Source organism: Panthera leo, chromosome F3, assembly GCF_018350215.1.
Source record: "Panthera leo isolate Ple1 chromosome F3, P.leo_Ple1_pat1.1, whole genome shotgun sequence".
Taxonomy (NCBI): Eukaryota; Metazoa; Chordata; class Mammalia; order Carnivora; family Felidae; genus Panthera; species Panthera leo.
The window spans coordinates 65,253,550-65,324,644 of NC_056696.1; the positions used below are offsets into that span (position 1 = coordinate 65,253,550).

Here is a 71,095-nt window from a genome sequence, read left to right on the forward strand (position 1 = left end):
AGTTCCCTAAGTCTATCATCATGATCTGCTATCTTTGTTTCCCTCTTCTTTTTGGCTTCATTATTTTTCCATAATTTTACCTTCAGTGTCACTAATTTGTTCTTCTGCTTCATCCACTCTCATTGCTGTGGTGAGGTTTGCATCTCAGCTATCACGTGTTTATTTTTGGCCTGACTAGATTTTAGTTCTTTTATCTCTGCCATAAGGGATTCTCTAGTGTCCTCTGTGCTTTTTTTTCCCAAGCCCTGCTAGTATCCTTATAATCATTGTTTTAAATTCTAGTTCACACACCTTAGTTATGTCCGTATTGGCTTAATCCCTGGCCGTTACTTCATCCTGTTCTTCTTGAGGGGTGAATGCCTCCATCTTCTCATTTTGTCCAGAAAAAAAAGATAATAAGACAAAAACCACTAGGTCAGAGGTGTGTTTTGGTCTGCTTATTAAAAGCTAGATCCAAATATATATATGAATTTTTTAAAAAGAATAAAAAATAAAATTAAAAATAAAAAGGAAGCTAGATCCTATTTCCCCTAGAGCGGAAGCTTTGCAGCACTCTATGATCAGTCGACCTGGTGCATGAGACGGGTTTGTGCCGGTCTTCTGGGGGAGGGGGCTGTTGTGCCGATTCTGAGGTGGTGTTGCCCTCGTAGAGATGCACCTGCAGGGTGCAGGGGTGTGGAGCTTGGTGTAAATGGCTCCGGTCTCCACTTGGTGGTGCTGTTTTACTCACTGAGGTTGGTCAGTGCTGGTGGGTTGGGGGAGGGCAAAATGGCATTTCCCCACTCTCTTATCCCTGAATGGTTTGTGCCTGCCACTCTTTAGGAAGCCCTCATGGATGGGAAAGACTCACCCCTCTTGTGTCCGCGGCTTCTGTCGGATCCCTGCCTTCCCCCCGTCTGCGTCCACACTCTTTTCCTGCCGGGTGGCACCGTCTTTTATCTCAGGCACATGGCAAGGTCTCAAAACTCCCAAGTTCTAGGGACTTGTGGCACACGGACCTGCACTGATACTCTGGAGGGAAGGTCTCACTGTGCTTTTCTGTTCGCCGGTCTGTCCCAGGAAAGTGGTCGTGTGACCGTGAAGCAGTTCAGAGTTTACGGTAAAACTCAGCCGAAAGCTGGCACCAAGGCTGCCCGCGCTCCGCCAACATGCCCCTTCCTACGCTTGAGAACGGTGCAGCCCGTCCGCGCTGACACTTTTGTCCCCGGAGAAGGCTTGCCACCACGCCCCAGTGCACTCCGAACAGGGCAACTGTTTCTCCCCACGTGACCCGGGGGATCTTCAGACCAGCTGCCCACTCCCAGGTCACCACCCTCCTTCCCCACGGCAGCACCCTTGCCAAGCCAGGCATGACCCCGGCGATGGTGGACTTCTGAAACCTGAGATTTTATGTTCTGCTGGGGATAGTAACTTGTGGTGGTCTCTGTAAACAGGGCATCCCCCCCCCCCCGCCCTGCAGCACCCACAGTGCTTATCTCCCCCCAGATCAACTCTCTGCACCTCCTGCCTTCCATGAGATGGTCACTTTTCCACTTCTAGGCGTACAGTTTTGTTCTGTCCTCACGTTGATTCCTTAGGCGTTCAGAATGATTCTGATGAAATTTATTTATTTTTTTAACGTTTATTTATTTTTGAGACAGAGACAGAGCATGAGCAGGGGAGGGGCAGAGAGATGAGACAGAATCCGAAGCAGGCTCCAGGCTCCCAGCTGTCAGCACAGAGCCCGACGCGGGGCTCGAAGTCATGGGCCGCGAGATCATTACTTGAGCCGAAGTCGGGGGCTCAACTGACTGAGCCACCCAGGCACCCCCTTTTTTTTTTAATGTAAGCCTTACACCCAGCATGGGGCTTGAACTCACAACTTGGAGATCAAGAGTTGCATGGTCTACCGACTGAGCCACCCAGGCGCCCCTGATTCTGATGAAATTTAAAGTGGGGTTTGTGAGGAAACGGCTAAGAGAGAATCCTTGAGACATTTTGGGGGCCAAAAGGTGGTCTTATCCTAGCAGGGGGACAGGACCCGTGGGCAGAAATGGCTGCGCTGGGATTGGGAAGAGTGAACCCGATTATATACTTTGTGGAGGGAGAGGGCATAGAGAAAAAGCCGGTTTCCAAGGAATTTCTGGATGCTGAGACCGAGGTCTTACAGGACCCTGAGGATTTAGCTATTGTCAAGGCAAGGTTGCTTTTAGTTTTTAATGACATGGAAACATCAAGGCATTAAGGCAGCCAGAAACTTCTTGAGGAATGGTAGGCACTGCAGGTCTCTGGAAACTATCAGTGGGCTGCAAGTCTTAAGGGGATTTAATTTAAACTACATTCTTCCTGCCTTTGTTTCCCTCATCGGTTTGATATTTATCTAGGTGTGTTTGAGGGAGGAGGCAAGCTTAGGGTCCCCCTGTTCCTCCGCCATCTTACCTCCTCATGAACCTTATACTTTTAAATAAAACAACAGTGAGGCACAGTATTTTTAGCTTTTTTAATTCTATTTAAGTCCTGAAGTTGCAGTACGATTTTAATTTTGCCTCCAAAATCATATATGGAAGATAAACTGTTTTTAATCCATATCTAATGAAGAATGTGAGTAGAAGAAAGCGTTAGACAAAAAAATAAGGTATTTCCCTCAAGATCTTTTTTTTGCTTCTCTGCCAGTCTCTGTCTCTCATGTGAGAAGTGAATACCCACCTGGCATCCCACACGTGTGACGGCCGCAGCCACCCGGCAGCTGCACAAGCGTCCCTCCTTTGAAATGTCCAGTATTTAAATATGAACACCGAATCGTTAATAATAAAATTCCAGCGTTGTTAACGTTGTCAAGTAAGATTTTTACCTTCAGTAGCCCAGAAACACAGTCTAATGGTATTGGGCTTCAGCACTGACTTCAGTTGAGTATTTTAGCTTTCGCCTGTTGGGTATTTGATCAACATGTGTTGGAGCTGCACCTCTGTTCGTTGACATTATTTGAATAGAATGAATTAGAACCGACTGGAATGAAAAACCTCAATTCTTGGTAAGTAGTAAGGATAAATACTGGTCTGTGAATTTTCTGATTCCATTTGTAGTTGTAGGCAGCCACGCTGGGTTATGTTACCACAAGCATTTCTGATTGAGGGTCATGGTGAAGACTTTGAAATCCCTTGAACCGGGGTGCTTGGCAGAGCACGGGAGAATAGGCAGTAAATTCTGGAATTGCGAACAAAAGTTAGTGACGCCCATTTTGGGGATTTATTTTATTTTATTTTTTGTAAGGGACTGCACGTGTGCGACCTGCACAATTAATGAGAAAGACAGTAGCATTAGAAGTTAAGCATACGTGGGAGGAAGGTAGGAATCAAAAGTGAGATCACGGTGCCCGGGTGGCTCTGTCGGTTGAGCATCCAGCTTTTGATTTCGGCTCAGGTCATGATCCCAGGGTCATGGGATCAAGTCCTGCGTCGGGCTCCGCCCTGAGCGAGGAGCCTGCTCAAGATTCTCTCGCGCCCTCTGCCCCTTGCTCCCCTCTAAAAATTTTTTTTCAATAGTGAAGTAATATAAAATGGCCAGGAAAAATTGGAGAGGTAAGAACATAGGGATCGTGTTAGCTAATAATAGGGATAATGATGATAATATGCCATATTTCTCCACATTTCTGGTGGTTAGCACAGCAGTTCCTCCTGTGTTTATTCTAGTGTAGTTGATTCTTACAACAGCCTAATGGGAAGGACGGAGCGGGCATTGATAGCCCCATGTTGTAGATAAGGAAAGATTCAGTGACTTCCTTACAGATCCACAGCTGGGAAGGAGTACACGTGTGTCTTCATTTCAAATGCCTTATGATTTTGTGCTCTTTGGAACAGAAGAGACCAGTTGAGAAGTGAAGGGTGGCGCCCAGGTGTCTGGGGAAACCGAGTACGACACACGCTCTCCGGCTCTTGGTGCTCCCCGAGGCACTGTTTCGGATTCGTGACTGCTGTGTGCCTGGAGGACCATCCAGAAGCGAACTTGCCCTCCTCATTCTCCAGGGTGTCCGAGGAAAGAGACAAGCCAGGCGTAGAAATAAGAGGGGTGGCAGGAGGGAGGAAGAGCGGCCTCCGAAGTCTCGGAGGCGGGGGCCGCCTTGGGTGGGCGAGCTTGAACTCTGAGTTCGGTAGATGCAGTTGGAAGTTCATGGCGATGATTTTGCTGTTTTCTGACTCTAATAGAAATTTTAAAGAATTGTCTCTGTTTCATCGTTTACAAAGGGCTTTCACACTTAAGTATCTCATGTGGTCATCACAGGAAACTTTGGGTATGTTTTATAGGTGAGGAAACTGAGGCTTAGTGAGGCTAAATAATTCATTCACATGTGGATTGTAAGACGTTCACAGGACTCAAAATGGAGCCTTTCTCTTGCAGTGCCTGTGTTCCATCCCCTTCACTCAGCTGACCTCCCAAAACCACTGCCTAGTGTTTACGTGGCTAAGTTGGCAGTTACAGATTATCTACTGAGGAGGTTGAACAGATAGGGCAGCATTTTTGAAGCCCGTCTGAAATAACATCTTTTTATTCACTTAGTAAAACTGACTTTTGGCAAATGCAGGGTACTTTTATTTTTGGGTTCTCTTGGATTTCACCATAAATTTCTAAAAAAAAAAAACAAAAACACCCAAAAGCCCATAGTTTGAATCTGTGTAAGAATGGACCATAATGAGCTTTTTATGAAATATCTGGATAGAGCCCTATTTTTTAAAAATTAACATAAAGGAGAAGACAGTCTGTGAAAACCACATCCCTCGGTACAAGTGAGCCGTGATACGAGCAGGTGGAGCTGAGCGCCTGGGTGCTGCGTCGCTCACACCTTCGTGCGTGAAGACGCCCGGGGGGGGGAGCTCCCCGTAGGGATGTGTGAACGCACAGCAGTGGGGTGGGAGGGAGTAGATGGAGTGATTTCATCAGAAGGTCCATAGGAGAGAGGCTTTGGTTTGGGGTTTCAAAATGAGGAGGGCGCCCTGCCGAGTGGCAGTGAGGGATTTCCAGTTAGCAGTAGACTGGCCTGAGGATAGGAAAGGGGAGGCCACCGGTCACTGGGTGTGGTTGGGTGGAGGACAGGCTGAGGGCAGGGGTGCTGGAAGTGGAGGTGACCAGTGGATGGTGTCCCATTAATTCGGGGCCTAGATGGTCTTAAGCGGCAGTAGGGTGGATGGTTGGAGTGTCTTTGGTTGCTCCTAAGTTATCAGGTGGCTACGTTGTCTTTACCACGCACAACCGCCCAACCCTCTCCTACTCGCCCCTGCTGTAGACTCTCTCCTTTACTCCCCTGCACTTATTACTTCTTCCACTCCACAAAAGCCTCTCCCGAGGCAAGCCCCTCTCTCCTTGATGGGTGAATCACTCACCCATTCCACTCACCAACCTTTGTACGTCCTCATAATATAGATGCCAGTATGATTTATTTGGTGCTCCAGCGTTCATCACTTTCAAGGGACCTCAGTCACTTTCCAAAAATGTTTCTCTGACACGATCCTGAGAACAGGTTGCCGTTTTCCCGTCTGGCCGACCTGGAACTTCCGTGGAAAAGATCCCGAATTCAAGCCTAGTGAGTTTTATGGAAGCTCCCATCTCTGAGATCCACTGAGTCATGATGTCTAGGATGCAAGGAAGTTGAGTTGCCAGGGAAGGATTTGCTTCAGCTTGGGCTTAAATGTGTGTAGCTCTAGGTGGGTGAAGGGGAAACCCCACGTCCAAAACCAGGACACTACAGGTTACATTTAAAACGTTAGTCCTGTCCCGGAGCAGCCTCCCCAGGTTAATCACTCCTTCTGTCCTGATCTCATTCTGCCCACATGGCACATCCACTCCCCAGAGGTTCCTTCCGTGTTGACGTGCCATGCTGTCCGTGTCCACGCTCCAGGGAAATGTGTCCCTTTCTCCAGTGGCTGGATCTGGAATGCCTTTGTTCTCTCTGGCCCACCCACTGCTGTAGTAAGTTCTAGAATTTTAACTCTAGGGACTGTGGGCCCTTCTCTGCTTTCCGTCTCTAGCAAGTCTTATAAGACCCTCCATTGAAGTGGGCCCATCTTGTCATGAAAGCTTCCTGCCAGCGGCCCGGAGCAGAGCATCCTTGACCTCCTTGTTCCTCAGGGCGTACACCATGGGATTAAACAGGGGGGTGATGACGGTGTAGGTCACCGAGATCAGCTGGTCCTGATCCCTGGCGTTCTCCGACTTGGGCTTGAGGTAGGCGACGGAGGCACAGCCGTAGTGGACGACGACCACCGTGAGGTGAGAGGCGCAGGTGGCAAAGGCCTTCTTCCGGCCCCGGGCGGAGGGGATCTTGAGGACGGTGGAGACGATGAGGACGTAGGAGATGAAGACCAGGCCCATGGGGACCAGGATCACCAGCACGCTGACGATCACGGTCAGGGTCTCGTTGACCGAGGTGTCGACGCAGGAGAGCTTCATTACAGGTCGGATGTCACAGAAGAAGTGGGCCACCTTCGTAGCACAGAAAGGCAACCTGAACACAGATGTCACTTGCGTCGTCGCTACGATCAGCCCAATGCCGCAGGCGCCCCCCACCAACTGCACACACACCCTCTTGTTCATGATGAGCGTGTACCTCAAGGGGTTGCAGATGGCCACGTAGCGGTCGTACCCCATGGCCGTGAGCAGGAAGCAGTTGTTGATGGCCAAGGTGATGAAGAAGAACATCTGGGTGGCACAGCCAGCCAAGGAGATGGGCTGACTCAGGCCTACAAGGTTACAGAGCATTTTGGGTATAATGACGAGTGTATATACGGTCTCTGAAGCAGACAGCATGCTCAGGAAGAAGTACATGGCCGTGTGGAGGTGACGATCCACACTAATGATGGTCACGATGACGATGTTGCCAGCCAGGGTTACGACATACAGTGCAAGGAACACGACAAACAGGCCGAGCTGGTGCTCTCGGAAGCTGGAGAAGCCCTGGAAAGTGAACTCAGTCACCCAAGTGTGATTCTCTGTCTTCATCAAATCATGTGTGGGATCTAAGAAAGAAAAAACCATGTAAGGGACCGAGACACGTGACTTCTGTCAGCAAGGCTGGGCAAGTTCTTGTGGTTAATCTGCCTCGGGCTTTGCTTATTGATATACACGTTCATGTTTATTCCTTGGGGGAACAGAGAGTGGAAGAACGTCATTTTCTTACTAAGAGAAGGAAGGTGGCTTTTCGAGTTTACTGCTGGAAAGATATCCTACTTCTAACACGTGCCCACTTGTCTCGGGTAAGGAATTAGCATCTCTTAGACCAGTCCCATCATCTTGATGCGAGTGTAGCGATGGTGATGTTACACAATTGTTCAGATGAGCGTGATACTTAACAGTGTAAGTGTTTCTGTTAGAATTCGGACAATTATCGAATACATCCTGGCTCAGTGGTGTCCTGCCGAGCTCCAGGGTCTGCGGCCACCAGCAGAGCTGCTAGGGTTTGGCTGGAGCACCTGCCACCGTGGTCCCCTCCCCACGCCGCAGCTCTGTGGGTCCCGTCCCCCTCAACCTTTGCCCTCCGGGCCTCTTCCCGAGGCACTACTCATTTTTCAAAGCTACCCAAAGCCCATGACACCTATGGGTGTCCTTTCCTTTCTTTCCTTTCTTCTCCACCCCATCTCCCCCTCTGGCTTCCGCTTCCTTCCACAGGTAGGTAGCACAGAGCTGTTTACTGGCTCTTTTGTCTTGAAAGCACCTTACAGTGGATTTGTGATTACCAAAGACATTTACATCCTTTCCTTTCATTCCCATCCGGTGGAACGGGGAGAACAAGGAATACTGGTTGTCTTCAGATACAGAAACTCTTTCGGGAATGGCCCGGGGACACCTATCAGTCTGAGCCCATGACTTCTGATCCTGTCTCCAGTGTCCCTCCCGCTACCCAAAACTGCAAAGTAGACCTGCCCCACCAGGGCGAGATTATATGGTCTCTGAGAATAGGGAGCCGTGTGGCCACTGCGATGGGGGCATAATATCTGCTGGCAGAGTCATTACCGGTCCTGCCCCACCAGATACATTGCCTGGGAGGAAGCAGAATGCTGGAGTGAAGAAAACCACAGTGAGGTTTTCTTCAGAGAAGAGGAGTTAATGTTTTTACACCGTCTCCTTTTCCCTGCTGTCTGTGCGCGTGACATCAGCAAACAGCTACAGAACTGGGCTAAATTTTAACACTGAGATTATAAGCCTAGAAGAAAGCATGACACTATTAACATTTAATTGGAAAATACACCGTGGTGCAGCTCGTCCAACAGGCTCTACCTGATTACCAACCAACATATAATTATGTAACCAAGTGGCTATAAAAAAAATAAATTCGATAATTGAAACGGTGGAGTTGCCTAAAAAGTACATTTTTGCCAGAAGTAAAGCGAATCACCCACATCGCAAAATGGTTTACTGTTGGGTAAAAAAACAAAGGTAGGCTTTTCGAGTACTTTTAACATTAACCGACTTCTCAGAAACACACCATTTTTAATAAAGAAAATCTGCAAAAAGATATAAGAGATTGACACAGTTACGCCTTGAACCCCTTAGAGCAAGCATGTTACGAAAGAAAATGGCATGAGGTTGCAAAAAAACAGTGCAGTTTCACAGACCATTTCTTAAAAAAAAATTTTTTTTTAATGTTTATTATTGAGAGAGAGAGACAGAGCACAGCAGGGGAGGGGCAGAGAGAGAGAGAGAGAGAGAGAGAGAGAGACAGAATCCGAAGCAGGCTCCAGGCTCCGAGCTGTCAGCACAGAGCCCGACGTGGGGCTCAAACCCACAAACTGTGAGCTCATGACCTGAGCCGAATTTGGACACTCCACCGACTGAGCCACCCAGGTGCCCCTCACGGACCATTTCTTGACAAGGGAGGTGGTTTGGCATTGATGTGTGCACCGTGGTAAGAAACTTAAACCTGCTCCACGAAGCTTTGTCAACAGTGTCTCTGGATTGTGATTTGTTAATAGGACGTAGCCAAGGAATCATAGCTGATACGTGGCGCCCTCCGTTCTTTATTGGTCAAGGTACGCTTTAATCCTGGGAAGCCAGGATTCCTTAGGGTTAGCAAGGCATCTTTGAAAGTGACAGATATTCGTAGACACCAGGACCCTTTTTAGTTTAATTTAACCCTTTAACGACAATCATGGCCCTTTGTAAACCGTTGAAGTCTTTTTTGAAATCTCACTTACTTTTCTTCCTGCAAACCTGTGGCTCAACAGAAAAATGAAAGTAGAGGTCAGAGATGTGGCCCATTGGTCACAAGTATTCACAGGTCAAGGTCATGAAGCAAAGACAGCGTGGTCCTTCCACCTGCACTAGGGCCAGTCCAGGGACGGCAGGGGAAGGAAGGTCACAGGGGCTCCTTGGATACTAGATATTCCCTCCAGCTGGAGGAGGAGCTTTTAACCAAGAAAGGCTCTCTGAGGACCATCTCTTGAGGTTTCTGGGTGCCCTCCCCTGGGCACCCGTGAAAGCCACACCGGGGCTGGAAGGAAGCCAACAGCCAGCGGCCGGGGACCTCGTTATGTGTGGGGCTCATTTCCCACATCACCTGGGCCTGTGCTGCAGCACTTTGTGAGTAGAGACAGCAGTGGCTTATTTGTCAGGCTTCATTTTTTAAATAAATATTCTATTTTTATACGGTTGGGCCTTGAAAAACCATGGTTACAAAGCCCCAGTGAGCTCGAGCTAAGAGCCGCTGCTTGGATTCCAGGAAACTGCACAGTTCTCCCTGTAGTCAAGAGTCCTGCTCGGTATTAGAAGCTGGGTTGTTTTTTTTTTTTTTGTTGCTTTTCTTTTTTCCTTTCCTTTTCTGGAACCAAAACAGTCAAATATGACTATATTTGTTGTCCTGTGAGGTTCAGAAGTGGAGAGTAAAGCTCAACGGACCTTTCTAGAAGGCCAGGAGACCCACTGCAAGCATCCAAACAAATGCGAGCCGGGATTTCAGCCTCAGGGACCCAGGCAGACAGTCAGACACGCTGGGCCTCCTGAGCCCAGCTCCTCGCCGCTTTCCCTGCCCCAATTCCATGCACTTTTTCTCCCGAGAGTGTCTTATTCTATTTTTCTCTTTTATATTGTTAAAGGATAAACCGCGACGTATTGAAAACATGAAGCTTATTTGAGCAAAAATCAAGTCTGGCAATGACAAATGGGAAGTGGTTAGGAGTGCCCAACCAGCAGGAACCCGGGGAGACTTTTCTAGAGAAGAGGTGGAAACACGGGGAGCATTGAGTGGCTGCAGCTTAAAGCCTACTTGGCCCTTTGTGATTGGTTATCCTTCGTATTTTGATTTTGTAACTGTGAGGCGTTTACAGGCTCAGATTTGGGTTCGTTTCTGGAGGCGCCACGGTGGTCCAGCCAGCCAGCCCGTGGCCTCCGTGTTTAATTAATCTAACAGAGATTCCCTTATCTGTCCCTGGCCAGATCCTGACGGCACTCTTCCAAGTGGAGTTTTCTACACTCAGCAAAAATGAAGGGCTTATATTCATATCTTTTTTTAAAATCTTTTTTAATGTTTATTTATTCTTGAGAGAGAGAGCGCAAGCGTGAGCAGGGGAGGGGCAGAGAGAGAGGGAGACACAGAATCGGAAGCAGGCTGCAGGCTCCGAGCTGTCAGCACAGAGCCCGACGCGGGGCTTGAACCCACGAGCCGTGGGATCATGACCCGAGCCGAAGTTGGACACTCGACTGACTAAGCCACGCAGGTGCCCCTATATATTTATCACTTTTAATACACTTTATACTTAACGCTATGTTTGAAGCACGTAAATTGTGGGGCATCACATCTGGGAACTCGTCACTCAACCCTAGGCTGTTTTCACGCATTTCTCATAACCCCCTTCCCCCAGCCGTGACTCCTTTCTAATTTTGTGTTTATTTTCGTTTATTTCATAACTTTATTGCATATATATGGGTTTAAGCAATGTGTTGTATCTATTTGAGCTTTATAAAAATGATCTTCTCTATATAATTTTCTGAGATTTCTTTTTTTAAATGGGTAACCAATTACCCTAGCACCTTTGTTTGAAAAGCCTCCTTTCTCCACTGGCCCACGATTCTCTCTGCCGTATTTCACAATCGTATGTACGTGTGGGTTAGTTCAGGGACTCTATCTCCAGCTCCGCTTGTCAGTTTGACCCCCTGTACCAAGATTACACTGTCTTAACAGTGATAACTTTAAAATAAATCTTAGGGGCGCCTGGGTGGCTCAGTCGGTTACGTGTCCGACTTCGGCTCAGGTCATGATCTCGTGGTCTGTGAGTTCGAGCCCCGCATCGGGCTCTGTGCTGACAGCTCAGAGCCTGGAGCCTGTTTCAGATTCTGTGTCTCCCTTTCTCTCTGACCCTCCCCCATTCGTGCTGTGTCTCTCTGTCTCAAAAATAAATAAATGGTAAAAAAAAAGCAAAAAAATGAAAAATAAAATAAATCTTAGTTATCAGAGAGATCAACGCCTCTTTATTTTTAAGTGGTTGCACACTTGCTTTTCCATTTTAGGTCGGGTTTGGAACTGCACTGAATTCAAATATGAGGGGTGAATTGATATAGGCTATCTCTCCATATATTTAAATGTCTTTAACCTTTTGTCGGACATCTTCAAGACCACCATGGAGCTAGATGATTCCGTTGGAAGGACTTACCGGATGCATGCCGAAAAGCTGTTGTAGTCATGGTTATGGTTTATCGCAGTGGGAGGGTGTGCATGTGAATCCTCAGGGGGGGAAGGGGCCGGAGCAAAGTCCCGGAGAGAATCGGCTTCAGCTTGTGAAGTGTCCTCTCCCGACCGAGTCCCACAGACATGTGTGAATTTCCCACCACCAGTGCATGATGATAAGTGTGAAGTGACATCATCCCGGGAATCTCACCTGAATCTTGGTGTCAAGGGTTTTTGTGAGGGGTCAGTCACGTGGTCACACAACACCTGTGTTACCAAGAGCAGGGGTTCAGCATAAAGCACATTGTTAACATAAGTTATCTCATCAGACAGGGATTTAACGCAAGGCCTCGACATATAAAACGCTTATCAAACCGAGTAATTCAGGGGCTCGGAACTCCTTTCCCAGGAGCTGGCCACCAGCCAGTCCTCAAGATGAGCCTTTCTTGGGAATATCCAGGGTTTGAGCAACCCAAGGCCTCCTGAGCTAACCCTTTCCCGCACAGATCTCCGTAAAGAAAATAATTTTGTCATGTTTTTGAAAACCTTTTTTCAGATACAGGAGTGGTGATGCATAGGGGCACTTGTACCCCAATGTTTACAGCAGCACTCTCAATAATAGCCAAATTATGGAAAGAGCCTAAATGTCCATCAACTGATGAATGGATAAAGAAATTGTGGTTTATGTACACAATGGAGTACTACGTGGCAATGAGAAAGAATGAAATATGGCCCTTTGTAGCAACGTGGATGGAACTGGAGAGTGTGATGCTAAGTGAAATAAGCCATACAGAGAAAGACAGATACCATATGGTTTCACTCTTATGTGGATCCTGAGAAACTTAACAGAAACCCACTGGGGAGGGGAAGGAAAAAAAAAAAGAGGTTAGAGAGGGAGAGAGAGCCAAAGCATAAGAGACTCAAAAACGGAGAACAAACTGAGGGTTGATGGGGGGAGGGAGGGAGGGAGGGGAGGGTTGATGGGGGGAGGGAGGGAGGGGAGGGTTGATGGGGGGAGGGAGGGAGGGAGGGGAGGGTTGATGGGGGGAGGGAGGGAGGGAGGGAGGGGAGGGTTGATGGGGGGAGGGAGGGAGGGAGGGGAGGGTTGATGGGGGGAGGGAGGGAGGGAGGGGAGGGTTGATGGGGGGAGGGAGGGAGGGAGGGGAGGGTTGATGGGGGGAGGGAGGGAGGGAGGGGAGGGTTGATGGGGGGAGGGAGGGAGGGAGGGGAGGGTTGATGGGGGGAGGGAGGTAGAGGAGGGCACCTTTTGGGATGAGCACTGGGTGTTGTATGGAAACCAATTTGACAATTTCATATATAAAAAAATAAAAATAAAAAATAAAACCCTTTTTCGGAGACACAATTTCAAACGGACAGAAAAGTTGTAAGAACAAAAACTGTTAAACATCTTGTATCTGGATACCCAATTATTTCTATTTCGCCCCAGTTCATCAATTTTTTCCTTCCTCCTCTGCTGCTATAATTTTCTTCCAAATCGCTTGAGAGTATGTTGAAGGCATTGTCTCACAGCATTTTAAGTATTTTCGTGTGTCCTCTGCAAGACAGGGAGCATTCCCTTGTATAACCACTGTGTAGTTACTGAGAGTCGGTGTATATGTCCAGAGAGAGAGATACATGCGCATATACGGCATCAAATACGGTAATAGCGTTACCTAATCCGCAACTCATTGTAAGTTATGCTGGTTGTCTCGATAATGTCCTTTACAGCTAAGCGTCTTTGCAGCCTAGGGTCCCATCCAAGATTACCCATTGCTTTTTGTCCGCCTGTTCCTTTAATGCCTTTTATCTGAAACAGCACCTTGGTTTTCTTTGTGTTTCTCAGACTTGACACTTTTGAAAACTACAGGCCAAGTGCTTTGCAAAATGTCTCTTAGTTTGGGTTTACCCGAGGAGGGGTAGAAATTCTAGTTTTTCCCTCACATTCACCTCCAGTTGTTTTGGAACTCTTTCTCTTTTTTCTTTATCCTCTGGTTTAATCTTCATGATTATATTCAGATGATGAGTTTTCCACAAGAATATCACAAAAGTGACGCTGTATAATGAGGAAGAATGAAATCATGCCATTTGCAGCAACTTGGATGGAACTGGAGGGTATTCTGCTGAATGAAATAACTCAGAGACAGATATCATATGTTTTCACTCGTATGTGGAACTTGAGAAACTTAACAGAAGACCATGGGGGAAAGGAAGGGGGAAAAATAGTTACAAACAGAGAGGGAGGAAGGCAAACCATAAGAGACTCTTGGATACTGAGAACAAACTGAGGGTTGATGGGGGGAAGGTTGATGGGGTGAGGGGGGGAGAGGGGAAAGTGGGTGATGGGCATGGAGGAGGTCACTTGTTGGGATGAGCACCGGGTATTGTATGGATGCCAATTTGGCAATAAATTATATTCATTAAAAAAAGTGATGCTGTGTTGTTCTCCGTGCATCCTACTGGGAGTCACATGTTGTCGTTTTGTCCCGATATTAGTGACGTGACCTGTAATCTCTCGTTCAAGGTGGTCTCCACCAGAGTTCTCTGTCGTAAAGTCAGTGTTTTCTCTTTCTCAAAGGCTGATCTATTGAGATGAATACCTTGTCTCTCATCAAATTCTCGCTCTCCAGTTTTAGGATCCATTGTTGCGTTTCTAACTCCATCATCCTTGCTATAGATTGGCATTCTTCGTAAGGAAGGGATCTATTTACATACAACTAGATTTAGATCGTGTAGATTCTATTTGATAACGTTAGATACTATAATGTTATTTTGATGTTTAAATCGTCACCGGATTGGTCAGTGGGAGCTGCTGTCATCTGTCTCCCCTGTTCCTCTGACATGTCTCCATTATCCATTAGTAACTTTTTTACACACCAGCCCTCTCGTACTTCTCTCGTACTTCCCCGGCGCTGGCCCTCGAACCAGCCATTTCTGCAGGGAGCTCTGATACCCTTTGGTGGCGGATCGTATTAGAAACCGAGATCTGGATATTGTCATTGCTTGTAATTAGTCTTAGACTCTCAGTGGGGAAAAACAACTAGAAAGTGGGATGTGTGTTGGTGTCTGCGGATTAACATCTACATCTTAAAATCGATGATTTCACGACGGCATCTGCAATTCAAACTGTCTCAGAGTGTATTCTGATGTTGCCCCTTTCCATATTTATAACTCCTGTCTACAGCAATAAGAAACCTGGTTCATATTCTCAATATATTTGCACATTTGCTCGTCTAATATACATAGAAAGTTGTTTCTAAATTGCTAACCTGTGCCACGTCAAAAACCAAACCTACTAAATGGAATTTAGAAATGTTCTATACATTTATCTGAGCATGTGCTTTTGTAATACAAATGGACTGTATTCTGTGTACTGTTATAAACTTGCTTTTTCGTATAACAATACATTTGAGATGCTTTTTTACAAATCAGTATATGAAGATTTATCGCATTCATTTGAACAACTGCGAATTGTAGAATAAGAACATAGCATAATTTATTTAACCTATCCTATATCAATGGATAGTTCAGCTGTTTGTGGGTTTTGGCATTTTTTAGGCATATTCTAGAGAATCACTCTTCATATATAATTGTGCACTTCTGAGAGCATATCTACAGGCTACCCTCCTGAAAGTAAAATTCCTTGGTCAGTGATATATGCATTTAAGAACTTAATAACTATTGCTAAACTGAAGCCAAGGTAGAACATTTGTATACATTTGGCGTAACTGAGAATGCTTTCTTACCCACATTTCCATCAACTGTGGTCTTTGACCAATTTTTCTTCAGCGTTTGGCAAGATGATAGGTAAAAATGCTGTTTTATTTTTTTTCTTTGAATTTTTATTTCTCTAATTATGAATGAGCCTGAGTATCTTTTCATATGCCCGTTAGTCATGTGTACTTCCTTGGCTGTGAACGTCCATTGATGTATCTTGCTCAGTTTTTTGTATCGTATTGTCATTTTCTTATAATGAGTTCTATAATAGGGAAATATGCCTTCTATCATACATGTTGTAGATAGTTTTCTTCCATTTATCATTTTTACTGAGCTTACGGGTTTGAAATTTTATTAGTATTATATTTATGTGTGGATCAGGGCCTCCCTGACTACAAGATTGTTTTTTTAAGTATCCCTATTTTCATTTATACTTTTTATGTTTCAGTATTTGACTCATCTGGAATTTAATTGGTTTTAAGAAACAAATTTAGAAATATTTCTTAAATCAGATATACCTTTTATTATTCCCCATAACTAGGCATTGTCTCAACACCATTAAAGGGGGAGCAAAATTTGCCATCCCAAAATGTCTCTCGGACATGGGGATTATTAAAAAAAATTTTTTTAATGTTTATTTATTTTTGAGAGAGAGACAGAATGTGAGTGGGGGAGGGACAGAGACAGAGGCAGACACAGAACCTGAAGCAGGCTCCAGGCTCCGAGCCATCAGCACAGATCCCGACGGGGGGGCTCCAACCCAGAGTTTTGAGATCATGACCTGAGGCCTATGCTTAAGCAACTGAACCACTCAGGCACCCCAAGGGATTATTTAAAACTGGTTATTTTTAACAGCACACGTAGGTGGAAACTGAGTAGAATTTGCCCTTTTGTAAAAGACATTTGCATTTATAAGGGAAAAGTCCATTTGTAAGGGTGTCTCCCTCACTGTACCAGGAAGAGAGGAATGACTCAATCTGTTTAAAGTCTCATCAGATCTGCATCACAATCTTAGCCTTATCGGCTGTGCTTTTCATGGTCACCTCCCACTATCCCCCCCCTCCTCCCCCACATATTCTTCTGTCTTAGGCTGAGAAAGGTATTTGAGATGATGGCTTCATTTATTTGGGGGGAGTACTTAGTTTTCCTGGGTGTTTCTCCGATGCATACAGGAGGTATGTATGTTGTTAAACTTTTTTTCCCTCCCGTTAACCTGTTTCATATCAGTTTTATATCAATTATTAAGCCAACCAAAGAACTTAGAAGAGGGAAAAGCTTCTGCCCCTATGTCATCTATTAAATAAGAAAAACGTCTTGCATCGTTACTCTGTGATGCTACTATATGCTGATCCCAACCCCCACCATTCTTCTTCTTTGGCGTTTTTCTAGTTATTCGCACATTTAACAATTAATGGTGCTTTTATCGATTTCTTATTTGTATTCGTAGAAATTTAAGGAGAAGAAACATCCTTAGTTTTTACAACACTGAGGCTCTCTATCCAAAGTGGGATTTAAAAGGAAATGCTTTTATGTGTTTCACAGTGGTTTAAAATCTTCTCCATATGGAAAATGCCCATTTCCTATTCCCATGTATTTGCTGTGTTTTGTTTCATTTAGAAGTGGGCTACTTCCATTATATCTTCTGAAGAGCTATTGTTTTTATCACTTATCTTTCCAGCTCATTCTCCCTGGCACCCTAACCCAAAAATTTCTCAGTTTATAAAGTCCTACACTCTATATCTGCGGGTGTTTGTATCGTTCTCAGGGGCTCCTGCCCTGAGACTGCCCTAGCTCTTCTTTCTTTCCTCCCTCCCCTGTTAAGATTCCACAGACTATCATTTTCCTTGTTGCTTTGCATTTACCTTTAATTCACTTGCCCCTGTTTTACCTGGCATAATACCAGCTTTGGTTGAATCCAGTGTTGCTTGTGGAGAGCACCTGGGCAGCTGAGCTTCACTGGTGAAAAATATGTTACTATTGTCACGCAATTAGCATGCGTTTGCTCCCTGGTAAGTCACACATAGAAACTACACCCGGTGGAGGTGTCACACAAAGGGAACTTTATTTGCAACAAATAAGGCCATCTCAGGGAATAACTTGCAAAACCACGCCTCCGCCCCAAGCGAGGGTGAATGGGGTCCTTTTATGTAGGATTAGGATGAACATTTAGAAAGGGGATCCTTGTCCCTGTATGTAGAGGCGTGCATAAGGTCGTGCATGCACCTAGGGAAAACACGCCTGTTTGTTAATGAGGCGTGTGCTCCTCCTTGGGTGGCGATTTTAGCATTAAAATGAGGTAAAGTTCTCTCCATGTGTCCCTGCGAGGTCTATCTGCGCAGGTTTGAGTTGGCTGTTGAGCTCAAACTGGTCTGGGGCTCCTCACGAGGGCAGTCGTCACTGCTTGAGGGGTAGTTTGGGTTTCCACCACCCCCAGATGCGATCCCCAGCCAGTCTTTTGCCTGAGTCAAAAGATGAGCTGGAGAGAAGAGCTTAAGGGAGGTGTGGGACAAAGCTTGGTGGGCACATGCAGGTGGGTGGCAAAAGTCAGGTTTTGGGGTCTTGCTGGTGACGCTGGTAACTGGTTGCAATACTGTGATTTGAACGAACATATTTGGTCACTGAGATCACCCAAGTTCATTTCTCATACGTATTTGGTCTTCCTCCAGGCTTCCTGGCTCACAGCTCCCCAAATCCTCCAAAGTCCTTGAGCAGTTAGAGCAATGGAGACATCTTTTGCAATATTAAAGTAATACCTGGTCTCTTGTCCTTGGGCATCAGAGCCAAAGGGTGAGATGACTGTCTCAGTAGTCATAACGAGCCCCTTTCAACCACAGCTGGGTTTATGTTAATGAGGCAAGTTTTGGAAAATACCTGAGGATAGGGGCTAGGTGGCCGGAAACAAGAACAGGGGAACCAGCCGTGTGGTTAGACACTCGGAACGTTCAATCCCCATGACCTCGCAGGAGGGGAGAGTTCCTGGAGATTGTATCAGTCACCAATGGTCAATGCGTTAATCAATTGTGCCTGTGTAATGAAACCTCCATAAAAACTCAGAAGAACGGGCTTCAGAGTGTTTCCAGGTTAGGGAATGAGAACATATCCATGTGCCCCAGTGTGGGGCCCCAAATTCCACGAGGACAGAAACTCCTTTGCTCAGGACCTTGACCTATGCCTCTCTTCATCTGACTGATGACTGGTATTCTTTAACATCCTTTGTACTAGATTTGTAGTCTAGTCAATAAACCGGTTTCCTGAGTTTTGAGAGCTACTCTAGCCAATTAACAGAACCCAAGGAAGGGGTCACGGGAACCTCTGATTTATAGGTGGTCAGGTGACAGCCTGGGCTTGCGATTGGCATCTGAAGGAAGGAGGGGTTCATCTGGTAGGACTGAACCCTTCTACCTGTGGGATCTGATGCTGACTCCAGGTGGTGGAGTCAGAATTGAGTTGAGTCGTAGGACACTCAGCTGGTGTTGGAAAATGGCTCAGGGGTGTGGGGAAACCACCCCCCCCACAAATATCAGAATTGGTGACCCGAACCCCTTTACTGCTCTTACTTAAATTTCATGACATTTCACAGGAAGTGGGGTATTGATGTTGGTGAGCAACGTGCTATATTTCCCACCTACCATGCGCACGATCTCCGGTCCTCCAACTTCCGGAGGTTCTTCCTTATCCTTGTTTTCCGCAGATGATCTGATGGAGGGAGGCAGACGGGGGATGGGCTAGATGGATGATGGACGTTAAGGAGGGCACTTGTTGGGACGAGCACCGTGTGTTGTGTGTAAGGGATGAAACTGAATTCTACTCCCGAAACCAATGCTACACTGTATGTTAACTAGAATTTAAAATAAATGAATGGGGGCGCCTGGGTGGCTTAGTCAGGCATCTGACTCTGGATTTTAGCTCGGGCCATAATCTCACAGTTTGTAGGATCGAGCCCGCCCGTATCAGGCTCCGCACTGACAGTGAGGCCTGGTATATATTCCCACCACCACGTTCGCCCGCTGCGTGTGCCTGTGCTCTGATTCGGAGCCGAGCACACCCTCCCCCTGGGGAGCACTGAATGCCCCCCTGGCTGGGTGCCCGTGTCACAGCCCCTCATCTTCACTCAGGACCTTGGCTCCGCGGTTCTCCCCTGTCTCCTTTGATTCATCAGGTTTGTACTAGCTCACTTTCATTTACAGACTTCTGTGTTCTAATTCCCGTTGCGCTAAAAGAATGAAAACAGACACAACCTTCTTTGATCCCACATCCTTTTCCAGCTACAGGCCCATTTATGTGCTCCCCTTCTTACCAAAACTCTTGGAAGGAATTGCATTGTCTTCAGTTTCTCTGTCCTCTCTCTAATTCCCACTAAATTGCCTTTTTCACCATTATATGCTACCAATACAGATTATTTTTTTTCAGTGGGACTAATCACCCCATTTTGCCAAGTCTAATGGTCAGTTAATTGTAACTCACCCTACTGGGCATATTGGCAGCATTTGACCCAAATATGTGACTTCTCTTTCTTGGAAACCGGTTTTCATGCAGTTTCCAGGACACGCCCTGAGTGTTGGTACTTTTCACTTTGTTTTTGTTCCCCCACTGTTCCTTCTGTTTCCTCTTCTCCTCAGTCTCTTGGTGTTAGCTCACCTCAAGATTCAGCCCCAGACCACTCTTGTGTTTATCCTCACCTCTTATGTTCATCCTCACCTATCCTTGGAAAGTTTAAACACTTTCCGAATTAAATCTCTACTCCATACTGCTTTTCAGGATGTGAAGTTGTATGTTCAACAGTCAGTCCATTATCCCTGCTTGGATGTCCACTCGGCCTCTTGAATAGAATGTGCCCCCGGCTGAACCGGCCAACTCCTCATGCAAAGGCACACCTTGTTCCAAGCCGCCATCACCTGTAACATGGGCCTAGCAACGAGGTCCTGACTGGTTTCTCCTTGTTTCCCCTCTGGCTCTGGGAGTTGATTTTCCACGCAGCCAGAATAAAGATTTTTTTTTCAAGTTTCATTTATTTTTGAGAGAGAGAGAGAGCATGAGTTGGGCAGTGGCAGTGAGAGAGGGAGACGCAGAATCGGAAGCAGGCTCCAGACTGTGAGCCATCAGCACAGAGCCCGACGCGGGGCTCGAACTCACGGACTGCGGGATCATGACCTGAGCCGAAGACGGACGCTCGCCTGACGGAGCCACCCAGGTGCCCCCAGAATAAAGATTTTAATACATAAACCACATCAAGTCATCGCTTGCTTAGATGTTCCTGCAGTGACTATCCATCCCATTCAGAGTCCCTGCCATAGCTTGTGAGACCACAGTGTGACTCTCCCCCGTCATCCTGCTCATTGTCTCCAGCTGTGCTGGCCTGTTTGTTAATGCCACAGCTAACCCTCCTCGGACCCTTGGCTCTGATCTCAGCCTGGAGTGCTCTTCCCCCAGGTCCTCCTATGGCTGGCTCATGCCTTCATTCTATTTCTTTTGTCCTTTTTCGCTTTATCTTTAGACACTTACTATGTACCAAAATAATACAGATCACCTACACACTTTTGAAGTCAGCTACGATCCTCTTGAAGTATACGCTCCGCGACAGCAGGAGCTGTGTTTACAGCCTGTTTGTTTTCATTTGTGCTTTCCGCTCTCTTCTATTTAGTATTTTGCCTGGTGTATAGTTTTCCCGCCCTTATAGCCAGCCTTCTTATTTTGTGTCAGATAGCTAGCGATGAGTGCTAGAGGGACCATAACAGAGCTCCTGGAGAATGTCACTGGTGTGCTTGATGATAAATGAAGTGGTCAGGGAAGGAGCACATGAGCTCGTTTCGCTGGAGGCCTGACTGATGGAGAAAGAACAAACGAGAACGTGGAGAACCTGCGCTCTAGACTGAAGGAATGGTAGGGGTAAAGGTCCTCAGAGGGAACACACCTGCCGTGTTGATAGATGTTGGAGTAGCGGGGGGTTCGCAAGAAGAGATGACGCCCTTCTTAAAGCACGGGCGGCAAGGACAGGCAGAGCTTTACAGGCCATCAGGAGGAAGGTGGATTTTATTCCGGGTGCAATGGGGATCTGTTGGATAGTTTAATGAGGGGAAGGGTGTCATCGGATTTTCATTTTTAGAAGATCACTTTGCTATCTAGTAGAGAATGGAATGGAAAAGCACAAGAATAAACAAGGAGAGTGCATCGTGAGAGACTCTTTCTGGATCAGAGTAGTTTCGGTGGAGATGGGAGGAAACGGATACATTCGCGTTGTGTTTTGTAGATAGGGCTGACAAAGCTCGTCAGGAGATACCAGTCTAGATGGCCCCAAAGGCTCATTTTCTCTCTCCTTTCAGTAGTTTGGCAAAGAGCTGACACAGCAGGTCTAAGAAATTTCAGTGGAAGGAGAGGCCGACGCCAGCTGCCAAGTTCTCGATGCTGCTGCCCTTCTTTGTGACAGGGCTATTTCCCCCTGGGAGCTCCTGCTGTTGGATAATCACTTAGATAGTCCCTGTTTCCCCTTTTTTATAAGTGTGTCATTCCCGTGGTACACCCAGCCCACTTGTGCACAGCCAAAGCTACGGGTTAAGGAGAGTTGGGAGATTGTGTGTCCTCGTGAATATTTTCTCCTTACAACCTTGTTTGGTTTAACACCCTGCGGTGCTAGCAGGATCTTGTCTTTTTCTTCTTTTGCATAAAAATGTGCTGACCGATGCCATTCTGGGGAGGAGGAGGAAGGAAAAGATAGGATTCAAGATAGGCTCACTGGGTTTTGGATCAAGCAACTGGGTAGAGAAGGTATCATTGGCTAGTTTGGGGAATGGATACTAATTTTGGATGTGTTTTATCTGGAATAATCCTACACCTCCAAATGGAAGTGGCGAAAGTAGGCAGCCAGTTATACAAGCTTGGATCCGGGAAAGACCACAGCTGGAATTATAAATTTGGGATTTCCCCTTATTGTTCATAGCTATCAGCATAACGCGACAAGAACTAATCTAAAGCGACCTTTTCTTTAGAAAACGTTGTAGAGGGAGTGGTCAGAAACCTTTCCCTTCACAACAAGAGTCCCAGCTCCAGATAAATGCTAGGCTATAAAATCATGTGGTGTGAAGTCAGAGGATAATTCTACCAAAACTTTAAGGAATAAATAACCACACCAGTCTTTTAAAAAGGTGGGAAGGCTAGAAAAAGAGGGAGCCCTTCAAATTGTTTTATGATGGGCATAGCACTGAAAACAAAGCCTGATTTGATTATCACACATACACTGGACGGACACACACACACACACACACACACACACATACATGTTGGGGAAGACGAATTTATTCTACCCTTGAAGGTTCTTCTAGCTGGACTAAGAATCAGATTGATGAGACAGATTAACAGGAGAAAACCCAATTTAATAGCAAATGTATGGAGAAGCCACACAGTCCCGGAATTTCAAAGACAGGCAACAATGTGAGCTCAGGAGAAGGGTAGGGTCTGAGGATACAAAGGGGAAGAAGATGGTTAGTGGGAAGGTGAGAGCAGGTGTCTGGAAAACAAAGGTGCCCTGTTATGCACAGAAGTTTCTTAGGTAGCAGGAATCTCTGTTAATAGTGCTCTTGATATGCCCCGATTCGAGAGACCCCCCCGAAAACAAACCACCAGAGTCCAGAGCCAAAGCCAAGCGGCAAGGGTCGTTTATTGCAGGTTCGAACCCGGTCCTCTGCGCACTCGTCGCCGGTGACGCAAGAGGCCCCGAGCAAGGATCTTACAGCTTCTTTTATAGACAGGCACAAACAAGTTAGGGATTTTTTTGAGGTTACAGAGTTGTTATAGGCTGACGTTTAAATTTGAATGCTCAGCAGAACTCGATTGGTTCCCGCCTTTATTTCAAACCATTCAGCAGAACTTGATTGGTTCCCGCCTTTATGTCAGACTAGGACCGGGCGGCCCTGGCTGGTTTCCGGACGGCGGGGGAAGGGAAAGATCTTTTCTTTGCAGTTGTGAGTACACCTGGTAATTTTTCTCTTAGCCTCTCACTCTTTCTGGTACTGGCATACAATTGAGGGGGGGGGGGGGGGCGGGTAAAGAGCTTCTCCTGAAGCTGCTGGGTTTTGATTGCTCAAAATAGCCTATGTGACAAAGTAGCCCATCTTGGGGCTGCCTGCTGTACACATGCAAGTAGACAGAAAATACAGATTTCACTAAAGTAAATAAAGAGCAACTGGTACTAGATTAAAATAATCGTATCCTGTGGCAATGCGTCACAGCCATATTGCATGCGATCAATAGGAAAACCACTGGATCCAAAACTCTTGGGATTCAAAAATGCGCTTCATCACTTATGGACTATGTAATCTTCGCCCTGTTGTTTAACCTCTAGGCGCCTCAGTTTCCTTTTCACCAAAGTTTATATAACATTCGTACCTATAAAGTGGGGGTAATAATGGTATCTACGTCCCAAGGTTATTTTGAGAATGAAATTAGTTAATTAGCAAACATCCTTAGGAAAGGACCTGACACATGGTAAGTATTCAGTATGTTCCCTATTATAATACCAGTAATACAAGCATTCTGAATGTTTCAATCTATTAATAAATTTAATAAACCATAAACCATATAAACAAAAAGAGGAAAATTATATGCCTCTTTCTCTAGATGCTGGAAAGGATATCCAATAGAATGTAACAACCATTCTTCATTTAAAATAGCCAATTAAATAGGATAGATGAATAATTCTGTAACATAAAAATGAGAAACACTCCCATTAAATAAAACAAGACAGTGGGGTGCCTGGATGGCTCAGTCCATTAAGCATCCAACTTCGGCTCAGGTCATGATCTCGCGGTCTGTGGGTTTGAGCCCCGCATCGGGCTCTGTGCTGATGGCTCAGAGCCTGGTGCCTGCTTTAGACTCTGTGTCTCCTCTTCTCTCTGCCCCTCCCATGCTCATGCTTTGTCTCCCTCTGTTTCTCAATAATAAATAAACATTAAAATTAAAAAAAAAGAGAGACATAGTGGTCACCATAACCATTATTGTTTAACTCCATTATTGTTGTGTACTGACCAACAATATTACATCAAGAGAAAGAGTGAAAAGGTATGAAAACTGGAAAGGAAGAGGTAGAATTGTAGTTCCCAGGTAATATAATAGAATACTTGTAAAATAACCCAAGAGAATTCACTGAAAAATTATTACATACATTAAAATTATTCCACAAGGACTCTGGGTTCAGGTTTATCATTTTCCTAGCTACACGGGAATAAAAGCCAATTAATAATATAATGGAAGAAAAGCTATTTCCAATTGCAAAATTATAAGAAATGTCAAAGAATAAACAGAAATGTGCAAAATTTATAGAAAAGCAAATTTCTGGTACAGATAAAATGGTATAGATTCATTTCTCTTCTTAAGTACAACTATACCCCCTGGAAATAACCCAAGAGGCAACCAAAGGAGAACTCTGAGAGACGGTGAGAGGAAGCCAGACGTGTTTTAGACCTCAGGCCTACAGAAACAGCACAGTGGCAGGAAATCTTAACCTTCCCCATCCCAACATAAGGTCACCTTGGCCCCTGTGTTTCCTGCCCATCGACCTGGCTCATTTCCTATCCTGGGTCAAAGAGGAGTCCCTCCCACAACAGTTGGCGAGCCTAGCACCACCACCCACTAATAAGTAGCCAGGGAAAGTGTGTTCTCTCCCTGCAGGGCCTGTAGCTCCCCTCCCTGACCCAAAACATTAGGGCTACTGATCCACCAAGAAAACCCAGTTCTGGAAGCCTCTTTGACCTTGTGAGGCTGATGCTTCCCTCCATCCTCCAGAGACAGAGTATAGGCATGGGGAGTACTAGTGGAAGAGACTCTCCATTCCCACATGTGAGGGGCGTGTGACCCTAACAAGCACTTGCCTAGAGAAGCCTCTGTCCCCAAGGCTCAGACTCCCCTCCACACCAGCAGCCCAGCTTGGGGAAACCCCTGGTAACCCTCAGGCAGCACCGGGAGGGCCATCTCAACAGCCCCAAATAAGACAAACACACCAAATAACAGAAAATGTTCTGAAAAGTAAATATCACTGGAACCACAGGCAACAAAAGTAGGCCAGGCCCTGCATGCTAACCCTAAAATGGGCAACTGCCTGCTAAAATAAAAGACTGAAGTAGGATCTCGAGTCTTCTCACATAATAAACAAAATGTTCAGGATGCAAACCAAAAGTTAGTAACAGAAGGACAATAGGAAAACTTCTAAAAACATAAAAATTAAGCATCCTGCTTCTAACAAATCCATGGGTCAAAGACCACGTCTCAAAGGAAATAAAAGAATACATAGAAAGGAGTGAAAATCAATGTAGGATGTGTCGTACATGAATGTGGCTAAAGCAGTGTTGCTGGGGAGATTCATAGCACTGAATGCTTACATTAGAAAGGAAGGAACTTCTCAGATTGGTAATCTAAAGTTCCTACCTCAAGAAACTAGAAGAGAAAATAATCCCAAAGCAAGCAGAAAGAAATGGTAAAGAGCAGAAGTCAATGAAGTAAAACAATAGGAAAATAGCAGAAGAAAATCCAGGTAACAAAATGGGTTCTCTGAAAACTCAACAAAATTGATAAATCTCTAGAAAGACTGACAAAACTTGAGAATACACAGGTCACCAACATCAAGAATGAAATGAGGGTATCACTACACATTCTGCAGCTATTAAAAGGATGATATGGAAATACTGTGAGCAACCTTGTTTCTAAATCCAGCAACTTGACAGAAGTGGATCAAGTCCACTTGATCAAGTGGATCCTCAAAAAAAAACCAAGCTACCAAAACTCAGCCAGATAATCTGAAAAATCCTGTAACTATTGGATAATCTGAGTCATTTTATAACCATTAAAGAAATTGAATTCATAGTTTAAAAACTTCTAAGAAATCTCCAGGCCTAGATGGTTTCACTGGAGAATTCTACCAAACATTGAAAGAAAAATCAATATCAAATATGAACAATCTCTTCCAGAAAACAGAACAGGATAGAACACTGATCAACTCACTTTAGGAGTTCATAATTTATGAGGCCACTCTTACCTTGTTACACCACGTAAAGCCTGTACAGATAAAACTATTGGTAAGTATCCCTCAGGAACTTAGATGCAGAAATCCCTAACAAAATATGAGGAAACTGAATACAACAATGTATAAAAAGAATTACACTCCGTGGCCAAGTTGGATTTATTTTAGGAATGCAAAGCTAGATCAATGGTCACAAATCAAATAATGGTATCCACCATATTAACAGATGAAAGAAGAATGATCATATAATGACATCAACTACAAAGAAACACTTGATAAAATCCAGCACTCATGACAAAAATTCTTTGCAAGAATAGAGGAAAATTACCTCAATGTGATAAAAAGCATATCTGAAAAACCTGTACTTAACGGTGAAAAACTGAATGGTTTCCCCCTTTCACCCCCACAACATTAGGAATAAGGCAAGGATGTCTGCCTTCACCACTCTTATTTAACATAGTAATGAAGTTCTAGTCAGTGCAATATGGCAGGAAAAAGAAAAGGCATACGGATCAGAAAGGAAGAAATAAAACCGTCCTCATTTATACAGATGACCTAATCGTCTATATAGAAAGACCCAGAGAGTCTACCAAACCCCACCCCCAAAACTCCTAAAATTAGTGACTTAAGCAAGGTCATAACACACAATATCAACACATTTCTGTAAACTAACACTGAATGTATGGAAACCAAAATTAAAAGCATGATATCATTTACCATTTCTCCTAAGAAAATGAAATGCTCAGGTATAGAATGTGTGTAAAATTTGCATGCTGAAAGTTACAAAATGGTGATAAAGGAAATCAAAGAAGACTTAAATAAATGGAGAGACCTACTGTGTCCATGGACTGGAAGATTCCACATCATAAAGATGTCAATTCTCTTTAACTTGATCTATAGATTTGATACAATTCCTATGAAATCCCAACGACGTGCTTCATAGACATAGACAAGCTTGTTCTAAAATTGATACAGAAATACATAAGACTTAGAGTAATTAAAACATTCTTGACAAAGGATAAGAGGACTCACTTGACTCAATATTGAGACTTGCTCTAAAGCTGCATTAACCAGGACAGTACAGTAGTGGAAAGCATAGACACTGCAACAGAAAGAAACCCAGAAACTGATCCACAGAAATATGCTCAACGGAATTTTGACAAATGTGAACATTCAGTTCAGTGGAGCCTGATTGCCTTTATTTATTTTTTTAATGTTTATTCTTGAGAGGGGGGGGGGAGGGTCAGAGAGAGAGGGAGACACAGAATCTGAAGTAGGCTCCAGGCTCTGAGCTGTCAGCACAGAGCCCGACGTGGGGCTCGAACCCACGAACCGGGAGATCATGACCTGACCTGAGCCAAAGTCAGATGCCTCACCGACTGAGCCACCAGGTGCCCCAGATGATTGCTTTTAAAGATTGGCCTGGAGTAAGTAGTTATCTGCAAGCAAAAATCAAACTTTGACCTCAACCTTAAACTTGAAACAAAACTAACTCAGGGCGTCTGGATGGCTCAGTTGGTTAAGAAGCAGACTCTTGATTTCAGCTCAGGTGATCTCACACTTGGTGGAATCGAGCCCTTCATCAGGCTCAGTGCTGGTGGTGCAAAGCCTGCTTGAGATTCTCTCTCTGCCCCTTCCCCCCCCCCCCCCGAAAATAAATAAACTTAAAACTAACTCAAAACAGATCATCTAAATGTAAAACATAAAACTATAGAAGTTTTAGGAAAAAAATATAGAAAAATGTTAAAGTTCCTGATTCCAAAGGAGACTTGAGCCAATGGAGAATAACGCTATGTTTTTGAATACGGAGACTCAAGATCATTAAGATGTCAATTTTCCATAAATTATAAATGTGGTAGGATTCCCGTAAAATAGTGCTGGAGTGTGATTTGCTTGTGTGTGTTTAACCGTGTGGAGAATGCTGTGTGCCTTTGGGGTGGGGGAGGGTGGGTTGTAAATTGAACAGACTGCTTCTAAGACTTATGCGAAGCAAAACATCCAAAAAAAAAAAAATTCTAAAGAAGAATGGCAAATAACTAGCTCTGGTAAATAAAACGCTGAAAAAAAAATCCATGATAATTAATGTTGTGGACACGCGGAATAAACACATAAATGCGACAGAATAAAAATCCTGCCTTGTCTTTGCATTTCCCATTCTTCATTTCACAGGAGTTTCATTCGCCCCAGGGTAAACCTGAAAGAACCCAGAAAGAAAAAAATCTATTGAATTTCAAAAAGATTTTTTTTAAAACGCTTAACTAAAGCATTTGTCTTAAAAGCCGAAACAGTTTTTAACTTCAGCAAACTTTTCTAGAGAGGAAAGCCTCTTTTAGCTTACAAATCATGGTTCTGAATATCAACCTCTTCATTAGGGGGTCAGGGGCACAGCTGAGTGCCTAGATGCCTTCAAGGAGGGGCTGAGGGAGGTCCAGGGGCCCTAGAGTAGTCATAAGGAAGGTGAGGTGCACGGACCACATTGGTTAAAGAGCACGAGACCAGGGTCCTCTCAGTTGATGGCACCTGGGGCACCTGGGTGGCTCTGTCGGTTGAGCGTCTGACTCTTGATTTCGGCTCAGGTCATGATCTGATGGTTGTGAGACTGAGCCCCATGTCAGGCTCTCTGGTGAGCACGGAGCCTGCTTGGGATTTTCTCTCTCTGCCTCTCCCTCCACCCCATCTCTCTAAAGAAATAAACTTAAAAAAAAAAATAGATGCCACCAAAGATGACCACTGGGGGTCATGTATCTCCATAGGATCCAACGCGGAGCAGTTAGAAGTGACCGGGGACTATAGTTCCCTCCTCTGTGGTAAGGAGACTAGAAGCCTTGAGCAGAACTTGACTGATTCACCCCGAGGAGAATGGGGAAAAAGGGGGGAGCAGGAATTGAATTCAATTGTTTACTCATAAAGTGACTTATTCACTAAATTGCCCCAGTGTGCATGGAAAGGACTCGAGGCCCACTCGTCCGATTGGGAGCTCAGAATGACCAAATAGATTGAATTGTAGAACTTCTAAAAGTTAGGTGTTTATGCACCCGCATGCGTTGGGTTTAAATTCATAATCACTTAACACCTTTTGATATTTCTGCATTTCAGAAATATTTTGCAATGAGAGTACTGTGTACTCATGTGTTTATTGTGTCTCTTTACAAATAGCTCAGGAGAGTAACTTTGACTTGCTCAGCAGTTACAACTGCTAATCACCGTGTTATTCAACACCTATTTCATCTCACAAGTTGAGTCTGAAGTTCACCCTCATTGTTTTATATATTTTTGAAGCGAAAAATGGTGAATAGTCTTTCATCATTACACGTCAAACTCAGTTGCTTTGTTTCTATGGAAGTTTCATGTCAAAAATCCTTTACTGTTGACTTTTTTTTTTTTTTTTTTTTTTTTAGCTTTCCAGGAGTAATAATATTAACCTAATATATCAGAAAGATATTTTGTTGACCCTTTTTCATATTTTCATTGAGCTTTCTTTCCTTGCCTTTGTGACTGGGCTTGTGAAGGGCTCAAGACCCAATGTGAGGGACGTTTTCTGAATTCCTGCCCCCTGCCCTGACCGTCCCCTGGTCCCTCTGCTTTCTCCTACTCTCCTCTCACTGGAAGCTCCCATTTGGATCTGCCTGTCATTTTTCTTTCTTCTTACTCGATTTCACAGCGTTCTTTGAGCAGTCTGCTCCCTGAGCCATCTGTCTGCTCTTCTTCTGAGCCCCTTGGTCATCCTGTCCATGGGGGCGGGGCATTGCTGTCAGCCCCACAAGGACTTCTTTGTGTAGCTTGTGTTCAGCCAGAGGAAGCAAAGGGTCAGACCCAGTCATGTGCGCTGTTTCTCTGGCCAGAGCTTCACGACTCTCACACGTGGTTAGGAGTCCCCGGTGCGTAAATTCCCTTCTCCTCCACCCCCAATTTCCCTTCCCTTGAAGGCCCACATGTGAGTTACAGGAAACTTGCAGGGTGTTGCTAGAAAACCTTCTCTCTAGAAGGTTTTTGGCTCATCCCAAACCCATTTCCTGAAAGATAGCTCTCTTTTTGCTTCCCTTATCTTCTTAAAACACAAGGCGATCAGTTTTTGGCCCAGTCTCCATTTTAATAACCACTGGTTCAAGCATCCAGTTTATGTTAAAAGAAGATTCAGTCAAGTGTGATTTTAAAGTGGTTTATACTTCAGGGGAGTGGACTGGTCATTTTAAATGGAAGCTTTTGAGATGAACACTAGATCACGCTTTGACCTTGTAGCTATCTCCTGGAATAGGGCCAATGGGCAACTGTTCACAGGCCTGCAGAGTGACTTATGTTTTTGTTATGTTAACAAAGAGGTTGAGGAAGTAAGAGTCGATTATTAGAAGCCGGCCCCCAGCCTCACTTTTGCTCTGGCCCTGGCTGCGAGGAGTGAGATTTCGCCAATCACTTGAAGCCGTGGCCGTGTAACATTACCTATAAGCTCCCGTGCGGAAGAGCCGCATGCCTATTTGGGTAGAGATTTCATCTTAGGGAAGGGATTTCCTCCCCACCACTCTCCTCAGAGCATCGTGGACTTCTTTGTTTCTCAGACTGTACACCACAGGGTTCAGCAATGGTGTTATCACGGTGTAGGTCACTGAGATTAACTGGTCCTGATCCTTGGTGTTCTCTGACTTGGGCTTGAAGTATGCAATAGAAGCACAGCCATAGTGGACAATGACCACCATGAGGTGGGAGGAGCAAGTGGCAAAGGCTTTCTTCCGGCCCTCAGCTGAGGCAATCTTGAGGATGGTGGAGATGATGAGGACGTAGGAGATGAGGAGGAAAGTGGCAGGGGCTGTGATGGCCAAGAGGCTTACAGTTAAGGTCAAGATATCATTAACGATTGGAGTAACACAGGCTAAATCCAACACAGGTCGAACATCACAGAAGAAGTGCTCAATCAGTGAGTTACAGAAAGGCAGTCGGAAGATGGCCACAGCCTGAACCAGAGAGAGCAAGAACCCCGAGGCACAGACCGAGGACGCCAGAATGGTACAGGCCCTCCAATTCATGACGATTGAGTAACGAAGTGGGTTGCAGATGGCCACGTAGCGATCAAACCCCATGACTGCTAGCAGGAGGCAGTTGGTGATGGCAAAGCCAAGGAAGAAAAAGAGCTGAGTCCCACAGCCCACCAGGGAGATGGACTGGCTCAGACCCACGAGGCCGGAAAGCATGCGTGGGATGATGACCAGGGAATAGCAAGTCTCTGATGTGGAGAGAACACTTAGAAAGAAGTACATGGGGGTGTGGAGGTGGTGGTCAACACGGATAATAGTCACGATGATGACATTGCCGGCCAGAGTTAAGAGGTACAGGGTTAGAAACACGGCAAACAGTATGAGTTGATGTTCTCGGAAGTTGGAGAAACCTTGGAAAACAAACCCCCTCACCTCTGTGTGATTGGCTGTCTTCATTGAGGACGTCAGATGAGAAGGGTAAAGAGAAGGTTGACACTATCCCTTTGCACCAAAGACCACCACGTCCCCTGGTGAGCACACTGTCAAGAGCAAAGATTCAGTAGCTCAAAACAGGTTCGAAACTTCATGAATCAACCGTCTTTCCCAGGGGCGTGGAAGACTCGGTCCTAGAACTGAAGTAAAGATATCAAAAATCTGAGCAACAGTATTTGAAAGTTTGAGGGAAAGCATTCTTTGCAAGGACACCTGACCCTGTGGATGGCCCATGAAGTTGGTCTAGATTTTCTTAAAATGTTGACCACATTCTCAGGGGACGGTGTGATTAAGTTAGAGACTATGAGATAGACACACAAAAAAGCTTGAAAAATTGGAAATGTTTGGAAATCTATAGTTCAAAGAGGAACTTAAAACGGAAGTTAGGAGGTTTTTAGAATTAAATAGTAATGGAAGCACCACGTAGCAGAACGTGCATTGTGCATTCAGAACGTTATCAGAAGAAAGTTTATCATGGAAAATGCTTGTTTTTTTTAAAACTGAAAATTGATGAGAACTCATCCTGAGAAGTTATAAAAATAACAGAGTAGGAGGGGAAAAACAGGCGCCTGGGTGGCTCATTCTGATGAGCGTCTGACTCTTGATTTTGGCTCTGGTCATGATCTCATGGTTTGTGAGTCTGAGCCCCAGAGGCGTTGAGCATGGAGCCTGCTTGAGATTCTCATATTCATTCATTCTCTCGCTCTCTCTCTGTCTCCCCCCCCTCCCCTTCTCTCCCCCCTCCTTCCCCTTCTCCCTCTGCCCCTCTCCCCTGCTTGTGTGCACACTTTTTCTAAAATTAAAAAAAACAAAATGAATAATGATGAAACAGATGTTAATGATAAAATATAGAAGATCTACAAAGGTAAACTTTAGGTAAACTCCTAGTGAAAATCTGATCAAGAAAAACAAGTGAAGACATAAACTGGATTATGAATAAATGAAGGGACACTGTTACAGAAGCTTCAGACACAGAAAGATGAACGGTAACATTATGAACAACTTTACCTCAATATATTTCTAAACTTCAATGAAACGGATACATTTCTAAAAAAATTATCAACTTTGAATCAAGAAGTAGAAAACCTGAAAACTTTTTTAAGAAATAAAGACAGTAATGGGGCCCCTGGGTGGCTCAGTCGGTTAAGCGTCCGACTTTGGCTCAGGTCATGCTCTCACGGTTTGTGGGTTCAAGCCCCGCGTCAGGCTCTTTGCTCACAGCTCAGAGCCTGGAGCCTGCTTCGGATTCTGTGTCTCCCTCTCTCTGCCCCTCCCCTGCTCACACTCTGTCTCTCTCTGTGTCTCAAAAATAAATAAACATAAAAAAATTAAAAACAGAAAAAACAGTGAAAAAAATCTATAAATAAATCTCTAGGACAAGGTAAATTTACCAGTAAGTGCTATGAAACATTACAAGATAAGCTGATTTCAATATGAAACAGATTTCTATGTTAGGTAGTAAAGAAGTCCTCCTTACCTCCTTTTACAAAGCTGGAATTATCCTGACGACAAATTTAACAGGCCGATCTCACGGATCTAGGTGTAAAACTCTTAAGCAATTATTATCAAGCCAAATCCAGCAATGTATAAAATGGGTACATGACCAAGTTGGTTTTGTTTCAGAATGCGAAATTTGTTTAACATTAAAATGATCCAATAACGTATTTCCTCAAACTGTTTAAAGGGGAAAAGTCATGTGATTATTTCAATAGCTGCCAAAAAGGCATTTTTAAAATTGAGTGTCTACTTATAAGAAGAACCCTGAACCAACTAAGAATAAAAGATTTTCTTTAAGCTGGTAAAGCATGTGTACAGAAGTTCAGCCAACATACACTTCGTGGTAAGATACTAAAGGATTCTCTGTGAGATTGGGAATGAGATAAGGGTGACTGCTTTATCCACCTCCTTCAACATTGAACTGTACGTCCTAGCCAACCCAGTAAGCCACGAAAAAGAAATTAAAGATATAAGGATTGAGAAGGAAGAAACTCTTTACAGATGATGTGCTTGTGCACACAGAAAATCCAAAAGAACCTACTGATAAATTAAACATTATTAAGAGAGTTTAGCAAGCTTTCTGGTACAAAATTTATAGAAATCCATTGAATTTCTGTACTTCAACAAACTGATAGCAAATTAAAGAGGCTGTCATTTATAATAGCTTAAAAATATCAAGTACGTAGGAATAAAGGCCTTCACCAAGAAAATTACAAAACCTTAATGAGGAACACTAAAGAGAACTGAAGTAATGGAACAATGGGCCCCACTGATGAGTTGGAAGATCTAAGATTATGAAGATTCCAATTCATCAGAAATCTATGAGTTCCTAGATCTGTGGTTGACAAATCGGTAGAGTTCAATCAGAATCTCCGATGGATTGCTGTTGGTTGGTTGGTAGCTTCATAACTGATCCTAAAATTTATATGAATGTACTAAGATCTGAGAGAAGCCAAAACACTCTTGAAGAACAGAAGATTGGCCTTTCAAATATTCTTACTTATTAGGCACCAGTCATTAAGAAGGTGTGGTGTTGGCACAGAGGTGAAGAGTCACACTCGTGGAAGAAAACAGAGCTCTGAAATATGGGAACTCTTCATGCCAGGGCTGGCACTGTAGGTTGGTGAATTAGTCAATGATCTTGGAATTATTGCCTGTCTGTATGGGGGGAAATGAAATTAGATCGCACCATAAAAACATTAATTTCAAATGTATTAAAAAACCTAGGAAGAAGCAAAACGCCCTATGAAACGTTTAGCAGATCATATATGAGAATGTTTATAAAGCTCTGGGTAAGAGATACAAAACATAAAGGAAAATAATGATACATTCTGTTACATAAACATTAACTTCCATGTTTCAAAATACGGTACAAGAAAAAGGGGCGGGAACAAGTAAATATATATATTAAAAAACCACAAATAAAACACTAGTATCTAGAGTATCTAGAGTTTGAAACACCAAAAAGGAAAAAAAAAAAAAAAGATCAGCTTAATATAATGATAGATTTAGCAAGTGTATACGAATCCCATATTAGGGGATGCACAGATGGCATGTGAACAGATTTTTAACGTCATTAGTAGCCAGGGGAAAATAGACCGCAGACCACAATTTCACACCGATCAGGCTGCGAAAAAGTCAAAGCTATCACAAATAAAGAGCACTGGAGGTTCTGGTTCCCTGCTGGAAGGAGAGCGAATTGACACAATCATTTTGGAAAACAGTTTGACATTACCTGTTCAAGTTGCAAACCAACGGCCCTATAGGTGCCAGCCATTCCACCATTCGAATTTAATCCAGAACAACTAAAGACACACAAAGTTAAAACAGCTTTGTTTATAATAGGGGAAGCAAAACAAACAACAACCCTGAAAAAACCAAACGTTGTTGAGAAGCAGAAAGGATAAAGTAAACCCTACAATATATTATGGAACAGCAAACGAATTAATTATAAAACAGGGGTGCGCAAACACAGCCCAGGGGCCAGTGGTCTGTTTTGTAAATAAAGCTTTATTGGGACCCAGTCACACCCACTTGTCTACATGCTGTGTGAATTGCATTCACGCTGTGGCAGTGAAACTGAGTAGCTTCAGCAGGAGTCTGTATGGCTCACAGAGACTAACATGTTTACCACCTGGTCCTTTACAGAAAAGGTCCACGGATCCTGTTAAAGATTCCTAAGGGCACTGGTTACAGTTTCAGACTTCAGCATAGATGAATCTCACAACCATAATGTTGAATAACAGAAGCCAATCACAGACACGTGTGTGTGTGTCCCATTGATGTAATGTTCAAAAGAAGGCACGACTAAATAATATATTATTTAGGGATAATCTGTTTCTTTATAAATGTGGGAATACTTTAATCTAAAATTCATGATCGTGACTATTTGGTGAGTATTTGAAGTATTTGAAAGGAGCATCTATGAGGCTTCTAGATTTACAGTGATCTTTAGTTTCTTAGCCCGGGGAGAGGGTAGCTAGGTGTTTGCTATTTTTCTTAAAATGCACATTTGTTTTATATACTCTAATGCATACACTATTCTACAATAAAAATTTTAAATTATACGTCAAGGAAAGTGTTCATGATATTGTTAAGTGGGGAAAATATCACAAAACAGTAAAAGTCATATGATCCCAATTTTGTAAAGAAAGTAAAGTTCTATATTCACGTGTACGTGAATATGTATGTATACAAAAAAATGAAAATTAAGTAAATGAGAGGCAACTGGGTGGCCCAATTGGTTGGGCATGTGACTCTTGAGCTCGGTGCAAGTCGTGATCCCAGGGTCACGGGAACAAGTCCCACATCTGTGCTTGGCGCTCTTTCTCCCTCTTTCTCCTCTCCCTCCCTCTCCCTCCTCTTCTTTCCCTCCCTTCTCATGCTCACTCCCTTGCTCTCTCTCTAAAGAAATATAAATATGTATAAATGAATATGTGTGACATTTGTAAACAGAAACTAATAAGGTATTTTAAAAATCTGTACTATGGGGGCGCCTGGGTGGCTCAGTCGGTTAAGCGGCCGACTTCGGCTCAGGTCATGATCTCGCGGTCCGTGAGTTCAAGCCCCGCGTCAGGCTCTGTGCTGACAGCTCAGAGCCTGGAGCCTGTTTCAGATTCTGTGTCTCCCCCTCTCTGACCCTCCCCCGTTCATGCTCTGTCTCTCTCTGTCTCAAAAATAAATAAATGTTAAAAAAAAAAATTAAAAAAAAAATCTGTACTATGTAGCTTTTAAATGATACCCTGAAAATTATGTAATTCAATGGGAAATAAGTTATAAAACAGGATATGATATATACAAAATTACCTGAGTTAGATGAAAATGTGCCTAGAAAAGATGCTGAATGGAAATCCTCTAAATGTTAGTAGCATGTGATTCTGCATGGTAAACTTATGGGTGAATTTTTGCTGTCTCCTGAATTTCCCAAAGTGTCCATAATAAATATATATTATGCAGTGGGATAAGGTAGCTTCAATTTCTTTTAAGCCTCCCTTGGGGTAATTCTCCTCACCCTCTTTTCATCCAGGCATCCCGCCCATCTTGGTTCTCTCAGGCTTTCATTCATTTGTACATGATAACACTTGTCACATTCAATTGAAATGATTTATTATCTCACTTTTCAACTAGATTGTAAGTTTTTTTGATGACAGATCCTACTTAGTCGTTTCCATATACCTGGAACTTGGCTCAATTTTTGCCGTACGTCAGGCCTTTGATCCCTGTGTCAAAGGAACTGATAAGGAAAACTCTGGAGGTACTTCTGGTCTGAAGGAGGCCCCCCCCGCCAACCTCTGCCAGGTACTTCCAGCAGTACAGACAGCGATGGGTGGAAGTCAGAACAGTAGACTCAAGTGAGCATCTCGACCTCAGAGCTGGAGAGAGGAGAGGTGGGGACGTGACTTGCCCATCAGGGGGGCTTTGGAGACACATGGAGCTTGTGAAGCACTCAAGCTAAAGATGGACATGTGGCTGACAGGCGGACAGGAAGGGAGAGAATCTGCAGGCTCACTGAAGTTGAGAGGCTTCCAGGGGACAAAGATGGAACTATATAGGAAGACATGGGTGGCTGAGCTAAGTACTGGCAAACCATTATCATCAACATAGACCATTGATCTTGGGTTAGTTTTCCAAATCTCAGTCTGACTTTTGGTGGATAGCTCTTTTCTCTAAAAAGATTGTAGAAATGTATATGAGTTTTTTACATTTGACAGTTTCCTTTATTTGTCAAAGTAATAATGCACCTACTACTTAGAAGTAACTCTGGGGTAGAAATGTGGGGACACTTAATCCCCAAAAGGATGCAAGACGCCTGATAGCACTCATCTAGTTCACGGCAAAGATAACCTGGGGGCCCAGCTCTCTTTGCCCAGTACTGAGTCCTTTGCTCTTGGGAGAGCGTAATACTGGAGGACCTTTCTGTCCCAGCTGAGATACCGATAGGTGTAACGCTGACACGGGAAGCGGGTGAGTCTTCTTAAGGAAGACATTAAGAAACAGGAAGTCACTGTATCTTGTTCTGGGTTGTTTTTGATATCTCTGTGAAGGGATGCGGACTTAATAAGTATTACCCAATTTCCTTTTAGTTCCTAACGTAGCTACTAACATCTTGTTGAGGGGGGGAGGGTGGGAGGCAAGGCTCAGGGGGATTTGGTGTCCCCTTTTTTCCTCTTTTTCTATCTCAAGGACAGTGTCTCCTCCTCTAGAATCTCCAGCCCCAGCCCAGTTCACGTCCGTGTCTCTTTCTCTCCTCCCCCCAACACAGATTATGCCAAGCATATTTTTCTGGAAGCAGTGATCTGATCTGGATGCCCCGTGTTACACTGACAAACGAAAGCAGGGCAGAGAACCTGACCCAGAATTAAGCATTATAAGTAAGAGGAGTCAAGGCAGGGTATAGACCTCAGAGGCCGGCGCAGCAATAAAGTTGTCTGGGGTCATTAGAAACCAAACTGGAGAAACGAACATCTGGTTAAGATACCTGCCAGCCTGTGAAGACAGACTACATTGTTTAAAGTTTAGCAATTACCCTACAAAGAAATAAAATACTCATTTTATCGGTGGAGAATCTGAGGGTCAGAAGGATGAACCACTTATCATACGTTTCTAGTAATGATAAGAGCAGGTGTGAAACACAGGTCTCCAAATCCATTCGCTTGCATTGAATCCAAACCGCGCCGAATGAACGTTCAGACAAGAGCTTCAGGTTATGGGGAGGGAGGTACCAGCTGTCGGAAAACTGCCTGACCCTCAGCCTCATTCACTCGAGACACCAGGGACATCGGTAGTAGATGACAAGTCTGGGATTATAGAGGTTGTCTTATTTTTCTCCCCCGTCCACGATTTTTAATAGGTTCCCTCATTATTTACTTACGGGCAGGAGAACAGTCTCTTCCACTTTATAGGCTCCTGGGCTCAGTCGGCAAAGTGGGAAACTCTAAAGTTCAAGAAAAGCATCAGAAAACCAGAACAGGAAAACGAAGAAGCTTAGAATGTCTAAAATCAATTCTCTCCTGGGTTTTTCTACCGACAGCCACTTACTTCCTGCAAAGTTGGCAAAGGAGGCAAATTCTCTGAGTTGCAGATCTACCTTAACTTTTTAAACAAAAAACTCAGAAGAGGACTCTTCACAAGGTCTGGGGGGGGGGGGTGCGGGGGAGGAGAACTCGAACCCCCGGCCTAGAAGTGCATCATTTCCTGAGTGTCTAAAGGAAGCTCGGGGTATGGTGACAGGCTCAAAGCCCGGAGCATTGATTCCTCTGGCCTCAGAAGATCCTCCTGCAGAGCTGAAGCCTCTTTAGAAACCCCAGATCCGGGCATTCAGTCTGTGAATTCCCAAATCCCTCTGATCCAGGACTCCAGGGATATCCCCTTGAGAATCGTTCCAGGGCACAGAGGGCAGCGCAGAAAGAGTTTGAGGCTCTATCCCAGGGGACTGATTAGGAGCTTGGGCAATTAGTAGAACAAAACTCTACCTTTGTTGACTGATTCGCAAGAGCGGTTAGCCTCGTAGAAACAAATACGTTTTGCTAAAACTCTAACGAGCGCAGGAGACACCTGCCAAATGTGTGCCTATTAGTCTACATCTGAGGACCGTGCCTTCATTTATTGAAGTAACAAAGAGTAACGCACGGTTCCAGGCACTGTGCTGGGCATTGGTGGTGCAAGTGTGACAAAGACAGTCACGGCATTTGCTTGCATGGAGCTCATCATTAATGTATTAGTCCACCGGGTATTGTGCAGATTAGTAAAAGGAGCCTCCTCTGCATAGACGCAGCCCGTGGGCACCCCTCTTGTTGAGGAGACAGCGTATTTTGGCAGCTGGTAGAAGGGCATCCCTTCACGTGGACGGCTCCGTATTGGGATGTACCACTGGTCGAGTGATGATGGGCCGCCTTTATCCCTCCCGCTGTCCCTTGGTTCGGTATCTTTGTATCGTCTATGGCGGCCACACCAGGCAGGTTTCAAACATCCAAGGTCACAAATAAACACATTATTACAAACAGCGACACATGCCACAAAGGAAGAACAGAGTTTTGCGAGAGCACAGAATAAAGGGGGTGACGTTTTGCTAGTCTGGGAAGTGTAAATATTCCTCTGAGCGGTGATTTTGCGCTGGGGTCTTTAAGATGAGTGAAGGTCAACTAGACGAAGTTAGGGAAGAGAACTGGAGGCAGAGAAAAACAGGAGGGAAGGACTTGATTGTTGACAATGCGTCGTTTCAAGAACTGAAGGAAAGCCCAATTGTGCACAGAGAGCTCGAGGGAGAGATGAATTTGGGTCTGAGGATGTGAGTATACGGGTCACACAGCACTTGGCGCTTATGGGGCAATGTGGAGCCAGCAAAGCTTTTAAGGAGGCAACGGCACAGTCCGATGTGCTCTCTAAAGCGTCTGGTTGAGAAGTGGGAAATGAATTGGAGAGGAGCAAGTTTGGGACCGGGTTAGGCGGCTGCCACGGTTGTCCAGTGCGAACACGACAGGAGCTAGGGCCACGGCGGCAGGCACGGAGTCACCGACTCCCTGGGATAAGAGAGACCAGTTCACAGCGGGCACCCTAGGGGGTGTGGTCAAGTGACCTGCCTCCTCCAGGACTCAGACGTGATTCAGGAAGCATTTCTCAGAAGAATGCCCATCTAGAGAAGGAAAGTATGATTTTTTTTTAAAACAAAAAAATCCGAGGATTCTGTGCTGTGATCCTCCTCTTGAGGCTGGACAGAATCCTGACTTCATTCATTTTAATGGAGAATAAGTCTCTCACCCAATTCCCAGACTGGAGACAGTTCACATTCCCAGAACTCAAGTTAGTGTGTGTGTGTGTGTGTGTGTGTGTGTGTGTGTGTGTGTGTGTAGAATGGCAGTGATCGCACAAAAGGGGATCTCAAATAGAAGCTATAGAAAAGGAGCAAATGCAAACTCTAGATTTGAAAACTATAATAACTGGAATTTCAGGCATCAACAGTAGATCTGAGCTAGCAGAAGAAAGAAGCGGGAAGCCTGAAAATCAATCCTAGAAATCACCCAGCCTTCAGAACAGAAATAGAAGCATGAAAACAGAGGGAATCTCCCAGACCTGTGGGGACAAAGGAAACATCCCAGCATTGGTGTGATGGGATTCCCAGAAAACAAGGCAGAAAAAAAAAACTTAAATAAATAATGGCTGAAAACCTCCCAAATCTGATGAAAACCATTAACAGATTCAAGAAACCCAACAAACCCTGAGTGGGATAAATGCAAAGAGAACCACATCCAACTGCTGAAAGCCATGTACAGACTAATCTTGAAAACCAAAGAAAAGTGACTCACCCTCATGTACAGAGAAAAAGCAGCGTGATTAATAGTGACTTCCCGACAGGAAACAAAATTGAGACCAGAGGAGAGTGAAATGGCATTCAGATTGTCAAGGGGAAAAAACAATTAACAACGACAACAAAATCTGAATCTAGCAACAATATCCTTAAAAAAATGAAGGAAAATTAAGGTGTATCTAGATAAAAAGATGGAGAGAATTTTTGCCAGCAGACCTACCCCGCAAGAAATACTAGACGTTCTTTTGCCTGAACGGAAACGGCAGTTGACAATAACTCATTTCCATAAAGAAGAATGAATAAAACCAGAAATGCTGCCTATCGTAACATGTATAAGTAATCATACAAGAGTGTGTATGTGTGTGTTTATGTGTCCACATTTTTAGGTTCCTCCTGTAGTAATGTTTTTAGAGGAAAACAGACCATCATTCGAAGCGGTCGTATTGTTATAATACTGTATGGCTTTATAAATTGGATTTATAAAAATAAAGATGTTACATGACGATAGTGCAAGGGCATAAGAGGAAGAAACGGAGGCGTATTTCCATTTTGCCGTATTTCATTGAAATCAACTTTGTATTAACCTGAACAACATTGTGATAATTTAAACATGCGTAGAACAAGCACTCAAAAAAAATATCCAGTTTTAAAATCAACAAAAGAATCAATAGGGTACAATAAAAAAGTTGTTTAACAGAAAAGGCAGTAAAGGGGAATAGAGGAATGTAAAACACATGAAATTTGGAAAACAGCTAGTGACATGGAAGACAGTGCTTCATTCACACTGTTTATTACATTAAACGTGAACGCACCGACGACTCTTGGTTTCTGTTCAGGTCCTGATCTCACAGTTTGTGAGTGCGAGCCCCGCATAGGGCTCTGTGCAGCCAATGTGGAGCCTGCTTGGGATTTCCTTTCTCTCTCTCTCTCTCTCTCTGCCCCTCCCCTGCTCGCTCTCTCTCTCTCTCTCTCAAAATAAGTAAACTTAAAAAAAAAGGTGAACACATTGAATCATCAAGTCGAAAGGGCAAGATTGTCAGAACGGATTTTAAAAAGCAAGATGTAGTTGATAAGTTGTTTACAGGCAGTACCTTTAGAGTCAGAGACACAGATACTTTGAAAGTCACGGTGGTAAATAGATATGCCACGCAAACAGTAACCACAGGAGAGCTGTGTTAATATCAGACAAAATAGACTTTGAGACAAGGGATGTTACAAGAGACAAACATTTATGATAAAAGAGTCACTCTGTTAGGAAGATATAAAATTATGAAGGTATATGCACCTGAGAGCAGAGCCCAGAAATCCATGAAAAGGACAGATTGAAAGGAGAAATAGACCACACAACAAATATAGTTGGAGAGCTCAATAATTCTACTTTAGTAATTTATAGAACAATCAGAGAATCCACAAGGATGGAGAATACACGAACAACATCGCCAGACGACTTGACCTGACAGTTCTGGAAAACTACACCTGAAAAGAGCAGAATGTGTATTGTTTTTGAGTACATGTGGCACGTTCTCCAGGCTAGACCGTAGGGCAGGTCACAAAATAAGCTTCAAATTTTTAAAAATGGACATCTTCTTTTCTGATGTTTACATAAAACAATAACTTTCTTTTGATTAGTGTTTGCATGGTATTTTTTCCATTCTTTTATATTTAATCTTTCTGTATGCTGACAAGGTATGTCTTCTATAAACAGAATTTTGTTTTCTTATCCCGTGTGACAGTTTTTGTGTACTAATTGGATTATTATTTTGCATTTAATGAAATTTACATTTTTATATTATAACAAAATTACCGATATCTTTGGGTTTTACGTATGTTACCATTTGTTTTCTACTTTTCCCATTTTTTAGATACCTTTCCTTTTTATCTTATTTTGGAATAATCAAGTATTTTTATTATTCCTTTTACTTGTTCCTTACACATCACTTTAATGTTTATTTTAGAGATTAGATTTCAAGGACCATGCCACGATTATGTGAAACCTGAATTTGATTTATCCCTATCTTCATGTTGTTACTGTGTATTTTCATTCCACAAGTATTTAGACATTCACAAGATATTAATTAATTGGATAATATTACGTATAATATTAATTTATGCTTTCCATACATTTATCTTTTATGCTGAAATTCATTTTGGTTATTTTTTGTTTTGGTTTCTGTCTGGCATGAATTTTCCTTCCATCTGAAGAACCCAGGGGCACCTGGGTGGCTCAGTTGGTTAAGTGAAGAACCCCAGCTCATAGTTCTTTAGTGCAAGTCTTCCGGTGAGGAATTCTCTCATTTTTTTCCATTTCCGAAGCTGTTTTTATTTTGGCTTTTCTTCGTGCATGATATTTTCCTGGAGTCTAGAATTCTCCTTTGGCAGCTACTTCCTTTCAGCCCTTCGATATCATTCCACGGATTTCTGTTTCTTATTACTGCTGTTCAGAAGCCAGTTAACAGTCTTATTGTTATTCCTTGAAAATAGTGTATCTTTTTCCTCTACCTACTTTTAAGCCTTTTTCTTTTTTGGCCATCTTACACGGTATGTGTGCATGCATTTTGTTGGGGTGGGAGGTGTGTGTGTATATGTTTTGCATGGAGTTCAGCGTCATTCTTGACTCTCTGTCCTGATATTGTCCTCAGGTTTGGAAAACTGAGAACATGTTTCTGCATCTGTTGCTTCTGGTACATTCCATCTCTCTCTCCTGTCTACCCATAACTCCAATTACACATATGCTAGACCTTTCACCAGGTTCTCTATGCCTCCTGTGCTCTTGAATATATATTGCACATTCTTTCTCCCTCCCTGTGCTTCTGCTTGGATATTTCCTACTCACATGCTTCTCATTCAGTGGTTTTTTATCTCTAGTTTTTTTCTTTTTTATAGTGAAACTTTTTAAAAAGGTTTATTTATTTATTTTGAGAGAGACAGAGACAGCATGAGTGGGGAGGGGCAGAGAGAAAGGGAGAGAGAGAATCCCAAGCGGGCTCCGCGCTGTCAGCACAGAGCTCGATGCGGGGCTCAAACTCCTGAACCGTGAGATCATGACCTGAGCCAAAGTTGGATGCTTAACCGACTGAGCCCCCCAGGCACTCCTATCTCTGGTTTCTTTCTAATGTGCTGTTAAAATATTCTATTGAGTTCTTAGTTTCAGTTATTACAGTTTTTACTTCTGATGTTTTCACTTTATTTAAAAAAATATATTTTCCAGTGCTCTGTTGTGGTTCCACAATCTGCCAGCTATTTGCTTCAACACAATAAAAATTAGTTTTTTATTGCTTTGCAACAAATTACCACATACTTTTTTTTTTTACATGTGGCAAATTTACATTCATTTTCTAATATTCTGTCTCAAATAACCACAGATTTAATTTAAGCTTGTAACAACACAGATATGTTATGTCACAGTCCCCACGGCTCAGGCGCTCCGGGTCCCCCGCTCTCTGTCACGGTCCCCGCGGCTCAGGCGCTCCGGGTCCCCCGCTCTCTGTCACGGTCCCCGCGGCTCAGGTGCTCCAGGTCCCCTGCTCTCTGTCATGGTCCCCATGGCTCAGGTGCCTTGGATCCCTTGCTCTCTGTCACGGTCCCCGCGGCTCAGGCGCTCCGGGTCCCCTGCTCTCTGTCATGGTCCCCGCGGCTCAGGTGTTCTGGGTCCCCTGCTCAGGGTCTCAAAAACCTGAAAGCACAATGTCAGCCCAGCCGCATTTCCTTCTGGACCTGGGCGTTCTCTTCCAAATTCACGTGGTCGTCGGCGGATTCATTCCTCGCGGTTGCAGGACTGAGGCCGTGTTTGCTCACTGGCTGTCACCGGAGATCAGTTCCCCCAAGTGCCCACATTGCTTGCCACATGGCCCCCTTGGGAGTCCTCTCAAAACGTGGCCGCTTACCTCTGCAGAGTCAGCAAGGGAGGGTCTCCGTTCTGCTAAGACAGATTTTTATAGGACGTGATGTAAGCATCAGAGTGACATCCCGTCACCTGTCTGTCCTCTGTTGGGAAGAGGCAAGTTACGGTTGTGCCCATGCTCAGGAGGAGACGATGGTCCGGAGGTGTGTATCTCGGAGTTCTCAGAGCCTTAAAACGGGAACTTTTTTGGTGAATCTATTTCTATTGAGTGCTTTCTTTTTTCCTTCTTGATCTTTAGCCCTGTGGTCTTTTCTCCTGGTACAGTTAGTGCATCTTCACTGCACCCTGCATGCACAATATCGGGGGTCCTCCAGCCCTCCCCGCCCCCTCCCCGGAGGGGGCCTGGTAGTAAATAATGTAGGACTTGTGGTCCCAAAGTCTCTCTTGCATCTACTTAATGCTGCTGTGGTCGCGTAAAAGCAACCACAGGCGGCATGTGGGGGCGGGGTGGCTTTTTTTTCTTTTAATTTTTTTACTGTTTATTTTTGAGACAGAGACAGAGCATGAGTGGAGGAGGGGCAGAGAGAGGGAGAGAGGGGCAGAGGGAGGGGCTCGAACTCACAAACCGCGAGACCGTGACCCGAGCCGAAGTCGGACGCTTAACCCACTGAGCCACCCAGGCGCCCCGGGAGTGTGGCTTTGATTAAGAAACAAACACAACTTGAATTATGGTCACTGAAATATGACTTTCATACAATTTTCACGCCACACAATGTTATTCTTTAAAAGTTCTTTCTTTCGATCGTTACAAAATATATGGCCCATTACACAGCACGTAGGCCGTGGAAAAACCGATGGTGGGTTCATGGGCCGGCAGGCAGTAGTTGGCTTACCCTGCTGTAAGTGAAAAAGCAGTGAAGATAAATTGAGGCTCTACGTTATATTATCTTCCTCTGTTTTACTTCCCAGCAGGTAGTTAGACGACGGGCGAGAACATATTAATAAGCAGGGATTACGTGAAATTGAAGCTGGTTTCAGTCTTTGTGAGGGTTAGTTTCTTTCTACTTTACCTCTCAGTGGAAATACAGCCCTTAAGCATTTGGAGACCACCAGATGACCAGATGCTCTGCTCTCTCTTTTTCTTTTTTTTTGTTGAGTGTTTGGACCAAAGCCTCTGAGCAACAAATTACAGTTCCTTGAAGAAATTGCAAACAGTGGGTGTCGGGCTGACATTTCTACATATCCTTTCTTTATGGAATCTTGGCCCCTCCATTATTCACCGACTTAGAAGCTACACCACCTCTTTCTTTATTTTTTTTTATTTTTTTTAATGTGTATTTAGTTTTCAGAGAGAGAGAGAGAGAGAGAGAGACAGAGTGCAGGCAGGGGAGGGGCAGAGAGAGAGGGAGACACAGAATCAGAAGCAGGATTCAGGCTCTGAGCTGTCAGCCCAGAGCCCGACGCGGGGCTCAAACCCACGAACCGGGAGATCATGCCCTGAGCTGAAGTCGGACGCTCAACCGACTGAGCCCCCCAGGCGCCCCAAAGCTACACCACTTCTTATGGTCATTAGAACATCGTCGCAGAGATGGAAGAGAGATAATTCCATCCTTCGATTGGAGGCAGATGTGGAGAGTTAGCGGTGGGGGTGGGGGGAGGGGGGAGGACCCTGGGAAGGGCCCCTTATTCCACTTTCTGATTGAACCTCAGTTTCTTCATTTGTAAAGTGGGGATAGTAATATTGAATATTTACCTACTTCATCATATTATTGCGAGTCACCCAAAGCCACGTGAAGGGTGCAGAGCGAGAGCAACTTCCGGGGGGACGTCGCCGTCCTCCCCGTCGCCACATGCGACTCCATCACCCGCAGGCGCGTCAGGAGGCTCGGGTCAGAGGAGCATCCATCCAGACGCCAGTCAGATTCGTGGCAGATCTGGACGCTGAACCTGGGGAAACGGAGCCCCTAGTCTAATGCTTTTGCACCATCACCAGGCTGCCTTCCTGGATCGTCCTCGCCCGCGGCACCGCCGTTGAGCACAATTTCAAGTTAAATTCGGTCTCAGCGGTAGTCACGGAGGACTTCACCGTGTCTGGACGTGTGCTACTGTTTCTCCTGAAGCCGGATTTCCCGGTTGGAGTCCTGGTTCCTCATGTGTGAGCTCGGTGTCCTAGAGAAAGTTCCACAACGTCTCTGTGCCTGTTTTCTCTCCTGAAGAGGAATGTAGCTACGCTCCCTTGCAGATTTATCGCTAGGATTAGATGAACTAACATATGTACACTGCCCGGTTTAGTACCGAGCAGGTAAGAAGCACGTATCATAAGTGTTAGTAATTATTTTGATGAGTAGCAGCTGTAAGTACCCTGAGAGAAAAGATGGAGAGTGTCTGAAGATGCTTTATTATTGAATTACGGATGTGAGGCCAGTGTGAAGAGTATGACTAAAGAGTTAAAAATATGTGATGCTTGAGCGCCAACTTTTGCCTAGTTCAAAGCCGTTGACGCTCACTGACGTCTGTGTGGGCTGCGGGTAGTGACACGGATGTACTTCGCGGAAGGTGGCCTGGCAAGGCGGAGGCCTTGGGCGGAACCGGGCCAGAAGTTCCAGAATGATGCAGGGTGTGCAGCGAGCAGAGCAGAGATGGGCGAGATTGGTTAAAAGCAGAAGTCACGGGATGGAAGGGAATACAGTCCGTGGTACCGTAATAGCGTTGCGTGAGGACACGGGGTGGCTACACTCGTGGTGGGCGTGGCACAACCCACAGAGTCAGGTTGCACGCCTGAAGCCAGTGTCACGTCGTGTGTGAACTATGCTTCAATCAGAAAAGGTATAAAAGTGAGAAAGACAAATACCATATGATTTCACTCATATGTGGAGTTTAAGAAACAGAGTAAGTGAGCAAAGGGGGAGAAAAGAGAGAAGAGAGAGAGAAGCCAACCGAGAAACAGACTCTTAACTACAGAGAACACACTGCTGGTCACCAGAGGGGAGGTGGGGGACGGGGAATAGAGGGATGGGGATTAAGGGTGTACTTGTGATGGGGGCGCCTGGGTGGCTCCGTCGGTTAATCAGCCGACTTCTCTGCTCGGGTCATGATCTCGAGGTTCGTGTGTTCGAGCCCTGCGTCGGGCTCTGTGCTGACAGCTCGGAGCCTGGAGCCTGCTCCGGATTCTGTGTCTTCCTCTCTCTCTGCCCCTCCTGCGCTCATGCTCTGTTTCTCTCTGTGTCTCAAAAAATGAATAGAAACGTTAAAAAAAATTTTAACAATAGTGCCCTTGTGATGATCACCAGGGGATGGATCTAAGTGTTGATTCACCATATTGTACACCCGAAACTAATATTACACTGTGTGCTAACTATGCTGGAATTTAAACAAAAAGGTAAAGGTAGTCTTACAAGAGAATTCTAGGCATGGATTGGATTGGTGATTGCACCCTGGGACTTTAAACTGGCTTCCAGTGTGGGGTATCTGAAGGTCAGCCCTCTGCGGACCTGGCTGCAGGGTTCCATGCTTAAATCCTTCTTGGCAATCATGGCTTCCCTTCTGCCACACATGAAGCATCCTTTCCAGAAGGGTCTTAAGCTCCTCAGCTTTGGCACCAGAGAAATGGACAGAAAGTATAACACGTACCTTGCGGGACCATGGCCCAACCTACCAAGTTTCCAGATCAGCCTTTTCCCCACAGAGATTTCTCCTAATTGCCAAGCCAGCTCTACCTTTCAAAATGTTAATCCCAGGATGAGGCAACGAGCTTGCTGGGTAATGAGGTCTCTTGGCGCTCTGCTGTTTGGATTGTGTCCTCTGCTACCATAGGTCACTTGGGAGTAGTAGGTGCTGTTTTGGGGAGAGAGACCCAGGAGTCTGGACAGGAAGTCCGCACCTTATTAAGAAACCTCAAGCCAGAATTATTATTGCTTTGTGACCCAAAGAAGAGCTGCTGTCCGAGGAGGCTGTGGGAATCCAGAGGAACTCAAGTGACTTTTCCTGTCCGTCACTCATAGGCTCAGGCACTGAAGACTGGGCTGTGTGTCCTTCCCTTCCTTTCTAGTTTCTTTCCGGTATCCCCTTCTGGGCAATATCTCAAGATTAGCCAGTAAAGGCGGGAGTTCCTGTGAAACCACAGCTCTGCTCAGTAAGACGTTAGTGATCATCAGATAAGAAAATCCGTAGACTTTTGGTAAAATAGCGCTAGTTTTGCACAGTGACCCAGACTCAAGTAACTGATGGATTTAAAATAATCTCGGGAAGGGCATTGACAAAAACCTGGGAAATGCTTTGTAACTGTTAGTACAAATCCATATGTATTGTTGCAGGCGTTCGGTGTCCTGAGTGGGCGGATGTGACTCTCAGAAGACCCAGAGAAACAGGCTGCTGGTGAGTTTCACTTCCTTGTACTCTGGGACGGTGCTTGTTGATTGTAGCGTAATATTCGTTCATCACGGAGTCAACGGTGATCTGTAGAAGGGGGACCACGATCTCTCGTAGACAATCTTGTGCTTTTTATCCTTTTGGAAATGTGTATGTGTGAACTAATGTAAGGAGGAGGGACGTAAGACTTGAGGGCTCTTTCTTTGGGTCCTATACAAAAGGCTGTCCAGAAATCTAACTTCCGTGAGGGCACGGACCCTTGCTTGGTTATCTTTGTGTTCCTGATACTAGCACAGCACTCACTTGGTGAAGTACTCAGCACATTGAACTCCTGGAGAGATGGTTTTGCTTGCATTCAAAACAAAATTTTATTATTTACAGTAGACTTCAAAAAACATTGGAGACCCAACAAGACAAGTAAGTTCTCTTCCCTGGAGAAAAACTGTAAGATTGGGTCAGGGACAGGCTTTGTTTCCCTCTTTTTGTTGTCATTTATTTGAGAGAAAGAAAGAGTATTAACCCCAAAGTCCACTGGGGTCTGAATTTCGAGGTTTCTGTCCATCTGTACCCTCCCTACCTTTTTGTCTCTTTCCTTCCTCACCTCCATTTCTTACACCCGAGATGAGTAGCCCTCTTCTTGCCAGTGTTTCTCGTCTCCCCATCCCACCCTGCTCCCCTTTCCTGGTGGCTCTTCTGGAGTCCACCCACATAGTGGTGCTGGGATAGAGTCGTTTCAGGTGATAGTAATTTAGAGCAGATTAATGGTCTGGAGGAGGAAGAAAACAAATATTCTAGGCTACAGGCAGGAGTAAAATCTTTTTCCAGGCAAGTGGAAGGGAGTTATAAGAACAACCTGGATGCATTTCCATGTATGTGGTCAAATATAATAAGATCTGTGGTTGTCGATGGATGGGTTCCGAACTATCCGTCAAAACCTGAGAACACAACTTGGATGTCACTACAGACTGTTCCCGGCTAGCAGCTGGATGGGCCACTGTGATCTAAGGGAGAAAGAAGATGTTGGGCATCTCTGGGATGGGAGTGCAAAGCAGAACTAAACATCTCATTCTACCAGGTCCACACCCATGTCGGGATGGTACATGGGGCACTACATGGGTCTGGTCCGTGCACCGCGAGAAAGATGTTAAAAGCGCGTGATGAAGTTTGTATGAGCAGTTGGAAGGGAAGTGATGAGAGTTATAAAAATCAAGGCTGGTTAATCACAGGCTTGTTTACAAATCCTTGAAAGCTGGGCTGAAGCCGATTAAAAAATTCTTTGTAATGTTTATTCGCTTTTGAGAGAGAGACAGAGTGCGAGCAGGGAAGGGGCAGAGAGACAAGGAGACACAGAATCGGAACCAGGCTCCAGGCTGTCAGCACAGAGCCTGACGTGGGGCTCGAACTCACGGACCTCAAGATCATGACCTGAGCCGAAGTCGGACGCTTCACCGACTGAGCCACCCAGGCGCCCCCAAGTTTTTATCTTACTTCCAGTCTAGTTAACCTACAGTGTTACATCAGTCTCAGTTGTGCAGTGTAGTGGTTCAACGATTCCATCCATTACCCAGTGCTCATCAATGTACCTGGAGACTTCACCCTTCATCCCGCCACCGGTTTCTCCCACCCCCCACCCCTCCTCTGGTGACCAGCAGTGTGTTCTCGATAGTTAACAGTCTGGGATTTTTTGGTTTGTTTCTTAAATTCCACACATGAGTGAGATCATACGGTGTTTGTCTTTCTCTGACTGACTTATTTCTCTTAGCATTGCACCCTCTGGATCCAACCATGTTTTTGCAGATGGCAAGATTTCATTCTTGTTGATGCCCGAGTAATATTCCATTGTGTATGGAATGAATATACCACATCTTTACCCATTCATCTATCGAGGGACACTTGAGCTGCTCACATAATGTGGCTATTCTAAATAATGCTGCAGTAAACATAGGGGTGCATAAATCTTTTCGAGGTAGTGTTTTCATCTCCTTCGGGCAAACACCATCAGCAGATTTTTTACCATTCAGGGGGGTCGCTTGGAACTTGACTGAGGTTGATGCAATGAGGGACCTTGGTTGGGAGACCGTTGCAGTCTCTGCAGAGAATGACATTGTGCCCACAAGCTGGGTGTTGGTAGAAAGCGCAGGGAAGAGGGGACACAGAATACAGCATTTTGGGAAGGACTGTTTTCTGCATGGAAAAGGATGATGCTCAGCTTTCTGAATGGAAGTAACGGATAACCATGGCGGGTTCTTTCGGGAGTAGACACGGGTTGAAAGGCAAGACTAAACCTGCCGCTGTCCAGTCTCCAGTTCTGAGCTCACATGAGATGAGCCCATTTCTATCCCTGTCTCAACTTGAAATATGCAAAATTGAAGGGAAAAATAGAATATCTGGTCCTTCTCTGATTAGGTGAGTTTTATCTCTGCTCTCACACTGGGAAAACCCAGCCCCTTCTTGAAAGGATCTCCTCGGATCTGTTCCATCCTGTTTTCTGCTCAAATTCAAGGAGATAAACCATACCCCTGCAGTGCCTTATCAAACCTTTTCCATGGCCTGAGAGGTTATGTGGTGTGGGGCTTTCAGGAGGACCAGCTCGTAGAAATGCTCCCTTTTCTAGTCTTTCATGATCGCAGGGGATTTTAGGCGCTGGGCTTGGTGAAGTGACCCTGAGAAGCAGAAATCATTACAGGACTCTTCTGAGCCATTCGGCAGTGACAGTGCCTTCTGACAGGTGTTGAAAGGATATCAGCCTCAGATATGTTCTGTCTTTTACCTCGGTTACTGTCCTCACTAGATCCTTCCCAGCAAATCCAAGAGTGTTTGAGGACCAACTTCTTCCCTGACCTGGACTCGCCTCTTCGATGTCTGGGCAAATTATTTCTACTGATCTCCTCTGTACTCAGCCTCTGCCTTCCCTCTGGGATCTGACTCTGCCGCCGATCTCAGGGTCCTGGGGTGGAGCCCAGGAAGAGGTGGATAGAGGCGATGACCGCAGCTGACACTGATGACCGTCGAGGTCCAGGGCATTTGCTCAGAAGATGGACACACTTTTTACCCAAGGCCTTGGGTTAGCCTGTTCTCTTGTACAGTTGGCTCATCACCCCTGTCCTTTGCCCAGAACCACACCTCCCTCAGTGCCAACACCAAACTCTACTGCCGTGGTCGAGCTCCTCTTTGAAAGGAACTCGGGTGGCCGCACAGGCTGGTCTTTGCCGTCTTTCTGAGTTTGCACCTGCTGACTCTGTCCAGCAATATCATCATCATCGTGACTGTTATTCGTCTGGACCATCACCTCCATACCCCCATGTACTTCTTCCTGAGCATGCTGTCCCTCTCTGAGACCTGCTACACTGTGGCCATCATCTGTGCTTTCCGGCCTCCTGAGTTCACACCAGCCCATTTCTGTCCAGTCTCCTCAGTCCCCAACGAGCCATCTCCATCCCAGACTGTGCCACTCAGCTCTTCTTCTGTCTCACCTTCGGCATCAACAACTGCTTCCTGCTCACGGCCACGGGGTATGACTGCTACGTGACCACCTGCAACCCCCTGCAGTATTCAGTCGTCATGAGTAAAGAGGCCTGTGTCCAGTTAGCAAGTGGCTCCCTGGGAACTGGCCTGGGCATGGCCATTGTCCAGGTAACATCTGTGTTTGGCCTGCCCTTCTGGGACGCCCTTGTCATCTTTCACTTCTTCTGTGACGTGAGGCCCCTGCTGAAGCTGGCCTGCGTGGACACCCCTGTCAACGAGATCATCAACTTTGTCGTCAGCATCTGTGTCCTGATTCTGCCCACGGGCCTGGTCTTCTTCTCCTACGTCCTCATCGTCTCCACCGTCTTCAAGATCCCCTCCGCCCAGGGCCGGAAGAAGGCCTTTGCCACCTGCGCCTCCTGCCTCAGAGTGGTCATCGTCCACTGTGGCTGTGCCTCCGCCGTCTACCTCAAGCCCAAGTCCCAGGGATCCCTGGGGCAGGACAGACTCATCTCTGTGACCTACACCATCCTCACTCCCCTGCTGAGCCCTGTCGTGTACAGCCTGAGGAACAAGGAGGTCAAGGATGCCCTGCGCAGAGCCGTGGGGCAGAAGCCCCTTTCCTCTTAACAAGGACAGATTATTGGAAGGCTTTTAACTGATTTTGTTTAATGTGTATTAATTTTAAGGCTGTTTCAAAAATGCCTTTAAATATGGGATCAAGAAGGATGCTGGGATGGCTCGGTCGGTTAAGAGTCCGACTTCAGCTCAGGTCATGATCTCATGGCTCGCGGGTTCGAGCCCCGCTTTGGGCTCTGTGCTGACAGCTCGGAGCCTGGAGCCTGCTTCAGATTCTGTATCTGCCACTCTCTCTGACCCTCCCACACTTGCACTCTTGCACTCTGTCTCTCTCTTGTTCAAAAATAAATAAACATTAAAAAAAATTTTTTTTTAAATTTTCCAGTAAGCTCCGAAACCTGCAGAGGTTAATCTTGAGAAGTTTCTTCTTAGATGCTCCCAACTTAAAACCGGACTTACAGCCAGCATTCCTGTCTGAGCATCACAGAAGGTGAACACGTGCGCTCTGGTGCAAGGCAGGGTCCTTTCTCCCTCATCCTTCTGTGCACTCTGGCCTTCTACGCCAAGGAATGAGCATACCCTGACTTCCAGACACAGCTCCTGCAATGCCCAGAATCACCCCACGGGGTGACCCTACATGGGCAAAATATCACTTGTGAGAGTGTCACGGGGTCTGCTGGTTATGAAGGGTGGGGCAAGGCAGTGGAAATGAACAAGCTCTCCAAGTCAAGTTAACCTGTCTGACTTTGCACAAAACACTAGCTAGCACGTGAAGTCAGCCTGGAGATCAAAGACACCTTTGCCTTCATGTCCAGATTTCTAAACATAACAGCACCAGTGCCTTGCTATGAGGATAGTCAAAATTATTTTCACAATGTTTGGCTTAGTCATCCTGCTTAAATCCAGATAAAAAGCCATTAGGTAGAGATCTGACGGCCGGGGTCTCACTCTCTTCTGTCACTTGTACTCAGTGGATGCTGTGCTACCCTACCTGGATTGCTTACCTTTGGGCCCCACACATCTGTTCCCCCAGCTGCTGGGAGGCTCTGAGGCAATAGAGGTCAGTTGAGTGGCTCTTCGGAAATTGCTCTTGGTGAAGAGCTACTTTCTCCACAGTCTCACACCTTCTGCCAGGGCAGACCGGCCGCAAAGACTTGCCTACTTCCGGCTGTAAAGACTGGCCCCCGTCCCTCCAACTAAGATGATTAAAAAGGGCCCTCCCGGCTCCAAGGCTCTCATCTGTGAGCCGGTTTGACGTACATCACATTTCAGCTACTCCCCCTGCCAGGGTCCGCTGCCTTCACTCTCACACGGGTGTTGATGCCGAGGGCACTCTCTGGGACACCTGTTACATTTCAATCAGTTTCAGAGTCTGTTTTCTTTTTCTTTCTTTCTTCCTTTTTTTTTTTTTTTTTTAATGTTTATTTATTTTTGAGAGCGAGAGAGTATGAGCAGGGGAGGGGCAGAGAGAGAGGGAGACAACAGGATCCGAAGCAGGCTTCATGCTCTGAGCTGTCAGTACAGAGCCTGACTCGGGGCTGGAACTCCTGAACTGCGAGGCCATGACCTGAGCCGAAGCTGGACGCTCATCCGACTGAACCATCCGGTTGTGCCCATCAGAATCTGTTTTCTGAGGATCCTAATCTGCAACAGTTTAGCTTCCCATTTCTAGGACAGTCCTTGGCAAGCAGAGAGCCCAGATTTTTAGCCTTGATATATTCTAGTGAAGGCAGGAGGCCAATGGCTTCTATATTTTAATTAAAAAAATAATTTCACCCTATTAATTGAACCATACTTACTTGTGGCTCAATTTGGTTGGTTGGAAACTGGTGAAAAAAATTTAAATGTGAACTTTTCTCAGAATCCACAAGAAGTTATTCCTTTATCCTCAGCAATTTTCAGTTGCATGGCAGCTTTGAATCCCCTTTCGATTACCTTGCAGTGAGATTGCTGACCACTCTCGGTGGTATTTTTAAAATTTCAAATACAGGAAAGGCTAAACGTGAGGCTATATCATTCCAATTTTCAGGAAGGGAAAGAGTGTGGATGCTCTAAGTGATATGGACAAGTCAACTTGCCCATGATTCTGGGCACATTTTTAGGTAGAAGTTTTGGGACGGGGATGCCATGGAGATTGATGAAGCAGCAAATGGGATTTGGACTTGGTAAGTAACTGCCCAGAGCAGGGCCGACAGCTTAACATAGGAAGACAGCACTGTTCTCTGAGGTTATCTAGGGACCCAGGCTGGCAGGTGCCTCTGGCCTTCTCAACATAAAGCTCCCATCTCTGGGTTCAAGGAGATGATCCTGTTGTCCTACTTCCCATTTCGTGAGAAGAGAGAAGGAGCAGGCTCTGTCTTCAAGCACTCGGTTCCCCAGCATACTGATGAGGTGGGTCTTTTGTCTGAGTTTCCATGCTTGAGGTGATCAAGGGAATATGTCTTTCCTTGGCCACCAGTAGGGAGTTAACTGACTTGATTTTCAAAAAACCAATCTCTATTGAGGATTCATGATTTGTGGCAGCCGATTTGGAATAGCAACTATGGGAGAGAAAATTTGCTCTATGAACTGGCTTCGACCAATTTGGTAAGAGACTGGAGGTAGCAGAGGAGACCCTAAGAGTGAAGGGGAGTGGATTATTTCCATTTTAATCACCTGTAAGATATACATGCTCCCTCTCGGGCATAGACAAAGTATTTTATGTATATAGAAATAAAAACGTCCTTTTATTTTTTATTTTTTTAATGTTTTTATCTAGTTTTGAGAGAGATTGCATGAGCTGGGGGGGGGGGGGTGGGCAGAGAGAGAGAGGGAGACACAGAATCCGAAGCGGGCTCCAGGCTCCGAGCTGTCAGCACAGAGCTCAGCGGGGGGCTCAAACTCGTGAACGGTGAGATCATGACCTGGGCTGATGTTGGACACTTAACCGACCGAGCCACCTAGATGCCCCCAAAACATTCTTTTAAATGCCATATTTTGGAGCCCCACTAAATATTTAAGCCCTAACCACGTTTCTTACGGAACAAGAGATGTATGAAGAAGAAGGAAATAGGAAGAAATGAATGGTAGACATGATTCTCAGACAAACCTGAAATTCACGTCCATGGAAGAGTACGGTGAAGACCATGTGTGGAGGATGAAGGAAACACTCACACTAAGAGCTTCTTGGGGATGCGTTCTGAGCCTTTGAGCCTGTGTAGTCACCACATGGGAAATAGGCTTCCGAGTAACGGAGGACAGAACGTCTGGGCTCAAGGGAGCTTAGAAGCCACCTAGTCCAAACCCCCTCTTTTTGCAAAGAAGGAATGGAATCTTAGAGATGGGCAGGCGGCTTGCTCTAGTCACACGGCTAGTTCATGGCGGCTTGAACGTCCAGGTATGTGCTCTAAGCAGAGCTCTTGCAAGCTCGGGTGGGGACAAAAGGGGAGGTGAAGGTGAATTGTGATCCTCCAGAATCTAGAAAATGCCTCAGAAGTTGTGTCTCAAGCTGATCAAGCCTGGACTTTCTACGCATGTGAAATATCCCTCAGCTCTTAACTCTGGGTCATTTGGCCTCAGATCCTCAGAGGAGTAAGTCACTTGCTCTTCCGTCTGATGTGTACGAAGCTGTGTGTAGGACACTGTGACGGAAGAAGTTGTCTGTGAAGGTGGTGGCAAGACCATGGTCTCAAGGCTGTAGCCTAAAATGGATCTTGTCTTTTCTTAAAGGCAAGGGAAGTGTCTGGGACAATACCAAGGGTCCTCCTGTGGGGAGTTTTCCTGTTTTTCCTCTTTCTGTTGCAGGAAACTCATAAGGCCCGTTGACACGAAGCCAAGTGCCTAAGCTGTTCAGTGGGAATCTGGTCATTTCTTACGTGTCTGAAATGATTTGGGGGAGAAAAGTAGAAGTGGTATTAAGGAGGTTCATCCCAGGTACCTGTATTTAGAAAAAGAAAAAACCAAAAAACGCCAATAGTTCTCTCTGCTTCATGGTCCAAAAACATCTTTTGGAGAAAATGGGACTTGTCAATCTCGTGCGTGTTTGTGAACCATCCCCCCACCCCCACCAGATTCACTTCCTCCTGATGTTAGTAATTGTTCTAAAATATAGTAAAGTTAACAGGTGCTCTGATCTCTCGTTGACTGTTGTGAGCTCACGGTCAGTACTGCTAATATATGTTGCCTCTCTTCCCTAACGCCTCCTCCTGGCACCCAGGATAAGTGTGTCTGCGGCAAAGGTGGTGTGGGGGCGGGAGAGCAAATGTTGGGTCTTTGCCTGAGATCTTTCTCAGTCCTGGGCTGTTTTTCAGAGCTGAGAGTTCCGGTGATTCCTATTTGCTGGAATTTCTCCAAGTTCAGGTGCTATAAGAGGGTTTTCACGACTTTGGGAGATAGCAGAGAGAGAAACAATCACAGGGAAATCTCAGACTGAGCCTCATCCCCAGGGTCCTAAGGCTCAGGATGGCCCCAGCTTCAGGGCAATCCAAGAGCTAGAAGCTCAAAAAGGGTAAGTCAAAGTGGGAGCAGAAAAGTGAGTGATCTCACCGGCACGCTCCCAGGTCCTCATAGGCCTGGTCCAGATTTACGATAGTCGGGAGAAAGCCTTCCTCATCTGGGACTGTATGGTTCTTGCCTCTAGAAACAAAAAAAGAAACTAGCAAGCCTCAAATACTTAGATGCACCATGTTACCTGGTTTCATACCCCTTTTGTTCAAGTTGGACTTCTCTCTTACAGACGCTAATAAATGAATATATTCATTCTTTCGTTTGTTTAAGTGATGTTTATTGAGCCCTTGCTGTCACATGCCATGTAAGCAGTTTCAGCTGGTTTAATGAAGCAGGTCTGTAAAGCCTTGCGTCCAGACGCTCCCGTGTGCGTTGCGAGCTGTGTTTGACCACGGAGAAGCAATCGCTGATGCCAGAAAGAGGTTGCCGTTGCAAATGTTTCCCAAGCAGCAACATCAGTTCTTTTTGGCGTCTGGCTTGGGACGTGGGTCCATAAGGTTCCTGCTCCTCCTGGTCGTCTTAATCTTCAAGAGCAGGGTCAGCTGCTGCTGGGTCGAGATAAACAGCCCCGTGTCCACAGCAAACAGAAGCACCACCAACGATGGGATCACAAATTGTAGCCAGTGGTATTTGCTTTGGTGCTCCGGAGGGGAATCTGGATGCAACAGGAAACATACGTCATATGAGGAATCGAAAAATGGGGCTCAGGGCTTCATCCTCCCTGAGAGAGGAACCGGGAATGGTCCTCTGTCTTCCAGCGCTAGCATGATATGCTGGCTGGGACCCGAGGGCAACACTCATGGACTTGGGTTCCTCTGCCTATGCTTCCTGGAGCCCCGGGACTCCTGAGACCTTCCCTCAAGCCCCAGCCTGTAGCTCCTCTAGCCAGTGTGCCCAGTGGGGAAGGTCACAGGAAAGGCGATCTCTTTATTGGGGCTCACAGGTGCAGTGGCCCACGTCTGACTTGAGGGTGGAAAGGAGATGGCGAGGCTGGGGAGGGTGGAGGTTCACCAGTGCCTCATTTCTGAATCGTTCATCATTTACCGCGTGCCCGTTGGGGGAAATGAAGACACTGGGCCAGAGCCTCTTTAAGCTGCCTTCCAATTTCCCTCTCTTGTTATTCTGGTTACAAGATACTGATTTTTGTGATGATCCTAGAATTATAGAGCTCCAGAATATTACAGCCAGAAATCCCGTAGAGATCACCTAGACCCGTGGCTCTCAGCACTGGCTGCACAAGACCGTTACCTGAAAGGGCTTTTAAAAATACTGATGCTCAGTCCTCCAAACCAATTAAATCAGAATCTCAAGAGATGAGATGCAAACGTCGGTATTTTTAAAGTTCCTCAAGGGACATCTAGACCAAGCCCTTTATTTTACAGATAAGGATACCAGAAGGCCAATGACAATTAAATAGCACTTAGGTCTCAGGCTGGTTAACAGAATATTGACATTAAAGCTCAATTCTGGCTTCTGGTCCCATGCTTTTTTAGGCATTAGTATGAGCCACGTCTGCCGAGCAAAAGGTCGAATTTCCTCCTTGCAGGGCAGGTAGTCCAAAGGCTCCCTCTCTTTTTAGAGTTTGGAAAGAGCATCTTCGTATTTGGCCCTAGAGGCAGTGCACCTGCCGGGGTCTCCTCATGAGGCTCTGTCTCCTCACCACCCAGTCACACAGCCCACTGGTGTGTGGGTCTCCGTCCCCAGGCTTCCTCCCCAAGCGTGGCGTCTTCAAGCTCTACACCACCTGCATTCCTCCAACACTGAGCCTCCCTTTCAATTTGATAACTAGAAGTGTTTTTCCCGGGAGCCACAGAGGACTTTGGGATTGAACCATTGATCACGATCCGTTACGCTTGGGTGGTGCTTATTAACAGGCTAGACATCCGTTTCACAAATATCCCCTCATTTAGTCTTCATGCAGATTCCACCAGAGACTGAGAGATGTGCTGCCCACCCCGGGCCTCCTCCCTGCAGGCCTGTGGGCTGGACAAGTTACCCCGGCTGTCCCATTCTGCATGCTGCAGCCACTTCAGGCTCGGGTGTCCTCCCTCTCCCTTCCCCTGCCGTGGGCTCCCCTCCTTCTTTACCATCTCACCTTTTCTCACAACGATGTTGAGGAAGTTAGAGGTGTGATTTTGCTTCGAAATCCAGCCCGTGCAGTAGTAGGTGCCGCTGTCTGTTTCTGTGGCATTGTTAATGGTGATGTTGTAGTTGTCGTACCAGAACCGGAGGAACTTGCCATTCCTGTAGTAGGTCACTCTTTTGACATTCAAATTCCTCCAACTGTGGCACCTGATGAGGAAGGACTCACCCTCCAGCACCATCTCAGTAGAGGCCTGAATGAGCAGCCACTCTGAAGAGGGGTCGTTACGTTATTTAACGGCAAATGGATGGATAGACACAGAGAGACAGAAAAAATAGCAGTCATGCAGAGTCTGCGTCAGGAACCACGTTTTATCATTAACCCGTTTCTTGGCTCAGAAGGGCAAGAAAAAGGAAAAACAAAATCACGCTTCGAGTCTGTCCTCTATACTGATGAATCCTCTCGCCTCCTGAAAAGGGAGTCTGGGGCCATGAAACCACTCGGACATCTCTGCTGAGCCTGTCCACGGAAGGCTCGAATGCCAGTATTCCCTACAGCTCTGTAGACGCCAGTTCTGGTCACTACGGGGTAATAAGACTATTCTGTCCAGGGAGTCCTCGCCTAGGGGCAGGTCTCTTTCATCCTCCCGTCTCTTAGGGGCTCCCTAGTTCTACCGTCAATCATAGTTGGCTCTGAAAGTTCCCCAGCACATGCATGCCCATGTTAATTATGTGTGTAGTTACTCACTTAATATCCTCTTCCTCATTTGGCTCCATACTGCAGGAGGCCAGGGACCACGTCCGATCCTTACATTATATCCCCAGTGCCTAACACAATTACTTCAGAATTGGTAGGTACTCAACGAATACTTGTTAACGAGGAGTCTGTAAAGTCTAAGAGTTGGGTCGTATGGCGAATGTCACCGTGAGAATTGACAGGCATTCACCGAGGGAGAATTTGGAACAAAGATCTGGCTAGGCTGTGCAGGGCACAGTTTATTTAGTAGTGATCCTTAAGGATTTTCTAGAATCCACTCCAAGGAAATAAAGAAGCTATCCCCTGCTGCTTTCGTTTGTGTCTGGAATATGCATAGGGATGTCACCACACCTCTTTTCACTCAAGAGAAAGACATAAAGTAAGCTTATCCTTTAAAGTATGTTTGCATTAAAAAATGTAAAGCCAAATATATCCATGACCTAGCCATTTAAATGAAGTCATTCTTTGGTTCATCCAGCATTTACTAACTAGCCCGCATGTGCCTGAACATGCTGTCCTAGTGGTTGGCAATAGCAGTCGTGAAATTGGGGCAAACATAACATTTGTTCTTTAGTAAAAGTGGAAGTCTTGAGGGATCTATGTGAATGTCTTTCAAAACTAAGAGAGCAACCTGATATCCAGGTCGTGGCTCGTGGAAACGGTTGACCAAATTTGACCTTTTGATCCCATTTCAGATATTCAGCTCCTTGCAGTGTTCACATATCCAACATGCCGTGTGAGCATATCATATACATCTGCCCCAAGCAGGAAAAGAGGGGTGAGGTAGACTGGAAGGATCCCACTGGGAGATGGGAGATGGCCAGGACCCCGAAAGGAGGTGGGGCCACGCAGGAGTAGTGGAAGGAGACAGGCAGGTCTTGAGACAGAGACCCTGAGTCCCACCCCAGTGCACCAAGCCCCGGAATAACTTGATCTCTCCCCATCTCCAGATGGGCCATTCCTCACATGGGGGACTCTATCTTTCCATAGTCCTGGAACTTACCACTGAAGACTTTCAAGGACACAGGTTTACTCAGGATGGATCCTTTGTTCCGACACCTGTATTCCCCACTATTTTTGGTTTGGGCTTTCACGATGTCCAAAGTTAAAGTTGTCACTCCCAACTTGGTCTTGTTGTGGTACCACACAGTAGAGTTGAGTTCAAGAGAATTGTTCTCTTTACATGTAAGAGTCACATTGTCTTCTTTCAATATGGGAGTCCATGGTGGATTCAAGGACACTGTAGGTTCCCGGGTGTCTTTGAGAAGATCAAATTGTGGGAAGAGATATAGAGGGAGTGAAAAGGGCTCCAAAGTACAGATATGGCAATAGACAGTTAGTGGTCAGTCTACCCTTGTACGGCCACTAATAAGAAACAGGAAGGAGGAAACAGTGTTGTGGCCCCAGGGAGTCCCAAACTAGGGGGAAAGACGGGACACGAGTTCAACATAGGGTAACCACTTCAGTCCTCCTGATTTCCATGCCAGTATCTGTCAGCGAGGACTACAGCCTCTGGTCAGGCAGAGACGATGTCTATCCTGTTCAGCCCTAGCTCAGCACAATGGCTGGTACAGAGGACATGTTCATTAAATATTTGCTGAGTGGATGAACGTGTGAATAATGGATGAATAAATGTGTTAGACTAGCTGAAACAGTCTCTCCCAGTTCTAAATTTTTATGACTATTTAACTGTGAGTGGATATGGAGTGAAAAATCCACATCAATTCTGGAAGGAAGTGAGAAGCACCGGGAGAATCAGTCTTAATAGGTTTTCTGGAACAAAGAGATGTGGTACAAATTTGACCAAAGCCTGGGAAGCGGCCAGTGGCGATGAGGTACAGAAACAGAACTGGACTTGGACCCCAGGGGATTCTGTTAGATGCTGGCCCTTGGTCAGCTGCGCGACCCCCAGCAAGCACTTAATCAGGCAAAGCCCTCAGTTATAAAATGGCGGCAATACTAACCATGATGATGATGCAAGTATTGAATGAGGTTGTGTGGCAGTGCCTGGGCAGGGGTGGGGCAGGCTGGGCAGGGGTGGGGCATTTAGATGTTCCGCTGACATGGTTGTTGGCATAGAAAGGGGTGGGGTGCCTCGAGACAATGGGGTGGTATGTGAGCAGGTGTTGAACGGGGGAAAGAAGGCAGGCAGGGAGGGAGTGGGGCTCAGGTTGGTCAGGGAGGGACAGATGCCTAATCATTAGAAAGCAGAGGTGGTGGGGTGATGGGAAACAGTGTAGGGGGGAGTGTGCCCAGCCACGGTGAGACTGACGGAGCAAGGACTCACTCACCTGCTGACATGCCATCTGGATCTGCAAAAGTTCAGAGAGGACAAGTTAGTGTCTCTGCCCAGTCTTCTGGGACTCCCGAGGATGGGGATCTGGGGGTGGTGATGAGGTCTACATCCTTGGAGTTTGTTTGTTTATTTAGAGAGAGAGAGAGAGAGAATAAGCAGGCTCCGTGCTGTCAGCGTAGAGCCCAACGCAGGGCTCGATCCCATGAACCGTGAGATCCTGACCTGAGCAGAAATCAAGAGTTGGACACTTAACCGACTGAGCCACCTAGGCGCCCCCAACATCCATGGAGTTTTAAGGGGTCAGCCATCTTCTCAGGAATCTGACCCAGGGAGAGAAAGAGCTTCTCTCTTTCCTCTGCCCTCCCTCCCTTGCCCTCTGGGAGATGCCAGAATGACTGCAAGAACGGGCTTCTGGCTGGCTCCCCCTTAGGTCCTGCTCAGCCCAATTTGCTCTGCTCCCAGCTTGTGTCCACTACAGAGTCCCCGGGAGATGCCCTGTGGTTTGCACAGAGCCCAGAAAAGTTCACCACGAAAACTGCCAACGTTCCTACCCCGGCCGCTACCCAGACCCACGTCGGCCCCTCCAGGAGGGGCCGCCGAGCCTCTACTTACAGAGGAGGAGCAGCAGTGCTGTCCACAGCAGAGCAGGGCCTCCCAGGAAAACCGACATCGCCTCCCTGGCTCCCAAATGCCGACTCGACGGGAGAGACCTAACGCCTTAAAATAGACTTAAAGCCAGAAAGGAGAAGGAAATGTTTTCTGTATCATATCTGGTTAACTCATCAGCTGCGCCTGGGTTTGCTTTCTTCTCTGGAGATAATATTCAGAGTAGCACCTAATTGGGCAATTTCATATTTGCCTCCTAGCACACTCCCTTACTGGGGCCAGAAATTGCTGACATTCGGTCGTGGTTCTCTGGAGCCACCATCACTCTTGTTACCTAATTTCCTGCTGGTCCACGAGCCCGCCAATCCTCCCGTTTTCATCCGATTCCCTGAGGATCCACTCTCTGAGCAGCCAAACCGGGGCTGTTTTCAGAGACGCCTCTTCTACTGGGTCTTGATGGGGCTCACAACACAGGATGACAGATGTGAGACCATAGCTTCCAGGGTCTGTTCTAGAATTTATTTTCTTTTCCAGCGTCTATCCATTTTTATGTTTCTAATCTTCCAGCATGACCACCCTTTCCCCTTTCAGCCCATACCAGCTCTCTTCCCCCCGGGACCCCTTCGACCAATTACTCTGTGTTTTAGCTCTAGGCCAGAGATGCTTGCCTTCTCGCAGGACTTGGTATTGTTGACGGATGCTGGAGATGATAGCTCCACAAATGTCCGTCGTCTTTGACATTCACAGGGTGAATTTTATTTTATTTTACTTTATTTTATTTTATTTTATTTTATTTTATTTTATTTTATTCTATTTTACTCTATTTTATTCTATTTTATTTTATTTTATTTTGTTTTATTTTATTATTTTATCCTATTTTACTCTATTTTATTCTATTTATTTTATTTTATTATTTTATTTTATTCTATTTTACTCTTTTATTCTATTTATTTTATTTTATTTTATTATTTTATTTTATTTTATTATTTTATTTTATTTTATTTTATTTTATTTTATTTTATTTTATTTTATATTTTATTTTATTTACATGCAGTATTTATTCTATTAGGTCCTTGCCGAAACTCTGAAGCAGGCGGGAGAGTATGAAGTTAGCTAGGCCCACCTTGCTAACTTTCTGTCCCACCATGCTTTTCCTTACAGACTGTTGGAGTAAGTCTCCCGAATCAACCATAAAGATCCTCCGCAGGCAGACCTAACCAAAACGTCTAGCTTCTATGGCATTAGAGAATTTGGGGCTACAAAGATTCATACATAGAAATTTCCAGATAAGGGAGGCTGGTGACTGGTTTTAGGCCACGTGGTGGCTTAGTGACAGATCTTTAAAGAAAACAGCAAGTCATTTTGAAAAAAGGCAGATTGTTTGGGTTTAAAGATCTGAATTCAAATACTCCTAGTATTTGTCATTAAGGTTTACCTATAATACAGGGACAATAACGGCCTCAAGGTCACAGCTTTATTGTGAGGTGTAATAAGTTGATAAACACGTGAAGTGCATCACCCAGTGTCTAGTATGTAAAAGAGGCTCCATAAGTAGGTCTTCTCCTTCTTTAGTACCATTATTAAAGACTTTTAAAGGGAGCCGGGGTGGCTTAGTCCGTTAAGCATCCGACTTTAGCTCAGGTCATGATCTCACAGCTCGTGGGTTCGAGCCCCTCGTTGGGCTCTGTGCTGACAGCTCAGAGCCTGGAGCCTGCATTGGATTCTGTGTCGCCTTCTCTCTTTGTTCCTCCTCTGCTCGCGCTCTCTCTCCCTCTCAAAAATAAATAAATATTAAAAATTTTTAAAGACTTTTAAGAGAAACCTGCATTTAACTGGACTAAGGCAAATGGTCACCCTCCTTTGTTTGATAGGTGGCATAGTTTATTTACATAAAGCAAGCTCATTCATCTTCATAATCATGATGAAGTGAGCATGATAAGGAAAGACTTGAACACAAAAAGGTGTTCAGTGGGGGTGGGGAGGAGGTGAAAGAAATGGGGACGAAGCTGTTTTTATGGTGCCATCAGAGCAACATTTGACTGGCAAGGTCCTGGCAGAGAGAGAGATCTACTTTATCACGCTGTTGAGAGTTTGTCCGGGGCACTTATGAGATAGTGCTTTTTCCTAGGACACTGATCTGACCATGACATTGCCCTTCGGAGACACTTTCCTGTGACTCACACAGTCTGTTTGAAAGCTTCCTCCTGAGACTCTACCCTGTCCAAACACCTCCTTCTTGAATTGGGGGGGGGGGGGTGAGTACAAGCTTTGGGGGTGAGAGAGACCACTTCCATTTGGTGTGCCTCCTGAAACTTTTGATTCGGTGTCTGCTGTTGAAATGAAGGTAGTGTTTTGGCAGTAGTGAGGGCGAACGGTTTGCAGAGTCAGCAAAAGCAGTTCATGAGAGCTTCAAAAACCACCCTGTCCATCCAGCCCTGAGACAAAAACAAAAGGAACAACAAAACCAGCAGCATCAACATCAGGAAGAATAAATCATCCCCGTGGCATACAACCACGGGTACCCAAAGGAACAGATCAACACTAAGATAAGGCAGTAGCGCCTCTCCACCCTGGAATAATGGGTTGATACACCAGTTGAATTCCACAATCCTTTCCCTTACCTAAAAACGAAGTCCCCTAAATTTGACATCCGGTCTCTGGCTGGGATGTGCTGTTATTTCCTTGTATGTCCCGCCTGAGCAAGTATGCTCACTGACATCAGTAGACTGGGTCTTAATCTCATTTCTTCCCACAAGCCTTACAATCTGGGTATTCCTAGACAGCATCTGTATCCCATATTGTGACCTATTGTTGGTTCTTGGAAACCTCAGTTTGTATTTATTTCACTTGGGAGCAGTGGAGAAGGGAAAGGCCAATAGCCACGCGTGAACGACGGGGCCGTTGAGCTGGGGTTCATCTCTGCAGCTGGATCCAGAGTGAAAGGCTTTCGATGGGGACTTTTATGATTTGGGACATGGTAGCAGAGGAAGGGTCGGCCCATCGGGTCTCTGGGTTTTTGTGCCCTTCTCCAAAATTGGGAAGCAGACAGAGGGCTAATTTGTTGGCTTTTTCTTCTCTGTGTTCTCCAGCACAAGGCAAGGTCCATGTGACATGGGAATGTGAAATGATGAAAGAGCAAAATAGCTGTCTGCTTGTGGTGTGAATGCACTTGGTAAAAACACCGATCTCTCCCCGAGGACTAGGTACAGGGCTAAGCACACAACAGGTCTCATCTGTTTTGCTCCCACCAACTTTATGTGGTTAAAAAATGAGGAAACGAAAACACAGGGAAGGTGGGTGATTTGTCTAGTCATGCAGCTGCTAAGTGGAAGAATTAAGATTTGAAACTGGGCAGTCTTGCTAAAGAGCCTGGGCTCACGACCACTTCCATATGATGTCTGTCGATCCAGTCTACGCAGTGTGCTCAAAGTACACGTGGATTCATGGGCCCCGCACAAAATTATTTGGATTCCCAGGGATCTGTAACCCACAAATGGGAAATCACTGATCCGGTCCAATCTCCTGTTCTACAGTTTCTGTTCTTGGCTTCACGGGATGACTTCTCCATCCGTAGTCACACAGTGCTGTTGGCATGGTCACATATTTATTATGTATATTTCATAGATGTGCCTGGAGAGAAGAGAGAGAGAGTTGTACCTCTTAATCTAGATTCTTAAGGCCAGGAGGTCATCAGCTCTCTTTGCCACCAGGACGGGGGTCTGTTCAGGAAAGCAGATTCAATAACAGTGCTGGCCGCCTGACGGATTTTCACAATAAAGGCAGTGGTGTTACCTTTTTTTTTTTTTAATTCTTGTCTTGACCTGAACAGTTCCTTGCTTTGGGTAGATCCAGGAGAAATAAATGGAAGCTCTCAGGACTCCCGAAGTGAATACCACTGAAAAGGAGATGGGGACAGGGCTTACGGAAGCCACAATTTTGCGTGTGGACAGAGGGGTTTTTTTTCCCCCAAGAAAAGAAAAATAAGACTTCAGAAAATAATCTCAAAGATGATCTTTTCCTTCCGTCTTTAGAAGACTGAGACGAACTGCTTTCTGACATGGAAGGGACACTCAGTGGGATTTTTCACAGAAACATGGATTTGAGTGGAGACCAGCCACGAAATATATTTCTAGTACCTGATTTTGATAGAATATGCTCTTGCTCTAATTCAAAGGTGATCATAGTATTCGGATTTTATATAGTGATACGGCAAGAGCTAATATCCTATAGACTGTTTATAGGTGAGTCCTACCAGATATCCAGCTAAAGGCTGCCAGCGGTCGAAGGACCTGGCTCAGGTGCACGGTCATGCTCCTAGTCGTAAACATTCGGTCGACTGGGCAAAGGCTTCCTAACTAGTGTTACATCTCTTGGGTGTCCCCTAACACCATAAAATACAGAGAGAAAGCCCTTGAATCAGTCTCCTAACATTTCTTAGGGCTGGACCACTGCCTGAGCGTGACGTGCCCTGTGGTATCTGGGGTACCATGCGGCCTGTCTTTGAGATGCGTAACCAGCCACTCACTCTCCAGATGAGGCATCTCGGTGGCATCCTGTAGTTGGGAAGCAGTCTGAGCCACGACGTGTGCTCAGGCAAACTGACCGTGAACTTCGCCTTATAAATGCTGGGTTCCAGCTCGGAGACCCAGAGGCCCTCAGACTTGCCTTCCTGCCTTCCAACAAATGCAGATCAGTTGAAGTGACCCGAGTTTTCCTTCCGAATGGGGAGAACAGAATTATTCGCCTGTTAAGGAAGATTCTCAGAGGGCATGGTGGTGTTAAAAAAAAAATTGTATAATATGTTAGACTATTGCATTAAATTTTAAAACATAAAGTGTAAAAATAAATTATTGTCCACACATATTTTACAGAGATTACGTGTAAGACTGATGAGAGAGTGCCGCTCTGAACAGGCTCTGGGGTTTGATTCTCAGCTCAGACCACTTATGACATGTGACCCCTGTCAAATTGCTCGGCGTCTCTGTGCCTCAGCCTCATATCTGGGAAAATGGAGGCAGTGCTGGCACCTGTTGCTGTGAGTGTTCACTGAGTTGATGTCACGAAAGGTTTAGAGAGACGTTGGCAGAAAGGAAAGCCGTAGGTGTGATTTATTGTGTGAGTATTGAGCAAGGAGCCTTTGGACTTGTGAAGAACGGAGATAGACCCTCTCATGTGTTCTTGGGCAAAGAGCTCGAAAGACCACTGGTGGGTCCAGGGGCAACACTGGGTCCAAGGACGCAGTCTGCGTGCCCAGGCCAGGTGTGCACGGGGAAGCAGACCGCGCCTCCCTCTCAGAGTGGGTGTGGGAGCTCGGGGCGGTTGCTCGCTGGGGGTCCCGGCCCCTTCCCAGGCGTGCTTGCAGACAGAGAAACCCCTCTTGCGGTCAGCCCTCGAGTCAAGTGTAGTGTGGGCCAGTTTATGTCATGCTTCCTTACAGAATTACACAGTTAAAAAATGGAAACAGCCTTCTCTTAAAGGAAACCCTGCAGGCTGTTAGCAGATAAGGACAAGAGGTCTTAGCTCAGCCAAGGATATTTGCATTTTAATAGGTAACTTCTGCAGCCCTAATCTTTCAGGACCCACCAGACAGTACTGTGACCAGTGTTTCTGGGGGTGATGATGGGTACGGGTCGGGGTTGAAAACTGAGGACAGAGGGAGTCGTCTGCACCTCTCAGGTCATACTCCCTGAGTGTGTCATCCCTGCCGCAGGCCGTCAGGAAATGGGTATGTGTATATGTGCGAGAGAGAGTGTGTGTGTGTGTGTGCATGTGTGCGCGACCGTGTGTGTGTGTGTGCGCGGCCAGGTGTGTATGAGTGTGTGCACAAGCATGTGTGTGTGTGAGCACGTGTGTCTTAGTGTGTGCGAGCACGTGTGTGTGAGCACGTGTGTGCATAAGCACGTGTCTGAGTATGTGCATGTGTGTGAACATGCGTGTGTATACACAAGTATATGTGTCTGAGTGTGTGTGCGTGCGCGAGCACGTGTCTGTGCGAGCGTGTGTGTGTGTGAACATGTGTTTATGAGTGTGTGCACAAGTATGTATGAGCATGTGTGTGTGTGCGTGTGCACGAGCACGTGTGTCTGTGTGCGAGCATGTGTCTGTGAGTGTGTGCGTCTGTGCACGAGCACGTGTGTGCCTGTGTGTGAGAACATGTGTGTGTGCACGAGCATGTGTGTCTGAGTGTGTGCGTGTGTGTGTGAACATGTGTGTGAGTGTATACACAAGTATATGTGAGTATGTGTGTGTGTGTGTGAGCATGTGCATGCATGCACGAGCACGTGTGTGCACGAGCATATGTGTGTGTTCATGTGCATGAGCATATGTTTTGAGTGCACAAGTATGTATAAGCATGTGCATGCGTGCGTGAGCACGTGTGTCTGAGTATGTGTGCGAGCATGTGCGTGTGCGTTTGCACGCAAGCACGTGTGTGTCTGAGTGCGTGTGTGCGAGCATGTGTGTGTGAGTGTGTGTGTCTGTGCATGAGCACGTGTGCCTGAGTGTGTGAGTACGTGTGTGTCTGAGTGTGTGTGAGAGCATGTGTGTGTGCACGAGCATGTGTGTGCGTGTGTGCACAAGGATGTGTGTGCGTGAGCACATGTGTGAGTGTGTGCACAAGGGTTGTGTGCATGAGCACGTATGTGTGCACAAGCACGTGTGTCTGAGTGTATGCATGTGTGTGCGAACATGTGTGTGAATATATAAGCAGGTATATGTGTGTGCGTGCACGAGCATATGTGTGTGCATGTGTGTGAGCACGTGGTTGTGTGTGCACAAGCATGTATGAGTATGTGCATTCATGTGCAAGCACGTGTGTGCACGAGCATGTGTGTGCGTGTGAGCACGTTTTGAGTGTGCGCACAAGTATGTATGAGCATGTGCATGCGTGCATGAACACGTGTCTGTGTGCATGTGCACGAGCACGTGTGTGTCTGAGTGTGTGTGCAAGCATGTGTGCGTGTGTGCGTGCACGTGTGTGTGTCTGAGTGTGTGCGTGCAAGCGGTTGCATATTGCTTGCTGCAGCAATGTCTACAACACACATTGTTCGCTCTCAGGAGGCACCAAACACCCCACGGCACCCAGGACGGCCTCGTGCGGAAGAAAGAATTGCCCTGTTTCTGCACGACTTCAGAATGTCCAACCAGCCCTTTTATCATTATTTGCGCCTTGAATCTGACTGACAAATAAATGCAAAGATTTCTTTTTTTACATTTCTTCCTATATGCTGGGTGGTCTAGGGGAAAAACCCGTGTATGCCGAGAGAAGGTGAGTCCCTTCTCCTCCTGGAGCAGCATCCTTCAATCATGCACCGTGTGACCAAATCAGACCCCCAGCAACCGAGCTTCCGGGTCATTGCCTCACCCGCCGCCCCCTCCTCTCCACCTGCGTGGGGGCTGGCACACTCATCACGGGTGTGTTTTCTTATCATAAAGTTGTTCGGTTTTATGTCTCCTGTAGGTTAAGACTTTCTGTGTGTACGAGAGGTGGGTCTGGCTTCAGATGCCCGCAA

General features: G+C 45.6%; 3 protein-coding genes across 3 annotated transcripts; 1 reads left to right on the plus strand and 2 right to left on the minus strand.

Annotated features, from left to right (window-relative positions):
• Nucleotides 1–5,983: 5,983 nt before the first annotated feature.
• On the minus strand, nt 5,984–31,768 carry LOC122211500 (olfactory receptor 10J1-like). Its single transcript, XM_042924730.1, has 2 exons — nt 31,264–31,768; nt 5,984–6,986 (listed from the first exon to the last, which is right to left on the minus strand). Exons 1-2 carry the CDS (start codon nt 31,766–31,768, stop codon nt 6,040–6,042), a joined length of 1,452 nt encoding a protein of 483 aa, XP_042780664.1. The 3' UTR covers nt 5,984–6,039.
• Nucleotides 31,769–52,348: 20,580 nt separating this feature from the next.
• LOC122211509 (olfactory receptor 10J4-like) lies at nt 52,349–53,490 on the plus strand. Its single transcript, XM_042924738.1, is given in 3 exon segments — nt 52,349–52,488; nt 52,491–52,674; nt 52,707–53,490. Coding segments are annotated over 3 exon segments (1,026 nt in total). The 5' UTR covers nt 52,349; the 3' UTR covers nt 53,410–53,490.
• Nucleotides 53,491–58,107: 4,617 nt separating this feature from the next.
• FCER1A (Fc fragment of IgE receptor Ia) lies at nt 58,108–63,752 on the minus strand. The gene is made up of 5 exons (XM_042924736.1): nt 63,591–63,752; nt 62,974–62,994; nt 61,686–61,940; nt 59,939–60,196; nt 58,108–58,498 (listed from the first exon to the last, which is right to left on the minus strand). Exons 1-5 carry the CDS (start codon nt 63,646–63,648, stop codon nt 58,299–58,301), a joined length of 792 nt encoding a protein of 263 aa, XP_042780670.1. The 5' UTR covers nt 63,649–63,752; the 3' UTR covers nt 58,108–58,298.
• Nucleotides 63,753–71,095: the final 7,343 nt, after the last annotated feature.

Excerpts from the sequence above, each read along its gene's own strand:
- LOC122211500 (XM_042924730.1), bottom strand. The coding sequence starts at position 31,768 with ATGAAGACAGCCAATCACACAGAGGTGAGGGGGTTTGTTTTCCAAGGT. Across the intron at positions 6,987-31,263 it reads CATCTTCCGACTGCCTTTCT|ATCCCACACATGATTTGATG; the intron begins GTAACTCACTGA and ends TTTCTTTCTTAG.
- FCER1A (XM_042924736.1), bottom strand. The coding sequence starts at position 63,648 with ATGTCGGTTTTCCTGGGAGGCCCTGCTCTGCTGTGGACAGCACTGCTG. Across the intron at positions 60,197-61,685 it reads GTCCTTGAAAGTCTTCAGTG|AGTGGCTGCTCATTCAGGCC; the intron begins GTAAGTTCCAGG and ends ACCCCTCTTCAG. Across the intron at positions 58,499-59,938 it reads CAACATCGTTGTGAGAAAAG|ATTCCCCTCCGGAGCACCAA; the intron begins GTGAGATGGTAA and ends TGTTGCATCCAG.